The sequence below is a fragment of the Carex rostrata genome, chromosome 5 (genome assembly GCF_964058835.1).
Source record: "Carex rostrata chromosome 5, lpCarRost1.2, whole genome shotgun sequence".
NCBI lineage: Eukaryota > Viridiplantae > Streptophyta > Magnoliopsida > Poales > Cyperaceae > Carex > Carex rostrata.
In genome coordinates, this window is record NC_135922.1 from 8,210,494 (window position 1) to 8,282,582 (window position 72,089).

Below are 72,089 nucleotides of genomic sequence, written 5' to 3' on the forward strand. Positions count from 1 at the left end.
ATGATTGACGTACAGTTGGCTTGTTTTTTAAAGAATTTTATTATTTCGGAAAGAGTTGACTTTGAATTTGTAAGTTTGAATTTGTATTTTTTGAAAAGCTTGCCAAGTTGCAAGTTTGAATTTGTCAAAGCACAATAATTGACGTCAGTTGCATTGACAGTTGACTTTGAATTTGTAAAAACAAGTTGTTTGTCTTCACATGCGCGCAATGTTAATTATTGGGTTTGTAGTCATTATTACAAACCTCACATGCGTGATGCCAATTAATAGCACATCATTAAATTTAAAGTTTAGAGTTTAAATCTATTAATTTCGTTTAGCCTAACATCTCAAGTGCATTAATTAGTAAATGAAGAGTTTAGGATTTAAATTTACGAAAGATTCATTTCATCCGGTATCATTTGTAGGTACGTAGTCCACTTCCAGGAATTGAATGTAGTGCTGGTATGGCATTTTAAAAATATTTTTCAATAAAATATTTGAATTTCGTTTTGATCTGGTCAGAAAAATTAAAGTAACCACAGAAATGATAAATAATATAAATTTTATATTCATCTTGTTCTGTCTAAAAGATAAAGTTGGTACATGATTACTAAAGCAAGTAAAAGATTCAAGACGGTACATGATTATTACAAAAGCACACCAGCATATATAACAGAATTAAATATAACAGGCAACAAAATTAAAAGGAACATTTGACGAAGATTGTTAAGGCTAATTTTGAAGTAGCATGTCCTTGAATCTTGGAGGTTTATGAGAGTATAAGTTGTGCGCTTTGCTGTGCTCAGAAACAGAGTCAGGAATTTTGTCGCACACAAGGTGTGCATGAGCTGCTATCCGTCTCTTTTCCATGATGGTTTATCAAATTCTCGGTTGATAAACTTAGATGCACAAATCACAAATGCGCAATGATAATTAATATTCTAAAATAATTGTAAAGTAGTATTGCATACTGAGCGTAGAATGAGGAGTGCTTTGGTTTCTGGAATTTCAGAGGAATTAATTATTGTCTCAAACTGGTACATGCAAATGAAATGAAAGATTAAGTGGGCTATCGTGTCCTTATTAGAGACCAGGTGGGCCTTGTTTCCTACTTAAAAATGGGCTTTGGGCTACAATTAGAAACCATGGTATTCTAAATCATCTTCAATAATTTCTTTAATTTCTTATTTATAATGCCTCCATTAGAACGAGGCTATGGTACTTCGCAATGCACAAATCAATTCACAGATCTATATCTTTATTTATAAAGTTCACACTATTGATCTGAACCATTCAGCATGATCTCCATATAAAATGTACATGTACATGAAAATTTAAAAAATACTGTATATCTAAACTTTTTTGTTTTATAAAAAAGTATGTATACAAAAATTTAAGATTTAAAAGGATCTGTGAATAGTACATGGTTTTTCATGTATTTATGCATAGATACGCAAAATATATGTATAATTTGATAGTATCCAAAAGTTAAATTATTTAAAATAACAGGTTGAATATGCATATTTGTTCGACTTTTATTTTGAAATTTGAAGCATTTTGAGGCAATTTATTTTAAAACACAAGCCTACCGTTGGTCTTGGCATTATTTACGTCCTTTACCCATGCGATGTAGCATCTGACAACCACTGCTATTGCATCTAAAAAGCTGAATATTAAATCTCAGCCGTTGAAGTGTGAACACAGTCCACATAACTAATCAGCCTATATTCGTCATTTTAATGCAAACCTGACTCGGTCACGTGGGTCTGTTTTTAGTTTATTACAAAACTAGAAGTGGGAAAAAAAAATCAGTGTGCAAATTGGGTCTGCAAACTGATTGTGATCCGTGCGCGGACCTTAGTATGCGAGCGTAGTAAAAATGAAATTATGACTAACTGAGTGGTAATCATTTAATTTCAATTTATTAGAGTAGTAACTAAAAAAATTCAGCTACGTTTGCTGTGTGGTGTGGCTAAGGTCCATTTGAAGTGAAAAGTGGATAGGATAGGATAGGATAGGATAGAGGGTATTTCACTATTTTGTGGGTATATGTTGCGTGTTTTGGTTTATTTTGTATTTTCATAATCGGCTGCATGTGGGTTTATATATCAAAGTAGATCGGGCCGGATGCACGGATTTTTATTATTTTACTTCAATAATCTAATAGAAGCTCTTCTGTATTTAATAAGAGGGAATTATATTATATTTTTTATTTTAATCTTAAATTTGACATTATAAACGTGATTTACATTATTCATAAATTAATCATTTCTATATGTTTCGTCGGACATCAAGTAATTAACTTGAAATTTGAACGATTGAAGATTAATGATCGATGCTAGAGTGATATAAAATTAAATTTATAAGCTATTTGTATGTCCAACAACATATTTTTAATTGTTTTTTTATATTATTGATTTTTTTTTAATTCGTTGTCAAAATTGTTAAAATAATCTCTGTCAATTGATTAATTCCCCCTCTTTAAACAATTCAGAAGTTCATATATAATTAGAATTTATATTTTTCGAATTGCGGAGTTATCGTTAGTTGCTTCCAAGATTGTGCTCAAGAAGTGAGAACTCCGGATTATCTTAGCTACATTTCCAAATCTTACATGGTAGAGATAAAATTTGTTTAAGAACTGTATCTTAAATAATCAAGCAAAAATTATTTATGATATTTTGTTCTTGATACTTTGCGAATGGCCAACAAATTATTACATTCTCTTAAAAATTTGTTATGAATATTCAAGTGAAACATAAGTTATAGACAATATGTGCATGCTGGTGTTAGTAAAGTAGATAAAAACACTTGATGTCACAAGAAAACTAAATTAAATATTAAATTTGATTTTAGTCAGTTTTTCTTAACACGTTTAAAATATTATAATATTTTTATTTTATTACAATGAATATTAATGACACGTAAATAAATGTATATAAATGCAAATTTTAGTATATATAACCTTTAGAATGAAGTATATAAATGGAATGTTTAGTGTTTAATTTAATACAAAATTCAGTGCAATTTAGTTAAACTCATACTAATTTTATTTGAATGATGGAATTGTCCTTCTCATCAAGTGTGGAATACCACCAATATCTTTGTATCTAAAAAAAAGAAAATTGTGTGATACCAATAATTATGTCTGATCTAATAAACATCACCCAACAACAGTTAGTATAATTAAGGTATCTTTACGTAAAAGCATAACAATATGTGATCACTAGAACTATAAATACATATTTAATATTTCATGAGAAGAAGCTGAATTATATAAAAAAAAACTTTAAAAAATAAAAGAAAATTCAACAACAGTTAGATAGTAAACTGAAGGTTACAACGAAAAGGGAAGCAATGGCCGCTACCTTCCTCCTTCGGTCCCATATTTGCTTTAGATGAAAAGCAGAGAGTGTTACGTACATATACTATAATTGATATGATCACCGTGAAAATTTTACTAAATTGTCCTGAATCATAACGATTATATATGTTGAATATCAGAACCACATCTGTTACAATTGCTGTGAATAGAACTGTGCTCCTCCATGCAGCATGGCCACCAAATCAATACCATAGGTAAGACGGGCTACAAATTCCTATCGCCATGGATTGATGTATAAATGATTAGCAAATATCACTATGATTAAACCCAGGGATTTTTTTTTTCTTGTGTTTTTTGAAAAATAGGCTAAAAAGCCCTTCCATTATATAAAATGTCTTACACAGAAAAGCAACAAGGCACTACAGCCATGTGTCAGAACATCAAAGGAAGAGAGCAAAGTACTAACAATTTGGTAATCAATGTCTTCCATTAATTTCGTAGTAGATATATGGTTGGTTTCGAGATAAAAATAGCAAAGTATATCAAGGTATCATGTATGTTAGTTCCTAGATTGTTTGGGATTAAATTTGCAGAGATTAGGATAAAATCAACTGGGAGTAACGGAACTATATATACTATAGCTGAGGTTATGATCTCTACTTTTTTTACATGCTTGTATTGATGTACTTTTTCCTCAATTTTGATGTACTTTTTCAGAGATGTAATTGTTGGTTTTATTGTCAATCTCGTTGAATTTAATAACAACATTGAACATATATGTAATCTAATTACGGATTTTTTACTATCATATATGATTGTCAATTAAAGTGATCAAATAAGATAATAGACAATTAAGATATTTATTAGGATGTGGTTCATAAATGTGTAGAATAATTTAGGCAAAGATCAAATTATTGATGGACTGATTTAGAAATTTGTAATTCAGAAAAGTACCTTTCAGAGGTCAGAAAATTGCCTTTATGGAGGGTTGTGCTGTTTGCATGGATATCGATGCAGTCGCACAGTTTTTGATGCATAACACATTATACCTTTCTCAAATTGGCAGATAACCATAAATGTTATTATATATAAGGATTGGTCCCTAAGACACAAGGTAACCAAGAAAAGCATAAAAACTGAATATACGTTTTTCTTGTAATAAAAATACAGTTCTACGTGCCATCTATTCTTCTTCTATCATCAAAGAATAGAGAAGAGAAATCCATTAGGAAATTTCGAGAGATTTCTCAAGGGCTACACCTTGCTATCTTGGAAGACTTATTCCTCAACCCAACAACAAAATGCGAGAAGGACTTCTTACCATTGAAGACTTGTCTCGTGTTCATGGAGACGGCTTGCTCTACTATGACTTTGGTTATTCCATGACAAACGACATGGAATCAGGTATTATGTTCCGCACTTATGATTTATGTTTTGAATTTTTTTTGGCATAGGATGGTCCTTAGATTAAGGTGGAGAACTGTTTCTGCTTCTCCGGGGTGTAAGTATTTGACCTCTAGATGAGATGTAATTGTTTGATTTCTAGATAAGGCGTAATTGGTTGGCCTTTATGATTCTCCAACAAGTGGTATCAGAACCTTTCTATTCCGAAGAATTAAGTCTTTTTGGATCTAGAGACAATAAGAAATTATTAATGATTTTTTCATCGTTGTTGTTGGATTTTTCTTGATTGAATTAGATCTAAAAATTTTGGTTGGAGAGCACAAAACACTTGTAAAAATTTATGCCAAAATTGCCTACTTTTTAGTTTTTAAGTTGGTTAAAATTTGTTAGAAGATTTCCATTTGAAATCGCAAAATTTTAATCAAATCGGCCCTGGCAGATTTTGTACAACCCTCCGTGTGGACGCACAGAGGCTACAAAAAATTTTGCATAGCCTTTATTGACAAATTTTAATAGGCAGTTATGGATTTTTTTGGATTTTGTGAAATTTATTTTTTGATAAATTTCCTATATATAGATTCGGAATTAAATTTCTAAATTTGAAAGATTACTTAAGGTACTTCCAAAATTATGAAATCTCCCTAGATCATAGGTTAATTTCAGCATAATAAATTCAGTTTTACAGCTACTCAGAAAACAGATTCGGCTGCACGGATTTTGATACAACAACACGGTTTTTGATGCAAATGCACATAATATCTTTTTCAAATTGGTAGATCATACTAAAATTCGTGGGGACCACAAAACTCTCTGAAAAATTACAGAATTTTTTTTGAGATTAAAATTACAGTTATTATGATGCAATTATATTTATTTATTTAATTACACTTTTGTTTATGGCTAAGGTATAAATTATAATTCTTATAAAGGCATTAGAGTTGTATGTATCTGGAATTGAATTAATTGAGTCCTAATTTTACGCAAAGGTACCTCTTTTGACAAGACTAATTTAAATTCATTTTACAACAGAAAGTTAAGATGCAATTAATGGATGTAATCATTATCTACCCAAAGGAAAGTAATGGTTACAAAAATTATTTGTGCAAGTGAGTGATAACAAAATATAGTGATGACAAAATTTTTTATACATATGTTAATATTGTCGACTCAAAGAAAGGCATATTGTTTGATATGTTTTAGGCTATCAGTACTTTATTATTGCATCAAGGTATTATAAGAAACTGACCTGTTACTTTATTATTGCGTCAAAACAATTTTGCGGATTTTTTTTAATGTGCTTTTGAAATTCTAAAACTAAAAAAAAGATTTGCGGTTTGAGACTGAATTACCGCAAAAAAATTTTGCAGTTTGGATGGATTTTGAAATCTTGCGCAACTTTAATTAGTTTTTGAAATTTAATTATTTTTTTTGGATATTTATAAAAAATCGGTGAAATGGGCCTTACCTTGAAAACAAAGATTATAGTTAAAACTATAAACTAAGATATTATACCCACTTGTTGAGGAGAGTTTGAATTTTCTCTATTCAATTTCTTCTGGAAGGAATATATAGTTGTGGTCTACGATTCACTTGGGTACATTCATGTAGGAGAACTGTCATAGATATAAATTTATTTTTCAATCTTTTACTTTTCAAACATATTAATTTAAGTCATGATTTAAGTTGGTTCAAACGAAGATGTAAAACATGTGTAAAACAGAATAAGCAATTTAATCCATCATAAATTTAAGCAGCAACCATGTTTGATTGCGGAGTGCGACTTAACATAATCTCCTTACTCCACACTTAAGTTGTCAAATAAGATATACAAAGTAGGAGTAAGATGCAGTTACAGTGGAATAAGTTAAACCTTCTTTTTAGAGATTAGTTTACTTCACATTTACTCTACTTATAGAGAACACTGTCATCGATAAAAATTTATTTTCAAATTGATCTCTCCTTCAATCAAATTAATTTAAATAAATTACATAAAAAGTGAAACGAGATGTAAAACAATAAGTAAGAAAAAACAAGTAACATAATGCATGCCTTTTAAATTGAAGTAGCAATCAAACGTAACCTACGTATATCTAAATCAATTAACTAAACTAATTCAACTGCAATAGGGCTCATCCAATCCAAGGACGCTCACTCAAACTCGCAAAAATACCCGAAAAAAGAAACATTTCTTACATTTTTTTTATAAGCGGCTTAATTGGAGTAACACCCGCTTGTTGGGTAGAGTTTACATTTTCTCCACAAAGCTAAATAATTTAGGCTGGGATATCGGAAATACAGTTGAGGGTGATACAAATATTTTCCCAAATTTTGTATCTTGTTTAATTCTTAATTAGTAGTTTTATATAATTATTTTCATTTTTGTTTATTATAATAGTAATAATAATAATTTTTTAATTATTATTATTATTAACAGGGGTGGATCACGGATTTTCGTGCATGGGAGGACAAAAAAAATATCAAACAGAGTTCAAATAGCTAATTGGATTTAAATCCACTAACTAATTAGGTACTAGATAAAAACATTGTTTTAACTTGTACTTTCCAATACTCTTAACTTGTAATTTCTGATTTTCTAACCTATAATTCTAATTATCAATCATAATTTAAGAATTTTTTTTTTAATTTTAGCTCTACATTTAACTCAAATTACAATTCAAACATTTAGAGGGATAATGTCTATCGGAACATTCCGAACTCTATTCAAACTCAAAATTCAGGGGAGGCAGCTGTCCTCCTTGGAACATTGTAGATCCGCCCCTGCCCATTGACCTGGACGCACACAGTAGTGGCAGTGAAAGTTCCAAGGGAAGACAAAACTAATGAGAAGAGGGGAATGATACGGACACCTTTTTATTGGATATACTCATATAGTTGCGCTGAAAGTTTCAAGGGAGACAAAATTGAGAAGAGGGGAATGATACATTGATACAGACACCTTTTAACTGGGTACACGTATAATTTCACTGAAAGTTCCAAGGGAAGACCAAAATGAGAAGAGGGCAACCACAGAGAGCGACTGGTAGGTTGTGATATATTTGTTCGGAATCAGAAAATTGTTTGTAGGACCCATACACATTAGGATGTTTTGGAAGGATTCTTGCATAATTGTGGGACCCACATACATTAAATTGTCCATGAATAGCCCCCAAATTGAAAATTTATGAAGAGTAGAATCAAATTGTTGGTGAGAGTATCTCTGACAAGTAGGCCAGACATGGTTAGTTCTTAGCTGGAAAGTTCTGCTTGGGATTCCCAATCAATCAATGGGCTATCAAGTTTTGAATTTCATTGATTCATGGACTATTCTATTTTGAATGAATTTCGTGGATCCTTTTTTTAGAATTTTTAAATTATACATTTGAAAAGGATTTGTTCCAAAACGTTTTAATTTTTATATATAACCTCTATAATCTTTAAATTACGATCCAGTCATTGATTCATTTAAACCGTCCTCCCTTATGAAATCTAAACTGGTTTTACATACAAATAAATATTTTTCTTAAACCTCAATCTAATTAAATAGAAATCTCTCTCCCCTTTCTCCATGTCTTATCATTGAATAATATTGGATGAATTAGAAAATGCAAATAGTGTTGGTGTTAGATTTTTTAATTTAATCCTTTTTTAATATAGAAAATGCAAAACTATAAATTTAACATCCTATAATAATTTGTTTGAAATAGGTCACACGGGTACACATGTTTAAAACATAATTACGTATATGTACATGATATAATTACGAGCTAATGATGTGTTGATTTTTTTTTTTTTTTAATGCTTCGGCACTAATTGATTCTGCTGATATGAGTGCTCTAGTACTGATATAAAAGCATCAACTAATTGTTATCTTCCTTTTTAATCTTATCAGTCATTTATAAGTATAGGATGAAACATACTGTGCTTTAAGTAATTTAAAGTCGCGTACACAGCTATATGTATGATCTTTCAATATATATTTCAGAAAATTGTTTTTCATAATACAGAGGGCTCTATTGAAAATTAGCTTCTAAGTTTCCTTATATGAAGGATTGGGTCAATTAGATTACAGCTGGTCAAGGTCTATCCTATGAATCTATGATCCTATCGCCCTCTATCTTCCAGTGTGCTTCTCCTCCAGTTTTGACGTACGGCCACCTATTTTGACTAGTTTGTGCTGGATGATATTCTTTTATAATATTAATATGGCAATGGCCTATTAAAATCCCATTAATCCAGGATGACATTCTCCCACTATGCCCATTCAATTATATATATATATATATATATATGATGAAAACACATTGTAATATATTGAGTGCGATATCATCATCGTCACTGTTATTTTGTAATGAACTGACTTATTATAATTTATAAATCATGCAAATAATAATTTGATACTTTGTACTGTTAAAGTAACTGATTGTTTGGATCCACTACTACAGAAAACGCGACTAGACACGGTCAGCAAAGCTAATGACACATGATTCCGCGACCGTGTCCGCGCGCATCGTGTATGATGTCGAATTTTTTTTAAATACCAAATCTGTTGACATGTTTTCACTACTAAGACAAAACATTTAAAGAGTGGGTTAGGATTGTGATTCATCCCTATGTAATCCCTAAATTGTATTATATATATAAACCGTAATATTTTGACATTCTTAATTTTGATAATTGCAGATAGACCGGAAAACTTGGATGTACCGAATCAAAGGGAATAGCATTTAGTATTTGGTTGCTTTTATAGAGTTTGTTGAGGAAAATAAGGCAAAAAATGGTGCAATATGCATGGTATTTCTTTGTAGAGATTGTATGAATTAAAATAAATTTAAGAGATCAAGGAATATCAGGCATCATTTGATTCGTCGTGGTTTTACCGAACGATATATAGGAATTGAATTGTGCATGGTTGTAATTTAGCAGTTGGAACTTCACTTTATGACCATAAATAGTTGAATTTTAATTTTAATTGTAATACATTATATATTTTAATTTTATCAATCCTCTAATCTAAAATTTCTGATTGTCTTCAAAGAACTGGAGATGACTTGATGACTAGTATTGTTGTCGTTAGTGCATAGACTTGCAAGTCAATGCTAGGATTATTCCAACTACCAATTAGTCGGTACTATTATCTTGTTTCTCGTTCATTATTTCATTATTTCATTATTTCATTATTTCATTATTTCATTATTCCCAATCAATCAATGTTTTGAATTTCATTGATTCATGTACTTCTATTTTGAAAGTATTTCGTGGAGATATTTTTACAATTTTTAAATTATACATTTAAAAAGGATTAAGTTTCAAAACATATTATTTTTTATATTTAACCTTTTATAATCCTTAAATTACAATATCCAGTCATTGATTCGTTTGAACCCCCCTCCTCATGAAATGTAAACTGGTTTTTACATACAAATATATATTTCTCTTAACCCTCATTCTATGTCCAGTCGGAATCAGTAATTTGCTAGCTAATAAATATATACATTCATATTTGAACCCTTCTTTAGCTTCATTGTTTTATCAAGTCATGTTAATTAAATACAGTTAATGTATCTGTATAGGCTCCTTTATTAATTTGGCTATAATTTATACGGCTGGAATTAATATTTAATAAATCTTGACCCAACTCATCCGTACTGTAGTTACGTTGGAGCTTTCTTTGATGTAATACAGGTTGTTTAAGCGAAGGAACCATCTTAATTAATCCAGAAGGTTGTTGAACCGTATGCGGGATCTCTTCATTTTGACGATCAAATTAATGGCAATATGCATATCATTTGAAGATGACATTTCCAACTTGTCGGGCGTGACAAGTTAAAATTATATAATTGTTGTTCGTTTTCAACTGTTCAAAAGAAAATGGAGTTTTATATTATTTCATTTAAATTATTTATTGTTCAAATGTAAATTAAAGAAGCAATTGCTAAATATTATATAATAAGATATTTAATTGAACCGCATTTGAATTTATTATGTTGAACACTTTCTGTTTCATACTTAAACTCATGCTGAAGTGCCATGAAGATCATAATTTCTCAAAAAAAAAAAAAAAAGCTTTGTAATTCATTTAAAATTTTATTATGTTGAACACTTTTCTGTTTCATACTGTACAGTAGGGTACTGCAAATGAGTCCGCATCCTCTGCATAAACCACACCGTTTGAGTTAGCTCCGGACCATTTGATTACAATCCGGACCAATCTAGCTAATACCTGTAATGCAGGCGGTCCTTTAAGATTTGTGCTAATATGTAACGAATGGATTGGATCTAAACTCATCCAGTGTGTTAATAATGCAGATGATATGAATTCAGTGCAAATGGCTTCGGAAACATTCCCCTCTCAATAACTTAAATGCTCATGGATAAAACAATAAATATACACCATTGCAAACCGGTATCTTACCCATTAAGAACCCTATAAATAGAGGGCTGTCCATTACGGATGTACCAGTCAAACTCTAAACTGAAAATAATCTCCACTAGTTGCTTTGTAAATGGCTTTTCCTGGTGAGACCCAAATGAAAAGTGGGGAGGAAACAGTAAAGGCTCTTCCTGGTAAGATCCAAATGATCAGAGGGGATGGCCACCTCTTTTACTCTGAAGCTGAGACATTTGTGGAGGAGCTAAAGACGTATTCCTCTGCAAGTGATAACTACACCGTTGTCTCCATCATTGGTCCGCAGGGCAGCGGTAACGAAGTTACTCAGTCCACTTAATTATTAGCTTTGATAATTAATTTCCATTTATTTTTGGAATCAGTGAACCTCGATCAGAAATTTGATTTGCACATACATATATATTGAGAGTCTAGAGAGAGTGAACGAACTTGTTTTAGGAAATAAGAGTCATATTTTACTTCACAACTATATTTCTGTTTTCAAATCCAAGAAATTGGTCTTAACCATTAATTCAACATGATGATCATATGAAAATATATACTTACAGACCAAATTTTACTATTATTTTAAATAGGCACAAAACCACTGTTATTTATGATTTAGAGTCTTCAGATTCAATGGATACGCACATACACGTATAAATACATGCATGCATATATACATATGTGCATACATACGTACATCAGTACACATACGTCGATCGTTGATTAACAACATGGGTTTAATTTTTTGTAAAAGTTAAGTCAACATAGTTATTTCTATAAGCAAGCGTGCAAGAACAATATATTTTTCCTTAATCTCTTTCGATTTTTGTTTCAAATTCAAGGCGTGATTTCGAGCTATATGAAATGATAATTTATTAGTTAATTGAAAATTTTGGATAATTCATTATATAGAAATTATGCTGTATGTTTAGTTTACCTTTTAATAACATTCCATTACAAGTGTGCTGGTTGTAATTAAGGCTGATAACATTTGTTTTGGCATCTTATATTTTAGGTAAAAGCTATCTTCTCAACACATTGTTTAGCACCAAGTTCGACGTGCTTAATGCCAAAAAAGGAAGGTAAACTATGTTGACTTACAACTCTTTTTGAGTAATTAAAAAAACTCACAAGACCTTCGCCATGTTGACTTTCATTTCTTGATGTCAATTTGACTTTTCTATATATAACTTCTTTTGTATAATATGATGTGCTCTCCCATTTTATTTCCTTAATTTCTCAAGTTGTAATCTCGTGTTGAGTTATAAATCATATTGAATGATATGGTAATGTGTAGGAAGCAAACAACCAAAGGAATCTGGATAGCTAAATGCAATGACCCTTGCATGATTATTATGGATGTTGAAGGTTGTGACGGAAGAGAGAGAGGGGAGGTAATTAACTAGCTCCGCTGTAAAATATTTGTATTAAATGGAATGTAGTAAACCATACCAACCTATCAATTATCAAATGATAATAACACTATCGTCTGCTTCAAATGATAAATCCCCAAGTGAAGCATTCACATATGAAATTTATAAATTTTTGGACTTATTTTAAATATAGTCAAACGATAAAAAATAATAAAATATGAATGCATTGAAATTAACTTAGAAATCTTCATTTGTTTTGATCGCTTGTTTTTATACTAAATGAAGTTGAAAATTTATAAAATTTGTATGTAAATACATGCCTCGTGAAGTAGAATAATTTAAACTGTTTTGATTCGTTGTTTGAAGCCTATCTGATAGCTAGGTTTTCGAGACGATAGCATAGGACATCTTATTCTATCAGCAGAATGCTAGCCGAACTATATATATGTATATGGAGTTGGCTACGGTGCTACGCATAGCATAGAGGGACTCCTTGGAACGGCTCAATATTTGAGTTTTGAAAATCATAACGGTCAATCCGAACTGTTCAACATGATATCCATATGAATATGTACTTGCAACCCAAATTTTACATTTTCTAGAATTTTTTTACTATTTTTTTAGATAGGTAGAAAATCACTTGATTTGAATGGTACATAATTTTTAGATCAAGTGATTTTCTACCTATCTAAAAATATAGTAAAAAATGCTAAAAAAATGTAAAGTTTGGTTTGCAAGTACATATTCATATATGGAGATCATGTTGAATGGTTCGGATCGACCGTTAGGATTTTCAAAAGTCAAATATTGAGCCATTGCACGGAGACCCTCTATGCTACGTGTAGCATATTAGTATTTTCCATATGTATATATAGTACATCCGGCTACCATCCTAACATTAGGATTTTAGCCGAAATTCCAATGACCTTCATAACCTACCGAATAAGCTTCAAATGATAAACCTAAACCGTTCAAACCAATCTACTAATGCATTATTTACATGCAAAATTTATAAATTTAGAGTTCATATGAAAATGTTCTATGGATTCATCGTTTGAAGAATTTCAGATAAAATAAAATATTATGTAATACCACAGATGTCACGATAGTCAAACTATATGTATGTGTGTGTGTTTGTGTGTGTCCAATATTTCGTTTTATTAATGTAATATTTCTGTTAATTTGTTCATCTTTTGACAAATTTTATTCTTGATGTAGGACGGCACATTATTTGAAAAGCAAAGCGCCCTGTTTTCTCTGACACTTTCTGACGTTTTGCTAGTAAACATGTAATTAGTTTATTTCACACTTGTGTACATGAAATCCCTTTTTCTTTGTCCTGATATGTATGGTTGAACGTAGTTAATGGAGCATTTTTTTTTTCATCAGGTGGTATAAAGACATAGATCGGCAGAATGGTGGGAGCTATGGGCTCATTAAGATAATTTTCGAGGTATATATGCTGATACTTTTGCGTGTCTATCTAGCTTAGCTAGTGGTAGTAATTAAAACTATTAAATTAAGATTTCGGTAGAAAATTATGTTTCATATAATAGAAATGGTGCTAATTTTATGAGCATGCATGCTATAAGGAAATGAAGAGGAGAAGTACAATTCCACAAATTTTGAAATGGTGCTAATTGTACGTAGGTTGCCTAAATTTTTTTCATTAAGTAGCGTGTTTGGTGTTCCAATTTTCTTATGGACAATAAAATTTGAATGATTTTATTCTGCCTCTTAGATAGAAAAAGATATCTTCTAGAAGAAAAACTAAATTTCTGAAGCCTGATAATTGTCACCCCCCTCTCCCCAAACAAATTCCCGAGCGTGACGCGCAAGTAATTAAATTTCCAACACTCATGTCTAAGTTTTAAAGCTCTGTTTAACTCCCAACTACTTTTATATTCAATCCAAAAAAGTAAAGATTTTTTTTACCAACTTTTTTTTTTCCAGTCATTATTCTCGTCTATTTTTTTTACGATCCGTGATGAATTTTGCAAATCTAAAAATATGAATATTTTCTACTCCATTCTCTCTTCTAATGAGATTCATGAAGAAATATTTTTTAAATTATTTTCAAGTCATTTTTTTTTTTTTGAAGTAAGCCCGTGAGTACTTTTAATTCTCGAAGTTCTAGACCTCAGCTTACAACCTTTTAAACCAGACATGAAAATTATTTGAATGCTTGACACAGCTACTTTAAAAATGCTTGATAAAACTAATTTAAACTGTTTTAAACAGAAGTTTAAAGGCATGACACAAGCACTTTAAATGCTTGAGTGCACTACTTTAAACAAGTGATACTATATGATTGACATCAGAGATTTAAACACTTGAACAAAGTAGTTTAAATTGTAGACATCATTGTTTTAAATTGTTGTAGATTGTTTAAAAGTTTGAGAATTTAAAGTGTTCATGGACTTTACTTTAAAATAAAAAAATAAAAAGTTATCACGGGTCGTCGGTAAAATGGACGAGTAGAAAATATTTGTATTTTTATATTCACAAAATTCATCACGGATCATCGGAAAAAATGGACTAGAATGATCAAAGGAAAAAAAATAGAATTAGTGAAAGGAATCGTTTCTTTTTTTACTTGAAGATAAAAATAGTTATGAGTTAAAACTACTCAGATTTAGGATGTAAATGCTTGCAAATAGAGGTTTAAAAGCTTTTGAGTAGTACTGTAAAATGTTATAAACATAACTTTTAAAGCTTGGATATGAACAACTGGAAATGAAAGTCAAACAAAATTGAAAGATTTGTTTTCAGTTAAACTAGTTGGGGGGCATGCTCGGTTATGATGGCTCGGATGGACAGAACATTTTCCTTTTTTATATTACAAAGATACTATTCATTATCTATTCAATTATAGTCTTTTTGTTTCGTTTTAGAAAATTCAATCAATAACAATAACATCTGGTAGAATGACTAGTTTACCTGTGACCAGTACGGAGGGATTCATCATTCTCCTATCTGGTAAAACATGCAAATCCTACTTCCAAGAAAATCATCCAAAATATAGCATGTGGATACAAATCCACAAATTTAATTAATTTAAATTATAGTTATTATTTGTATCATTTTCGACATGGTCCTCATTGCATATTAAATTTCCCATTCTAATATTTAATATATTATTGCTTTTTGTTAATGATCATTTTAATTTTTAAGCATTGTTTTTATTATTATTTAAGTATATTATATTTTAATATTATAATTATTTAGTATACAAATTAAATCATTGTATATGATGATGGTGATAATGATAATTATATATTAAAATGATGATAATTTGTTACTAGGCTAAGCTTTTTTGAAATGTTCATAACCAACTAACATTATAAAAATTTGGAATAGAGTGGAAGAAGAGGTATTATCAAATTATCTTTTTCTACCACCTTATTCTAGAGAAAATGTGGGCGTTCAAGCATCTATCTACACACTGCACTAAATCTTAATTAATTATCACTCCATTTCGTTACAGCAAAGGGCAAAGATCGAAGCCCCAAAAACTACAATTATCATTTTGGTTCGCGACTATGACGATGAGGTAGACATTGTATGGAATTTCAACTATCAATCAATTAAGAGAACGACATTATTATTTAGGAATTGCACCTAATTAATGTTGGAATTATATTTTTTTTACTAGACTCCCCTAGATATCACCAAGAAGGATCTTAAGGAGCGCATGAATGAGGTAAATTAACTCTCTTTTTTTATATAACTTTTTAGCATTACTTAATATTATGGCTCAAGGACACTAACCTATTGTGCCATAACTGTTACAGCTTTGGGATCAAGTGCATCCCGCCTCAAAAGGCCTGAAGATGAGCGACTACATCAAGGTAATATCAATGGTATATAAGAAAGTCAGGGGTAAGCTACCAGCTGGATGGTATCAAGCCCCTTTTTCTTTTTGTGATTTTAATGAATTTGGTGGTGTTTCCCCCACTATATATATAAAAAAGAAAATAGTACTCTTTCGTTGGAATAAAGTAAAATTTACCTCTCAATTTTGTCACCAGTTTGATACTCGGCCCCAGTTGGCAACGACTATATAATGCAATCTGTATTCAATGCAAATACTGCAGGCAAACAGTTGTGCAATTATAAGCTGCAGGTTTTCAGGAGACTGATCTATATACATTTATGTAGGTCAAGGTGAAAGACTTTCCAAACAAAAGTCAAGAACAAGAATTTACTCAGAAGGTATGCAACAATTTCTCGAAATTATGTATGTTCAATAATATTTACTTCTGTGAGTTTAATCATCAGGGGGTTGTAGTTAACAATTGTACTATGACATTTAGTACATATCTTTTAGTTGGGAAAGCAAAAATTACTTTGTGCAGATCAATTGCCGTATTATATGTATAGATCATACAATATATATATATATATAGCAGCTTTAGGTTATTACATAAGTAGTTTACAAACATACCTTGCCCAACCCAATTGTTCACAAGTATTGGATAAGGTACTTTATTTTGATATCAAGAATTCATGATACATAATTAATCAATGTCAAACATGAGCATGTTCTGCACTATTTTTTGTTTTCCTCTCATGTTCTCTTCTGACCTCCTCCTCAACCTCAATAAATGAGATATAGTTTTCGTTTGTCACTTATTAAGGTTTAAATTTGCCAACTAAGAATTAATACCATGATAAATCATTACACGGAAAAGAGGAGTTGGGGTCAATACAACAATTTTCACATAACAAATTTCGTCACAAAGTTCATTGTCACACAACCGAACTATACACTAAATTAGCTTATTTTTTCCACACAAACTTCATTGTTCTATACACTAAATTAACTGATTTTTCCCCCATTTATTCAGTCTAAAGATCTGGCACAATTTCTTTGCAACAATGCGGCAAGTGGAAGTTCAGAACAGAAGCATTGTGCTTCTAGCTTTGCCTATAGTTCACAAATAATATGGGATCTAATCTGTAAAAATAAAAGACTTTCCGCTGCCGATCATAAGGTTCTTATTTTAAGATTTTAATTAGTTATCAATATTTGTAATTTGTACTTTGTTTGTGATCATTTAAATCACTAACGTGTCGACAATTTTTTTAACATTCGTATGTTTTGTAGCTGGCCATGGCTACCTATTTGTGCAGCCAGATTAAAAATGAGATACTAGAGTCTTTTGATGAAGACACGGTTTGCTAAAACTTTCACTTAACTTGCCTTACATCTATATATCTCAACATATATAAACAGCTATGGTATGCATTGCAGGGATACAGGTCTCTGACTTCTGGTACATCCATGTCTGTGATAAAATTCAATACAGAATTGTCGTTATTTCTTGATAGCATATTTTCCAGGTACCAATGATTACTATGTAAACACAATACGTCAAGGTAGCAGTTAAAACAACCATTTCAGTAAAATATCTGTTTATACATGTTATTTTTATTTTTCTTTTATTGAGAAAAATATTAGCCTACTTATATGAAAAAAAGGAGACTTATAAGGCGATAGAGGGTGTGTGTGGGTGGGTTGGGGGGGGGGGGGGGGGGGGGGGGGGGGGGGGGGGGTGGCGGGGGTAAGATTACCTACCGAAATAGATAACAACAGATCGATTCATTTATATTTTTAATAAGTTGGATGCTTAAACTCAAATTCTAATTGCTTTCAATTCAATCATTTGTTCATAATTAATAATTGGTATCTATAGATAATATTTTTCTGTTCGGACAAGAAAATTCTTTCTCTTCAAACATTTGACTAATAATGGGAATTGATATGTAATTAGTTAATTTATTATGTTAGTAACTAACATATGTTCAAATAGGTATGAGGAGGATACTAGTGCACACGATAGGAATACAATGGAAAAAGTGAAGCTCGAGCTGCAAAAGGAGACCTTGAAAGTGAGTTTTTAACTTCTCAGAAATAACAATAACTATGAAAAAAAAAATGCAAAGTAGGAGCCAACTGAAAACATTATGTACCTGTATGATACCAAAGTTTTTTTTAACTTTCATTTGATAATTTTGATATACATTTGGCAACTTTAGATCATGATTCCACTTATAAAGAGTTTGTTCGGATTTGAATGAATTAGGGATGAATTTATGCAGAGTTTAAATCATTCTTGCCTTTCTTGATTGTGAAAGTCTTTTAGAAACATGAGAACTTCACTTTCATTTTTAATGAACTTAAATTTTTTGTCAAATTGGATATGGCCTTACACTCCTCAATCTTTGGATAATTTTAGCATGAAACTTTAATTTTAACCGAACTAATTTCTACAACCTTGCCCAAATTGCTATTACTCATGAGCACCTTACCACTCGTAGGTTTATATGACTCGAATAAATTTCTATTCAGATTCATATATAAAGAACCATCCATATATTCATAACCCAATCAGTATTGGCTTCAATGTTGATATTTACCACACAAAGAGTGTCCATGTGTCGCATTCCGTCACATTGGCCTCCTACGAAGCAACACCTTTCGATTATGTATATTTTTATTGTAGAGTTTGAAACAATATGCAATAACAATAAATTTAACAAAAGATTCTTGTACTGAAGAATTTAAATGGATCCTTGTATCTATTTTAGTCTCTCCTTTTATCTACAACCAAACTTTTTTTTTTTGCGTGAATCGTGCCCGTAGGCAATAGCTTTATTAATCACAACTTTCATAGGAGATTACATTTGATATAAAAACCTTCCTATAAAAATCTAAAATCCCAAAAATCAAACTAACACCTTGACTATCTTTCTCAATACAAGTCCTTGTATGTCTTGTAGTTTCTCCTTCGATCTACTTCGGTCTAAAATCAAACTAACATCCTGAGGATCTTTCTCAATATTTGTCATCCCATTGTAAATGTGCAACTTGAAATCCAAATTACTCTTCACAACCTCATGGGTAATATTGTCTCTACAATCAATCAACATATCACTAAAAGTCTTATAAAATGTACAAGGAACACAACAACAAGAATGCTTGATCCTCATCCTCCATCATAGCTGCTATATTATCTAATTCATTCAAAAATGATATAAATTCAGAAATATGTGTACCTTCTACCATACAAAGAGTGTAGAAGCATAGCTTCAACCACAATCAAAAGGTAATTAAGGAACTTCTCATATAAATGCCTCCAATTTGTACCACACACACAGTCTTCTTCGGAAGGAACTCCCAAAGTGTTGGATTGCTCAAACATAATTAGATTGTCAACAGAGCTTTGTCATCCATATCCCATTATTTTTTATTTGTAACGTTTTCACCAAAATTATCTTCACAGAAAATGACACTCCAAAACTAGTTAATATGACGGGTATTTGCACTTACCAAAGTGCTAAATTCATCTTTGCATCCTACTTCTCAATATAATATTTTTTATTCACAAACACCCAAATCAACAAATATTCAAATTACCAAAATTATCAAATCACTGAAGAATCCGAATCACAACAATCACTGAAATTACCATAAACGAAACCTGACGAAAGATGATCATCAACGGGACTTTCCACCCTTTTATAAAAAAAAAATATATAATAAATAAAAAAAAAAAACCAGATGAAATATACTGAACTAGTTTATGTGAACCAAGCTATGTGTGACTCACTATGTAGTGCCCAAATGCAACAACGATCCGAGCTATGTGCAACTCATGGTGCGGATCAAGTGGGATATGTGATCTATGTTTCTAGTTAATTATGGTGGTCAATAATGGTGATTGTAAACAAAATGAGATAGAAAAAGAGGTAGAAGAAACTAGGAACTTTATTTTTTTATTATTCCCTTGTTTGTCTACTACATAACAGCAGACTACAACATAACAACAAAAATGCATTAACTGCACATGCTTCGCTTGATCACTCAGAACTTCATGTAAGAAACTCTACTGGACTTGAAACTTCCACCATCTTAAAATAGACAATGATCTTAAAATCCATGTTTCAATGCCCCAGATGTACTACGTTTGGCCTTTCAAATCATGTAATATAACAATCTGCTTCAGTTTCTGCCCCACTGCAGAATTTGTCGAGTCAAGTTTAATTCCTTCATAATTATCAACAATCTAATCGTGGCTCATAGCAACTGTAACAGGCAGCCGGGACACCATCGCTTTCCACAGAAGTGATGCACACCTCAGTTCCTTTCATTCTTGGCACGGCTCACACAAGCAGGTCTGTGGTGCTTCGGTGTTGTTATAGTCTACAGCAGTACCCGAGCAGATATGCCAGGACTGATCACAAGGACAAATATTGTGATACTAATTTTTTAAAAGTTTGACGAAATAGGAAAGATGGCACATAGTTGGATAGGAAGAGACAAGTTTTAGTACATACGATGTATAAAAGTAATAAAAGGTACATAGTCCAACATATCCAAAAGTAATTTGAATCACAATATAATAAGGCAAATAATAATTTTTGATGTCTCGAATCTGTAATATATAGACACACATAAACACACACACACTATCGATCATATGTGCTTAATGTCCTGTACATCACTCCATATTAAAAATGAAAAATTGAAAATACAGTTTTAGTTGTAAAGTAGTCCACACATAAGTCATCTTTCTAGCTAAAAAACCAATTCGATAGATTGCACACAGCTCTCCCAAGCAGCTGGGTTCACAATACATTTATAAAACTGATTTTGTTGTAGTGGGACTTGTTACACTAAGCTGAGCCATTTTGTCCAATATGGTGACATCTAGTTTGATTTCTCAAAATTTGTTCTCAAAATACAGCTCTCCCATTTTGTTCTCAAAATTTGATTTATATATATATGGTGACATCTAGTTTCGTTCTTAATTATTATTATTTGGATTTTGTTCAATTTTGAGTTAATTTTGCTAATTTTCAGAAGCAGAAGTTATAAAAGATTACTTACATTTTCTTGTCTTTTTCTTGCTCCCAGAGGCTTAAGCCAATATTTAAGGACAAAATTGCTTGCTTAAGTACTGAAATGCATTCCTTAGCAAAGCGCGAGGTTCATCATAAGCTGAACAACCTTCAAGAATTGAATGACGGTTCTAAAAGTGATGTGATAAATGCTTACATGACAAAATTCGACAAGAAACGTGGAGGTAATTGATTTTGCTTAAAAATTTATGAGTATAATTTTTAGATTTGTGAAACAGTTCCCAGCTTTTTTTCTAATTTCTTCTAGCGAGCGATTTAGAATGTTGATAGTTTCCATAAATTTAATATGTTCCATAATTAGTCCAGTTGCAAATTATAAAGGTACATACTGAGACACTACTAATTAAGAATTAACTTCGCATGATGGTTGTTGTTTTAATTCTTCATGTGCTCACAAACACTGCAGGAACAATCTGAGATAACTTATAACTAATGGATAATAAGTTATAGTATAATAGTTGTTGCATAACTTTTTGTAGATGTGTTGTCCATCTTGGAAAATTATGGGCTGCACGTTCTGTTTATATGTTTGGTGGAGTTGTGGTTATATTATATGGAAGCGAGACAAAATTGCTCTTAAACTTTTCTTAATTTTCTTCTATATTTTGCTGGTTACATCTCAAGTTACATAGCTCATCTATTTGTACTACTACTAAGAACTTTCTAGACATAGGACACCTTATACTAAATGGATTTTTTTTCCTATATTTTTCAAGAATACTATAAACTTGCATATTTTACTATCTTTGTGGACTACTATTCTCCAAGATATTTTCATACACATTTTCAGACCTCAAGATATCTTCTTACAATATTACAGAACCTAGACATTTAACGAACAAAAAATTAAGTTTATTCATTCAGCAGTCAATAAATAAATAACTAAATATTCATGACTATCATTTACTAAATACATTTATCTATAACATTGTTATACTATTTAAATTAAACTTGTGGATAACTTATACTAATGGGTAATAAGTTAATTATCGAAGGTAGCAATTAAGCAAAATATTAATTAGGTTTGTGCTGTTATAGAAAGATTGCAAACTTTCATTGTCCCGTTATTTCCAGGTGAGATCAGAGCGAGCTATTCTTCATTCATTCATTAATATAAATAACCACAATTTTTTTTCAGAAGTAAATCTTTACTTCAGTGAGGTACTCAAAAAACAACGCAAGGAGCTTGAAAATGATCTCAAAAGAATTGTACAAGAAGAGGAACACAAAATCCAGGTTTGGTTTTTAGTTACTTCAGTTCATCGTTCAGATAGCTTTATGTATATGCGTAATGCATCCATGAAATATTATTTCTTTTTTTTTTCAATCTCGGAAGCATATTTTCAGTCATTATGAGAGGCTTAAAATTAGTTGCATGTCCTTGGCACGATGGCATGATGTTTCATGTATTTTTGCAATCCATGCTGGATTGTGTATGCATATATATATATATATATATATAAGTTTAAAACGCATCATTAGTTTTGTGCTCCAATCATGCTCCACATCCTTACTTCGGTTTTCAAAGTCCAAACAGTCAATTCTAACCGCTCAACATGATCTTCGTATTAAATGTGCTTGGAGACCAAATTTTATATTGTTTGGAATTTGTTTACTATTTTTTGAGATAGGTATAAAATCACTGTTTGTAGAAGATTATGAACCATCCAAAATAGTTATTGAGTGGTTCGAATCGACTATTCGGACTTTGAAAATAGAGATAAGGATATGGAGCATGATTGGAGTACAAAACCAATGATGCATTTTAACCCTATTCAGAATATACGTAAGACCAACAACAAGTTTTTACACTTAAAAGGGAATCACTTTCTATATATATATATATAATGGGATGTGATCCATGCACTCCTTCCCCAGCTGCACGCTTTCTGTAAATGCACCACAGGCTGAGCATAAGGCCTTGTAGCAATTGATAACAAAGCATGTTTGTAGGATTTTTTTCTGATCTGGGAACCTCCATCAATTCTGACCGCATCAGCGATTTTATTTCGCTCACCGTATTTTCTAACTGATGAAGAATATTCTGCGCCGTATTTTTTTCTATACAATTTCTTATTTTTCCTTTTTAGTTGTTTTTCTATTCTTTTTTGCTTTTTTATTTTTAATTTGCCTTCGAAATCGCCTAAGAGTCAACTCTCATGTGCTCCACAACCACTTTATGCTGCCCTTCTCTATATAATAATTCTTCAATTGGCCTGGCCAATAACAATTGAAGTTCCTCAAAACATCAACGGAGTCAGAAAATATACAATATGAAAAAGAACTCCATTTACTTATTTTTCTTCACTTTTTTCGTAACGGATGCAGTTGCCATTTCTTGTATACTTACGTAGCACACTAACCTTCAATGTATTTAATTGTAGACTAAACGCGAAACAAGGCAATCGAAAACTAAATTAGCTACAAACCTGTTGATGTATATGGGGCCTTTGGCTATTCCAATTATTAAGTTGTCCGGGATGAATATAGTTGGAGGTGTTATTAAACCGAAGGAAGAATTTGAACAGGAAGAAGAAATTGAACCGAAGGAAGAAGTTGAACCAGAAGAAGAATTTGAACAGGAAGCAGAAATTGAACCGAAGGAAGAAGTTGAACCAGAGGAAGAATTTGAACAGGAAGAAGAATTTGAACAGGAAGAAGAAATTGAACCATAGTTGTCTAGTGGTCAACATTGATAATAAGTTTGAGTGTATGATGTAAAATAAATGAACGTTGAAGATGTAAAATAAGTTTTTAAGTTTAAGTGTCTGATGTAAAATAAATGAACGTTGAACATCTAAAACTATTTTGACATTTTAAATTAAAAAGTTATAAAACTAAATTAATAATTAAATTATATGTAATTATAATAGGATGAATAGAGGAAGTACCATTTTTTTTTTAAAATGAACATAGAGAGAGGAACATAGACACTACAGCAAAATTATCTATCTGGGACCAGTTTTTGGGACGAGTCCGATCGCCGGTCGCAGAAGATCCCCCGAAAAAAAAAAAAAATGGACGCAGCGGGGACGGACCGGCGCCCACAGCCTTCTGGGACCGATTTGTTGGAAATTTCAGAAGGATACTGTTACGAAAAATAAAGGAACACAACACTCCCAAAAACACCCTTCCCTCCCAGATTTTTATATATTCAAAACCATTGTTGTTACAAAGAGATGTCTCTATATATATTTTTTTTTCTTATTTTCCTCATACATCTTACTGCCTATTTATTAACTTTCCTATAGACATCATATAGAAACTAAATATTACAATGATCTCTAGAATAATACAGATTCTTCAATATAGAAACATTTCTATTCGGCTCCAGGCCATTCAATGCAGATATATTTCTTGCCTTTTAATCCTCAGCTTTCCTTCCTTGTGTTGATACTGGATATGCTATCATGTGCCAGCTTGTACATTCAATACTCCCCCTCAAGTTGGTGCATAGATATCTGTCATGCCTAGCCGTTCAATTGAATCATTAAAAATTTTGCTTGACACAGGTTTTGTTAGTACATCTGCAAGTTGTTCACTTGATCGTACAAAGGGTATTGTAATAACTTTGGCTTCCAGTTTCTCTTTGATAAAGTGTCTATCAACTTCCACGTGTTTTGTTCTGTCATGTTGTACTGGGTTGTGAGAGATGTCGATGGCGGCTTTATTATCACATAGTAACCTCATTTCAGATTTTGGTTCGAAACCTAATTCTGTTAAGAATTTTTTTAACCATAACAATTCACAAATTGCTTTTACCATCCCTCTAAATTCAGACTCAGCACTAGAGAGAGTAACAACATTTTGTTTCTTGCTCTTCCATGTTACCAAATTTCCTCCCACAAATGTAAAGTATCCTGCAGTTGACCTTCGGTCCATCACACATCCTGCCCAATCTGCATCACTGTAAGCCATTACATTTAGATGAGAATTTTTTCTAAAAACAATACCTCTTCCTGGTGTGCCTTTCAAATACCTGAGAATTCTGAACACTTACAAATGTTCCTCCTTAGGAGAATGCATAAATTGACTAACAACACTTACAGCATACGCAATATCAGGTCTAGTGTGAGAGAGATAAATTAGTTTTCCAACCAATCTTTGATATCTTTCCACATTTGTAGGTGTGTGATCTGAGTATGCATCCAATTTTAAGTTTTCAATCATTGGAGTATCTACAGGTTTACAATCTAACATACTAACTTCAGTAAGGAGATCAAGTATATATTTTCTTTGGGATAAGTAAATACCTTCTTTATTTCGAGACACCTCGATACCCAAAAAATATTTTAATCCACCAAGATTTTTCATCTCAAATTCCCTAGACAATTTTTTCTCCAAGTTTTGTATCTCACCTTTGTCATCACCTGTTATGATCATGTCATCAACATATATTATCAAGATTGCAATTTTACCTTGGCTCTTCTTGTAGAACATAGTGTGATCAGATTCACTTTGTGTGTATCTGTATCCTTTCATAGCCTGACAGAAACGTCCGAACCATGCTCTTGGTGACTGCTTTAGTCCATATAATGACTTCTTTAATCTGCACACCTTGTTCATGTTAGTTGATATTTGGTAGCCAGGCGGTATCTCCATATAGATCTCTTCTTTCAATTCCCCATGCAGAAATGCATTCTTTACATCAAACTGATGCAGGGGCCACTCCAGGTTTGCTGCAAGAGATAAAATAACTCTAACCGAATTTAATTTAGTAACTGGGGAAAAAGTTTCTTGAAAATCGATCCCATAGGTTTGAGTATAGCCTTTTGCTACTAATCGGGCTTTGTACCTTTCAACCTTCCCTTTTGCATCATATTTCACCGTATATACCCATTTACACCCTACAGTTTTCTTCCCAACAGGTAGATCAGTTATTTCCCATGTGTCATTTTTCTCTAATGCATCCATTTCTACATTCATTGCATGAATCCATTTTGGATCATTTCTAGCTTCTTCTAACTTCTCTGGTATGATTATAGATGATATCTGGTTCATAAAGCCTTTTAGGGATTCGGTCAAACCTGTTGTGGTGGTATATTTTGCAATTGGGTATCTTTCTTTACTCGTTCCATCTTCCGGAACGTAACATTTTGGTGGTTGTCCTCTGTTACTTCTTGGTGGTAATTTAAATCTTGTTTCAAGAAAACTTACCTCAGGATTATTCCCAAGAGATCCGGACCCATGTGGTACATCTTCAAATTGTATTACCTCTTCACTATTTGTATTCAGGCTCCCTTGGTTAGCAGCCGCAGTTTCTGAATTTTCCTCATTATTTGAGGGGTTTTGATCCGAGTTCATCTCAGCATCTTAATTAATTCCTCCTAAACCCAAGTTTGGACTTGGACCCGAGTTTGGGTCTAGTCCCGAGCCTAGAAGTTGGTTCTAATTGGCAGTATTGGAAGGATTGGCAGGATTATGATTTTGGAATGATATATTTGTATTTTCCAAATGTGTCAAAAAATTAAAATCCAATTCCTCTTGATTCTCCCCCTGAATTGGAATTTTGAAATTTTTATAGAAATAATCATTTTCCAAAAAAATCACGTCCATTGATGTATACCATTTTCGTGTGGTAGGGCTATAGCACTTATATCCTTTCTGGTTTTGACCAATTCCTAAAAAAACGCATTTTTCGGCCCTTGATTCAAGTTTTGAACAAAAAATTTTCTGAATATGAACAAATACTGTACAACCAAAAAATTTTGGAATTAGGTTAAGCGCAGAATTGATTTTCATGTGTGTAGAAAAAACTTGAAGTGGTGTTTGAAAATCATTTACCCTAGTTGGAGTACGATTCATTAGATAAATGGCAAATGATACGGCATTATCCCAAAAAATATTTGGCACATTACTTTCGAGAAGAAGAACCCGAGTAGTTTCTAAAATATGTCTGTTTTTTCGTTCTGCAATTCCATTTTGCTGAGGTGTCCCTACACACGATTTTTCATGTAATATTCCTTTTTCTGTAAAAAACATTTGCAATTCTTGATTCACAAACTCAGTTCCATTGTCACTTCTTATCACCTTAATATTTTTTTCAAACTATGTTTTGACCATAGTAATAAAATCTTTAACCACATTTTTAACCTCATCTTTGGTTTTTAGCAAATACAACCATGTCATTCGAGAACAATCATCAGTAATAGTTAAATACCATTTATACCCAGATTTAGATATTACCGGGGATGGACCCCATACATCGGGTATGTACCAAATCAAAAGGAGCAAGTTTCTTATTGTCATTTGCTAAATAAGTTGATCGATGACTTTTTGCCTTAATACAAGTCTCACACACAAATTGTTCATTATTTAAGCCAGTAAAATAATGAGGAAAAAGCTTTTGCATATACCCAAATGAGGGATGCCCTAGTCGTTTATGCCACAACCAAATTCTATTTCTCAATTCCGTAGAGTCAACACTTATTAAAGAATCTCCGGTCTTCATAGTGTCTATGTAATACAATCCTCCTCTCCTAGTACCACGGCCCAAAATCTTCTTGGTTTGAATATCCTGAAAAATACAATAGTCTGGAAACACAAGAATTACGCAATTTAACTCCTTTGTTAGTTGTCCAATTGAAATAAGTTTGGAAGACAGTGATGGAACAACTAGAGTATTTGTAAGGGTTAAGTTTGGAGATACTGACACATCTCCGGCACCACTTACCGGATAACAAATACCATTAGCATTAAAAATGCCATTTTTCCGAGGTTCTTTAAAGGTCATAAGATCTTTTTCAGAGTACGTCATATGATCCGTAGCTCCTGAGTCTAACACCCATTCTTCTCCCTTTGAAAAATTACAAATAGCATTAAAATTACCTTGATCTATTACTGTACCCGATGTACCTTGGTTTGAAGCCATTACAGTGCCAAAGCCAGCAGTATGAAGCCCTGTGGCTTGAAGACTTTCTTGTCCAGATACTCCTTCTAAAGTTTGACTCGGTGCTGTAGTTCGTGTGGTACCAGTGGTACTATTTTCGGGTTGATTTGACCCGTGTGACCCTCCATCTGTATATGCAACAGCAACCCGACCTTTCCCAGACCAATTTTGTTTTCCTTTTCGTTTGTCTTTAAACCAATCAGGATACCCCACTAGTTTAAAACATTGTTCTTTAGTGTGTCTTGTTTGACCACAATGGGTACATTTTAATCCATATTTGTCAATAAAAGACGAGTTTTTATGTGGATTGTGATTTACCTCAAAATCTCTTTGCCCTCTGGATATCATTGCAGCTGAGATCTGATTTGCTCCCTCCTCCTTTATTCATCACCTCTTGCCGAGTGGCCTCTTTTCTTACCCTAGCAAATGCTTGCTCGAGAGTTGGGAAGGGTGACATTTGTAAAACATTTGCCCACTCATTATCAAGCTTAGCATCAAGACCATCCAGAAATGCATAAACCCGAGATTCTTGAATGAATTTATCAAACTTTTCTATGTCTGTTGCACAACTCATGGGATTTGGGCGACGGAAATCAATTTCTAACCACAGTTCTTGCAATTCATTGTAATATTCTTCTACAGTTCTACCTGCTTGGCTTACTTTATTCACCCGTTTGTTTCAATCAAATACCTGAGGAGCATCACTTCCATCATAGAACGTGGTTGCAATTGCTTCCCATACTTGCTTGGCTGTCGGGTATCTCAGAAACTTGCCATAAAGGCTGGTGTCGAGGGAGTTACAGATCCAACCTTTTACCACTGTATCATCAATATCCCATCTCTTGAACATCGGGTCATTAGCAGCTGGAGCAGATTCTGTGATATGCTTCAGTTTTTCTCGTCCCTTGATGTACATTCGCACAGATTGTGACCAGAAGGAGTAATTCTTCCCATCGAGTTTAATGGGAATTGTATTAGGATGAAGAGGAGTTTCGGCTGTAGAAGGAGGGATAACAAGTGGTGGTGTTACTAAAGGAGTCTGTTGCATGACCATTAACTGGTTTTGTTGTAGGGTAATTAGTTGAGTTAATCTCTCAAGTAGAGTAGCGGTTTCTGAGGAACTATCCGTCATGGTGGACACAAACAAGAATGAGAAAAAACTCCTTAGAGCAATATAGTACAGAGAATAGCAGTTAAAGACAAAGAAGAACTATAATTCTCTTAACTATATTACCAGGTTAATCCTCTTGCTCTGATACCATGTTACGAAAATAAAAGAACACAACACTCCCAAAAACACCCTTCCCTCCCAGATTTTTATATATTCGAAACCATTGTTGTTACAAAGAGATGTCTTTATATATTTTTTTTTTCTTATTTTCCTCATACATCTTACTGCCTATTTATTAACTTTCCTATAGACATCATATAGAAACTAAATATTACAATGATCTCTAGAATAATACAGATTCTTCAATATAGAAACATTTCTATTCGGCTCCAGGCCATTCAATGCAGATATATTTCTTGCCTTTTAATCCTCAGCTTTCCTTCCTTGTGTTGATACTGGATATGCTATCATGTGCCAGCTTGTACATTCAATAGATACAATGAAACAAAGAGAAGAAATTTGCTGCTGAAATTAACTTCTATTGCTTGATTAAATTCGATTACAACATGCTGAATTTATAGCACAACAAAAAAACTAAATCTGGAACATCTAAATTTAGTACCCCACTACTTATCCTCCTATTACAAGCAGTCCCCATAAATAGAATTATACTACACCTATCCTGCTATTGCAAACTGAACCTACTTGACTAATTATAGAACCCACTAACCACCTACACGCTCCATGACTAATTATAGCACTCCAAATATAAAGAGATGAATTTAGACCAACTTTCAACATAATTCTAAATGTGGAAAGCTAATTTTGGATCAACTTTCAACAAGATTTGGCCCGGTCCCAGAAGGTCCCCTGAAATATTACAACACCGCGAAAACCCTCTCATTTGGCGCGTCTTGTTTAGCAAAAAAAAAAAAGAAAAAAGAAAAAGGGAATTCGACGCACACCGCGCGCGATCGAGAAGGCGTCTCCGTCTTCTGACTCGTCTCCTGCTTGGCGTCTCTCCTGCTCAGCGTCTCTCCTGATCGAGAAGACGATCCCCTCAGCGTCTCTCCTGCTCGCCTCGGTAACTAATTAACTCTCCGATGATGTAAGCTCATTTCCTTTTCTTCCCAAAAACCTCAATTGGTTAATACCTTCAATTGAAGAGGTGGTCAGGTGGGGCCGTGGGGTTGTCGAATTATATTTGTTAGTTCGATTTAATCTCAGATTACCTACTGTGCTGTACCTAGTTTCTATTGTGATTGATTTGGATGGCTTTCAAATTAAGTAGTTCACAATTGCTAGTTAAATCGATCTTGTTCGAAATGAACCCCAATTTACTGGTACAACTACATACATTTTTTTTTCAGTTTTGCAATGCTTAAGTTTGTTCATTATTAATTTTTGGGAGATATATATATGAATTGCTCCTTCAAATTTGATTTGATGCCAGTTTGTAGGTTCTAGAAAACCTTGTATTTTTTTTCTCTTGTTTTTTACAAAATTCAGAACTTTCAAATAATTTACAAAAGTCAAATACAGCCAATAGTTTTAGTGATTTAACAAAACCAAAGCGCAATATTTCTAATTCTTCTATTTGATAGAAAACAAATTGCTGACCATTGGATGTGAATGTATGAATTTAATATATATTTTTTATATGTATGAATTGCTGACCATTGGTAAGACTTGTTAGTTGTTAGAAACCATGAAATCCAACAGTAGCAACTTCCATAGATGAGTTCATGGTCTTTTACATTTCATGGTTGTTATTATTATACTAACCATTGAGATAATGAGAGAGGTTAGTTATTGTATGAATGCTGTTAGCTAATTCAGGGGTATAACAGTCATTTGATCAGAAAGAAGATAGCCTTTGCCAGGGCAAACTGAATCAATAGGGGTTTTAGTTTAACTTTTGCTCATAAAAAACCACAAATTCCAAATATTTTCAGAATTAAAATCTTTGGGGGATCAGTTGTTATGTTTTTTATATTTAAATTTCTTGTAGATATTTGATCATTTTCTTTTTGGTGCAGTTGAAAAGCTATAAAAAAGTGGGTTTGGCGATGGTTATCAAAGCTGAGGAAATCCCCAAATTCCTTGAAAAACTGAAGACTTTGGTGGAGCACTTGTGATCCTGCATAGTTTGTTGAGTTTGTATTCTTACTTGCTAGCTTTCATTTTAAAGATAGGTTGAAGTGGTTTTTCTCAGTTCTGTCAGAACTAATTGAAGTGCATTAGATTAAAAAAATATATATATGTTGAAAGAACATGCATGAGAAAAGAAATGGTAGAACTACATATTTTAGATATTTCAACAAGAGAGGAGAAAACTCGATCTTCAAGGGAGTAACTGCTTGTAATCATGTAAGTTTTCTGTCTTTCTTAGTTATATTATTAATATAGTATTACTTTATGATCCAACTAAACCGGAACATATATTATACCTTTTAGGTTTATACCCGTTCAAAATTAATCCAATAGGGATTAATTTTGAATAATTCCCGTTTTAGGACTGCTCTTTGAATGCTTTGTCTCATCTAGGAGGTGAAGAAATGTACGTGGATCTAGTATTTAAGAAAAATTTGGTATCATTTTCCCTTGTTATTCCTACGAGTATGTATTGAATTACATTTCCGAAAGGATGTGTTTTTAACGCGTACTTACTGTCGAATTTTTCTTAAATACTAAATCCACATACATTTATTCACTACTGAGACATAGCATTCAAAGAGTGGGATAGAATTGTACACTGTGTAAGCCCCAAAAGACTAATGAGTTTGGACTTATTAATATTTAATGTCATTATTTCGTTCAAGTGTCAAATAATTAAGCAAGGCATAACTTTAAGTCTAGTTTTGACCTCGTGCGCATTTTATTTTATTTAGAACTAATCAAGGCAAGACAAGGGAAGGGAAGCATCATCTTTCTCTCTCTCTCTCTCTCTCTCTCTCTCTCTCTCTCTCTCTGGTATGTACGTTTAAATTCATAGCTTATGTAGATGCTGCTTGTATGGCTGTATACAAGTCCTGTTGCATGGATGATGCATCACTTGATTTGATTTTGTGTTTCTTCCATGACTTGGTTTAGAGGGTCTGTTATCAATTGATGATATCTGGAGGGTCTAAAGTATAGATCTAGATTTTTATTTCGTGTAAATTAAATGAATTAAGGTGTAGCTAGGAATTGAGATTTGTCAATCTAAATTAGAATGTCATGTATTAATTATTGCATTTATGTCATGTGTATACAATAGCTTATAAATGTATATGTCATAATTTGGAGGAATGGAGGGTGATCATAGTTGGATGTACGGTCCTCATTACGTGGACAAGAAGGTCAATCCGGTATTTGTGAAGGGTGTGGAGGAATTTTTTAATTATGCGTTTGCTATTCCAAATAATGTTGATAAGCAAAATCGCATCAAGTGTCCTTGTGCCAATTGTGGGTGTACTAGATTGTGGGATAGGTATAGTATCGGAAAACATCTACTGAAATCGGGGTTTAGACTTTATTATGAGACTTGGACCATGCATGGTGAGCGTGCAAACGTCAGATTAGGAGAACATAGCCAAAATGTCGCTAAAGAAATGGTAATTGAAGAGAGTGTTGAGGTGGAGTGTCAGAATGATATGATTGAAATGGTTGTTGATGCTGCTGGTCCTTCTTTTGATTGGGAACAACCGAATTCGAAAGCTCAGGAGTTCTACAACATGATGAACACTGCCGAGGAGCCGCTATGGGATGGTTGTGACAAGGAACATACGGTACTTGCTTGTGTTACTGAACTCTTTAGCATTAAATCCGACTGCGGCATAACCAAGGAGGGATTCAATCGCATTCTATCGGCAGTGAAGAAGTGGCTTCCGAAAGAGAATAAGTTGCCTACAAATCAATATCAATGGAAGAAATTGGTGAAAGGGTTGGGATTAAGTCATGTGAAGATCCATGCTTGCCCAAATGATTGCATGTTGTACTACGGTGATGATAATATTTCTAAAGAGAAGTGTGATGTCTGTGGCCATGATCGTTTCAAATCAGGCAACCATTTAAAGCCCACGAAACGTGTACCGTATAAAGTTTTGCTGTACCTTCCAATCACTTCGAGGTTGCTAAGGCTTTTTCTGTCATCGACGATCGCAGAACAAATGCGTTGGCATAAAGAGAGAAAGCAGGAAAAAGAAGGGGTCATGGTTCATCCTGTCGATTGTTCGGAGCACCCTAGCAGTGTCTCCAGATAGCAAGATAATAAAGTATTTTTAACCCTAACACAACACTCCAATTGAAGATGTATGGAGCACTCTAGTAATGTCTCCAGATTGCAAGATAATAAGGCATTTACAAACCTAATAAAACACTTCAATGGAAGGTGTTTGGAGCACTTTGGTAGTGTCCCCAGATTGCAAGATAATATGACATTTCCAACCCAAAAACATTAATCACATTGTAGGTGTTTGGAGCACTCTTGTAGTGTCTCTATATGGCTAGATAATAGGGCATTTACAATCCTAATAAAACACTTGTTTGGAGCACTCAAATAGTGTCTCTATATAGCAAGATAATAGGGCATTACAATCCCAATAAAACACTCGAATTGAAGTTGTTTCGAGCACTCTCGTAGTGTCTCCAGATTGCAAGATAATACGGTATTTCCAACCCTAATATAACACTCCAATTGAAGGTGTTTGGAGCACTCTAATAGTTTTTCGAGATTGCATGATAATAGGGCATTTACAACCCTAATATAACACTCCAATTGAATGTGTTCAGATCACGCTGGTAGTGACTTTATATTGCAAGAAAATAGGGCATTTACAACCTTAATAAAACACTCCAATTGAACATGTTTGGAGCACTCTAGTAGTGCCTCCAGATGGCAACATAATCGGGCATTTCCAACCCTAATATAACACACCAATTGAAGTTGTTTGGGGCACTCCAGTAGTGTCTTTATATGGCAAGATAATAGACCATTTATAACACTAATAAACCATTCCAATTGAAGGTGTTTGGAGCACTCTCGTAGCATCTCTATATTGCACGATAATACGGTACTTCCAAACCTAATATAACACTCCAATTGAAGATGTTTGGAGCACTCAAATAGTGTCTCTATATAGCAAGATAATAGGGCATTACAACCCCGATAAAACACTCGAATTGGAGTTGTTTGGAGCACTCTCGTAGTGTCTCCAGATTGCAAGATAATACGGTATTTCCAACCCTAATATGACACTCCAATTGAAGGTGTTTGGAGCACTCTAATAGTTTTTCGAGATTGCATGATAATAGGGCATTTACAACCCTAATATAACACTCCAATTGAATGTGTTCAGATCACGCTGGTAGTGACTTTATATTGCAAGAAAATAGGGCATTTACAACCTTAATAAAACACTCCAATTGAACATGTTTGGAGCACTCTAGTAGTGCCTCCAGATGGCAACATAATCGGGCATTTCCAACCCTAATATAACACACCAATTGAAGTTGTTTGGGGTACTCCAGTAGTGTCTTTATATGGCAAGATAATAGACCATTTATAACACTAATAAACCATTCCAATTGAAGGTGTTTGGAGCACTCTCGTAGCATCTCTATATTGCACGATAATACGATACTTCCAAACCTAATATAACACTCCAATTGAAGATGTTTGGAGCACTCAAATAGTGTCTCTATATAGCAAGATAATAGGGCATTACAACCCCGATAAAACACTCGAATTGGAGTTGTTTGGAGCACTCTCGTAGTGTCTCCAGATTGCAAGATAATACGGTATTTCCAACCCTAATATAACACTCCAATTGAAGGTGTTTGGAGCACTCTAATAGTTTTTCGAGATTGCATGATAATAGGGCATTTACAACCCTAATATAACACTCCAATTGAATGTGTTCAGATCACGCTGGTAGTGACTTTATATTGCAAGAAAATAGGGCATTTACAACCTTAATAAAACACTCCAATTGAACATGTTTGGAGCACTCTAGTAGTGCCTCCAGATGGCAACCTAATCGGGCATTTCCAACCCTAATATAACACACCAATTGAAGTTGTTTGGGGCACTCCAGTGGTGTCTTTATATGGCAAGATAATAGACCATTTATAACACTAATAAACCATTCCAATTGAAGGTGTTTGGAGCACTCTCGTAGCATCTCTATATTGCACGATAATACGATACTTCCAAACCTAATATAACACTCCAATTGAAGATGTTTGGAGCACTCAAATAGTGTCTCTATATAGCAAGATAATAGGGCATTACAACCCCGATAAAACACTCGAATTGGAGTTGTTTGGAGCACTCTCGTAGTGTCTCCAGATTGCAAGATAATACGGTATTTCCAACCCTAATATAACACTCCAATTGAAGGTGTTTGGAGCACTCTAATAGTTTTTCGAGATTGCATGATAATAGGGCATTTACAACCCTAATATAACACTCCAATTGAATGTGTTCAGATCACGCTGGTAGTGACTTTATATTGCAAGAAAATAGGGCATTTACAACCTTAATAAAACACTCCAATTGAACATGTTTGGAGCACTCTAGTAGTGCCTCCAGATGGCAACCTAATCGGGCATTTTCAACCCTAATATAACACACCAATTGAAGTTGTTTGGGGCACTTCAGTAGTGTCTTTATATGACAAGATAATAGACCATTTATAACACTAATAAACCATTCCAATTGAAGGTGTTTGGAGCACTCTCGTAGCATCTCTATATTGCACGATAATACGGTACTTCCAAACCTAATATAACACTCCAATTGAAGATGTTTGGAGCACTCAAATAGTGTCTCTATATAGCAAGATAATAGGGCATTACAACCCCGATAAAACACTCGAATTGGAGTTGTTTGGAGCACTCTCGTAGTGTCTCCAGATTGCAAGATAATACGGTATTTCCAACCCTAATATAACACTCCAATTGAAGGTGTTTGGAGCAATCTAATAGTTTTTCGAGATTGCATGATAATAGGGCATTTACAACCCTAATATAACACTCCAATTGAATGTGTTCAGATCACGCTGGTAGTGACTTTATATTGCAAGAAAATAGGGCATTTACAACCTTAATAAAACACTCCAATTGAACATGTTTGGAGCACTCTAGTAGTGCCTCCAGATGGCAACATAATCGGGCATTTCCAACCCTAATATAACACACCAATTGAAGTTGTTTGGGGCACTCCAGTAGTGTCTTTATATGGCAAGATAATAGAGTATTTTTAACACTAACACAACACTCCAAATGAAGATATATGAAGCACTCTAGTAATGTCTCCAGATTGGAAGATAATAAGGCATTTAAAACCCTAATAAAACACTTCAATGGAAAGTGTTTGGAGCACTCTGGTAGTGTCCCCAGATTGCAAGATAATAGGGCATTTCCAACCCAAAAACATTAATCACATTGTAGGCGTTTGGCGCACTCTTGTAGTGTCTCTATATGGCTAGATAATAGGGCATTTACAATCCTAATAAAACACTTGTTTGGAGCACTCAAATAGTGTCTCTATATAGCAAGATAATAGGGCATTACAATCCCAATAAAACACTCGAATTGAAGTTGTTTCGAGCACTCTCGTAGTGTCTCCAGATTGCAAGATAATACGGTATTTCCAACCCTAATATAACACTCCAATTGAAGGTGTTTGGAGCACTCTAATAGTTTTTCGAGATTGCATGATAATAGGGCATTTACAACCCTAATATAACACTCCAATTGAATGTGTTCAGATCACGCTGGTAGTGACTTTATATTGCAAGAAAATAGGGCATTTACAACCTTAATAAAACACTCCAATTGAACATGTTTGGAGCACTCTAGTAGTGCCTCCAGATGGCAACATAATCGGGCATTTCCAACCCTAATATAACACACCAATTGAAGTTGTTTGGGGTACTCCAGTAGTGTCTTTATATGGCAAGATAATAGACCATTTATAACACTAATAAACCATTCCAATTGAAGGTGTTTGGAGCACTCTCGTAGCATCTCTATATTGCACGATAATACGATACTTCCAAACCTAATATAACACTCCAATTGAAGATGTTTGGAGCACTCAAATAGTGTCTCTATATAGCAAGATAATAGGGCATTACAACCCCGATAAAACACTCGAATTGGAGTTGTTTGGAGCACTCTCGTAGTGTCTCCAGATTGCAAGATAATACGGTATTTCCAACCCTAATATAACACTCCAATTGAAGGTGTTTGGAGCACTCTAATAGTTTTTCGAGATTGCATGATAATAGGGCATTTACAACCCTAATATAACACTCCAATTGAATGTGTTCAGATCACGCTGGTAGTGACTTTATATTGCAAGAAAATAGGGCATTTACAACCTTAATAAAACACTCCAATTGAACATGTTTGGAGCACTCTAGTAGTGCCTCCAGATGGCAACCTAATCGGGCATTTCCAACCCTAATATAACACACCAATTGAAGTTGTTTGGGGCACTCCAGTAGTGTCTTTATATGGCAAGATAATAGACCATTTATAACACTAATAAACCATTCCAATTGAAGGTGTTTGGAGCACTCTCGTAGCATCTCTATATTGCACGATAATACGATACTTCCAAACCTAATATAACACTCCAATTGAAGATGTTTGGAGCACTCAAATAGTGTCTCTATATAGCAAGATAATAGGGCATTACAACCCCGATAAAACACTCGAATTGGAGTTGTTTGGAGCACTCTCGTAGTGTCTCCAGATTGCAAGATAATACGGTATTTCCAACCCTAATATAACACTCCAATTGAAGGTGTTTGGAGCACTCTAATAGTTTTTCGAGATTGCATGATAATAGGGCATTTACAACCCTAATATAACACTCCAATTGAATGTGTTCAGATCACGCTGGTAGTGACTTTATATTGCAAGAAAATAGGGCATTTACAACCTTAATAAAACACTCCAATTGAACATGTTTGGAGCACTCTAGTAGTGCCTCCAGATGGCAACCTAATCGGGCATTTTCAACCCTAATATAACACACCAATTGAAGTTGTTTGGGGCACTTCAGTAGTGTCTTTATATGACAAGATAATAGACCATTTATAACACTAATAAACCATTCCAATTGAAGGTGTTTGGAGCACTCTCGTAGCATCTCTATATTGCACGATAATACGGTACTTCCAAACCTAATATAACACTCCAATTGAAGATGTTTGGAGCACTCAAATAGTGTCTCTATATAGCAAGATAATAGGGCATTACAACCCCGATAAAACACTCGAATTGGAGTTGTTTGGAGCACTCTCGTAGTGTCTCCAGATTGCAAGATAATACGGTATTTCCAACCCTAATATAACACTCCAATTGAAGGTGTTTGGAGCAATCTAATAGTTTTTCGAGATTGCATGATAATAGGGCATTTACAACCCTAATATAACACTCCAATTGAATGTGTTCAGATCACGCTGGTAGTGACTTTATATTGCAAGAAAATAGGGCATTTACAACCTTAATAAAACACTCCAATTGAACATGTTTGGAGCACTCTAGTAGTGCCTCCAGATGGCAACATAATCGGGCATTTCCAACCCTAATATAACACACCAATTGAAGTTGTTTGGGGCACTCCAGTAGTGTCTTTATATGGCAAGATAATAGAGTATTTTTAACACTAACACAACACTCCAAATGAAGATATATGAAGCACTCTAGTAATGTCTCCAGATTGGAAGATAATAAGGCATTTAAAACCCTAATAAAACACTTCAATGGAAAGTGTTTGGAGCACTCTGGTAGTGTCCCCAGATTGCAAGATAATAGGGCATTTCCAACCCAAAAACATTAATCACATTGTAGGCGTTTGGCGCACTCTTGTAGTGTCTCTATATGGCTAGATAATAGGGCATTTACAATCCTAATAAAACACTTGTTTGGAGCACTCAAATAGTGTCTCTATATAGCAAGATAATAGGGCATTACAATCCCAATAAAACACTCGAATTGAAGTTGTTTCGAGCACTCTCGTAGTGTCTCCAGATTGCAAGATAATACGGTATTTCCAACCCTAATATAACACTCCAATTGAAGGTGTTTGGAGCACTCTAATAGTTTTTCGAGATTGCATGATAATAGGGCATTTACAACCCTAATATAACACTCCAATTGAATGTGTTCAGATCACGCTGGTAGTGACTTTATATTGCAAGAAAATAGGGCATTTACAACCTTACTAAAACACTCCAATTGAACATGTTTGGAGCACTCTAGTAGTGCCTCCAGATGGCAACATAATCGGGCATTTCCAACCCTAATATAACACACCAATTGAAGTTGTTTGGGGCACTCTAGTAGTGTCTTTATATGGCAAGATAATAGAGTATTTTTAACCCTAACACAACACTCCAAATGAAGATATATGAAGCACTCTAGTAATGTCTCCAGATTGGAAGATAATAAGGCATTTAAAACCCTAATAAAACACTTCAATGGAAGGTGTTTGGAGCACTCTGGTAGTGTCCCCAGATTGCAAGATAATAGGGCATTTCCAACCCAAAAACATTAATCACATTGTAGGCGTTTGGCGCACTCTTGTAGTGTCTCTACATGGCTAGATAATAGGGCATTTACAACCCTAATAAAACACTTGTTTGGAGCACTCATTTAGTGTCTCTATATGGCAAGATAATATGATATTTACAACCCTCATAATAACACAACAATTGCACGTGTTTGGAGCACTCCAGTAGTGTCTCCCGATTGGAAGATAATAGAACATTTACAACCCAAATAAAATACTCCAATTGACGGTGTTTGGAGCACTCTAATAGTGTCTCGAGATTGCAAGATATTAGGGCATTTACAACCCTAATGTAACACTCGAATTGAATGTCTTCGGATCACGCTGGTAGTGACTTTATATTGCAAGAAAATAGGGCATTTACAACCTTAATAAAACACTCCAATTGAACATGTTTGGAGCACTCTAGTAGTGCCTCCAGATGGCAACCTAATCGGGCATTTCCAACCCTAATATAACACACCAATTGAAGTTGTTTGGGGCACTCCAGTAGTGTCTTTATATGGCTAGATAATAGACCATTTATAACACTAATAAACCATTCCAATTGAAGGTGTTTGGAGCACTCTCGTAGCATCTCTATATTGCACGATAATACGGTACTTCCAAACCTAATATAACACTCCAATTGAAGATGTTTGGAGCACTCAAATAGTGTCTCTATATAGCAAGATAATAGGGCATTACAACCCCGATAAAACACTCGAATTGGAGTTGTTTGGAGCACTCTCGTAGTGTCTCCAGATTGCAAGATAATACGGTATTTCTAACCCTAATATAACACTCCAATTGAAGGTGTTTGGAGCACTCTAATAGTTTTTCGAGATTGCATGATAATAGGGCATTTACAACCCTAATATAACACTCCAATTGAATGTGTTCAGATCACGCTGGTAGTGACTTTATATTGCAAGAAAATAGGGCATTTACAACCTTAATAAAACACTCCAATTGAACATGTTTGGAGCACTCTAGTAGTGCCTCCAGATGGCAACATAATCGGGCATTTCCAACCCTAATATAACACACCAATTGAAGTTGTTTGGGGCACTCCAGTAGTGTCTTTATATGGCAAGATAATAGACCATTTATAACACTAATAAACCATTCCAATTGAAGGTGTTTGGAGCACTCTCGTAGCATCTCTATATTGCATGATAATACGGTACTTCCAAACCTAATATAACACTCCAATTGAAGATGTTTGGAGCACTCAAATAGTGTCTCTATATAGCAAGATAATAGGGCATTACAACCCCGATAAAACACTCGAATTGGAGTTGTTTGGAGCACTCTCGTAGTGTCTCCAGATTGCAAGATAATACGTTATTTCCAACCCTAATATAACACTCCAATTGAAGGTGTTTGGAGCAATCTAATAGTTTTTCGAGATTGCATGATAATAGGGCATTTACAACCCTAATATAACACTCCAATTGAATGTGTTCAGATCACGCTGGTAGTGACTTTATATTGCAAGAAAATAGGGCATTTACAACCTTAATAAAACAATCCAATTGAACATGTTTGGAGCACTCTAGTAGTGCCTCCAGATGGAAACATAATCGGGCATTTCCAACCCTAATATAACACACCAATTGAAGTTGTTTGGGGCACTCCAGTAGTGTCTTTATATGGCAAGATAATAGAGTATTTTTAACCCTAACACAACACTCCAAATGAAGATATATGAAGCACTCTAGTAATGTCTCCAGATTGGAAGATAATAAGGCATTTAAAACCCTAATAAAACACTTCAATGGAAGGTGTTTGGAGCACTCTGGTAGTGTCCCCAGATTGCAAGATAATAGGGCATTTCCAACCCAAAAACATTAATCACATTGTAGGCGTTTGGCGCACTCTTGTAGTGTCTCTATATGGCTAGATAATAGGGCATTTACAATCCTAATAAAACACTTGTTTGGAGCACTCAAATAGTGTCTCTATATAGCAAGATAATAGGGCATTACAATCCCAATAAAACACTCGAATTGAAGTTGTTTCGAGCACTCTCGTAGTGTTTCCAGATTGCAAGATAATACGGTATTTCCAACCCTAATATAACACTCCAATTGAAGGTGTTTGGAGCACTCTAATAGTTTTTCGAGATTGCATGATAATAGGGCATTTACAACCCTAATATAACACTCCAATTGAATGTGTTCAGATCACGCTGGTAGTGACTTTATATTGCAAGAAAATAGGGCATTTACAACCTTAATAAAACACTCCAATTGAACATGTTTGGAGCACTCTAGTAGTGCCTCCAGATGGCAACATAATCGGGCATTTCCAACCCTAATATAACACACCAATTGAAGTTGTTTGGGGCACTCCAGTAGTGTCTTTATATGGCAAGATAATAGAGTATTTTTAACCCTAACACAACACTCCAAATGAAGATATATGAAGCACTCTAGTAATGTCTCCAGATTGGAAGATAATAAGGCATTTAAAACCCTAATAAAACACTTCAATGGAAGGTGTTTGGAGCACTCTGGTAGTGTCCCCAGATTGCAAGATAATAGGGCATTTCCAACCCAAAAACATTAATCACATTGTAGGCGTTTGGCGCACTCTTGTAGTGTCTCTACATGGCTAGATAATAGGGCATTTACAACCCTAATAAAACACTTGTTTGGAGCACTCATTTAGTGTCTCTATATGGCAAGATAATATGATATTTACAACCCTCATAATAACACAACAATTGCACGTGTTTGGAGCACTCCAGTAGTGTCTCCCGATTGGAAGATAATAGAACATTTACAACCCAAATAAAATACTCCAATTGACGGTGTTTGGAGCACTCTAATAGTGTCTCGAGATTGCAAGATATTAGGGCATTTACAACCCTAATGTAACACTCGAATTGAATGTCTTCGGATCACGCTGGTAGTGTCTTTATATTGCAAGATAATAGGGCATTTACAACCTTAATAAAACACTCCAATTGAACATGTTTGGAGCATTCTAGTAGTGCCTCCACATGGCAAGATAATCGGGCATTTCCATCCCTAATATAACAAACCAATTGAAGTTCTTTGGGGCACTCTAGTAGTGTCTTTATATGGCAAGATAATAGACCATTTATAACACTAATAAACCATTCCAGTTGAAGGTGTTTGGAGCACTCTCGTAGCGTCTCTATATTGCACGATAATACGGTAATTCCAAACCTAACATAACACTCCAATTGAAGTTGTTTCGAGCACTCAAATAGTGTCTCTATATAGCAAAATAATAGGGCATTACAACCCCAATAAAACACTCGAATTAAAGTTGTTTGGAGCATTCCAATAGTGTATCCCGATTGGCAGAAAATAGTGCATTTACAACCCAATTAAAATACTCCAATTAAAGGTGTTTGGAGCACTCTAATAGTGTCTCGAGATTGCAAGATATTAGGGCATTTACAACCCTAATATAACACTCCAATTGAATGTGTTCGGATCACGCTGGTAGTGTCTTTATATTGCAAGATAATAGGGCATATACAACCTTAATAAAACACTCCAATTGAACATGTTTGGAGCACTCTCGTAGTGCCTCCAGATGGCAAAATAATCGGGCATTTCCAACCCTAATATAACACACCAATTGAAGTTGTTTGGGGCACTCCAGTAGTGTCTTTATATAGGCAAGATAATAGACCATTTATAACACTAATAAACCATTCCAATTGAAGGTGTTTGGAGCACTCTCATAGCGTCTCTATATTGCACGATAATACGGTATTTCCAAACCTAATATAACACTCCAATTGAAGATGTTTGGAGCACTCAAATAGTGTCTCTATATAGCAAGATAAGTGGGCATTACAACCCCGATAAAACACTCGAATTGAAGTTGTTTGTATCACTCTCGTAGTGTCTCCAGATTGCAAGATAATACGGTATTTCCAACCCTAATATAACACTCCAATTGAAGTTGTTTGGTGCACTCAACTAGTGTCTCTATATGCCAAGATAATAGGGCATTTACAACCCCAATAAAACACTCAAATTGAAGTTGTTTGGAGCACTCCAGTAGTGTCTCCCGATTGGAAGATAATAGGGCATTTACAACCCAAATAAAATACTCCAATTGAAGGTGTTTGGAGCACTGTAATAGTGTCTCGAGATTGCAATATATTAGGGCATTTACAACCCTAATATAACACTCGAATTGAATGTGTTAGGATTACACTGGTAGTGTATATTGCAAGATAATAGGGCATTTACAACCTTAATAAAACACTCCAATTGAACATGTTTGGAGCACTCTCGTAGTGCCTCCACATGGCAAGATAATAGGATATTTACAACCCTAATATAACACAACAATTACAGGTGTTTGGAGCACTCCAGTATTGTCTCCCGGTTGGAAGATAATAGGGCATTTACAACCCAAATAAAACACTCCAATTGAAGGTGTTTGGAGCACTCTAATAGTGTCTCGAGAATGCAAGATATTAGGGCATTTACAACCCTAATATAATACTCCAATTGAATGTGTTCGGATAACGCTGGTAGTGTCTTTATATGGGAAGATAATAGGGCATTTACAACCTTAATAAAACACTTAAATTGAACATGTTTGGAGCACTCTAGTAGTGCCTCTACATGGAAAGATAGTAGGACATTTACAACTTTAATATAACACAACAATTGCAGGTGTTTGGAGCACTCCAGTAGTGTAAGATAATAGGGCATTTACATCGCAAAAAAAACACTCCAATTGAAGGTGTTTGGAGCACTCTAATAGTGTCTCGAGATTGCAAGATATTCGGGCATTTACAACCCTAATATAACACTTGAATTGAATGTGTTCGAATCACGCTGGTAGTGTCTTTATATTGCAAGATAATAGGGCATTTACAACCCTAATATAACACACCAATTGAAGTTGTTTGGGGCACTCTAGTAGTGTCTTTATATGGCAAGATAATAGACCATTTATAACACTAATAAACCATTCCAATTGAAGGTGTTTGGAGCACTCTCGTAGCGTCTCTATATTGCACGATAATATGGTATTTCTGAACCTTATATAACACTCCAATTGAAGGTGTTTGGAGCACTCTAATAGTGTTTCAAGATTACATGATAATAGGGCATTTACAAACCAAATATAACACTCCATTTGAATGTGTTCAGATCATGCTGGTAGTGACTTTATATTGTAAGAAAATAGGGCATTTAGAACCTTAATAAAACACTCTAATTGAACATGTTTGGAGCACTCCGGTAGTGCCTCCAGATGGCAACATAATCGGGCATTTCCAACCCTAATATAACACACCAATTGAAGTTGTTTGGGGCACTCCAGTAGTGTCTGTATATAGGCAAGATAATAGACCATTTATAACACTAATAAACCATTCCAATTGAAGGTGTTTGGAGCACTCTCATAGCGTCTCTATATTGCACGATAATATGGTATTTCTGAACCTTATATAACACTCCAATTGAAGGTGTTTGGAGCACTCTAATAGTGTTTCAAGATTACATGATAATAGGGCATTTACAAACCAAATATAACACTCCATTTGAATGTGTTCAGATCATGCTGGTAGTGACTTTATATTGTAAGAAAATAGGGCATTTAGAACCTTAATAAAACACTCTAATTGAACATGTTTGGAGCACTCCGGTAGTGCCTCCAGATGGCAACATAATCGGGCATTTCCAACCCTAATATAACACACCAATTGAAGTTGTTTGGGGCACTCCAGTAGTGTCTGTATATAGGCAAGATAATAGACCATTTATAACACTAATAAACCATTCCAATTGAAGGTGTTTGGAGCACTCTCATAGCGTCTCTATATTGCACGATAATACGGTATTTCCAAACCTAATATAACACTCCAATTGAAGATGTTTGGAGCACTCAAATAGTGTCTCTATATAGCAAGATAATTGGGCATTACAACCCCGATAAAACACTCGAATTGAAGTTGTTTGGAGCACTCTCGTAGTGTCTCCAGATTGCAAGATAATACGGTATTTCAACCCTAATATAACACTCCAATTGAAGTTGTTTGGTGCACTCAAATAGTGTCTCTATATGGAAAGATAATAGGGCATTTACAACCCCATGAAAACACTCAAATTGAAGTTGTTTGGAGCACTCTCGTAGTGTCTCCAGATTGCAAGATAATACGGTATTTCCAACCCTAATATAACACTCCAATTGAAGGTGTTTGGAGCACTCGAATAGTGTTTCGAGATTGCATGATAATAGGGCATTTACAACCCTAATATAACACTCCAATTGAATGTGTTCAGATCACGCTGGTAGTGGCTTTATATTGCAAGAAAATAGGGCATTTACAACCTTAATAAAACACTCCAATTGAACATGTTTGGAGCACTCTAGTAGTGCCTCTATATGGCAAGATAATAGGATATTTACAACCCTAATATAACACGACAATTACAGATGTTTGGAGCACTCCAGTATTGTCTCCCGGTTGGAAGATAATAGGTCATTTACAACCCAAATAAAACACTCCACTTGAAGGTGTTTGGAGCACTCTAATAGTGTCTCGAGAATGCAAGATATTAGGGCATTTACAACCCTAATATAATACTCCAATTGAATGTGTTCGGAGAACGCTGCTAGTGTCTTTATATTGGAAGATAATAGGGCATTCACAACCTTAATAAAACACTTAAATTGAACATGTTTGGAGCACTCTAGTAGTGCCTCTACATGGCAAGATAGTAGGACATTTACAACTTTAATATAACACAACAATTGCAGGTGTTTGGAGCACTCCAGTAGTGTAAGATAATAGGGCATTTACATCGCAAAAAAAAAACTCCAATTGAAGGTGTTTGGAGCACTCTAATAATGTCTCGCGATTGCAAGATATTAGGGCATTTACAACCCTAATATAACACTCTAATTGAATGTGTTCGGATCACGCTGGTAGTGTCTTTATATTTCAAGATAATAGGGCATTTACAACCCTAATATAACACACCAATTGAAGTTGTTTGGGGCACTCTAGTAGTGTCTTTATATGGCAAGATAATAGACCATTTATAACACTAATAAACCATTCCAATTAAAGGTGTTTGGAGCACTCTCGTAGCGTCTCTATATTGCACGATAATATGGTATTTCTGAACCTTATATAACACTCCAATTGAAGGTGTTTGGAGCACTCTAATAGTGTTTGGTGATTACATGATAATAGGGCAATTACAACCCTAATATAACACTCCAATTGAATGTGTTCAGATCACGCTGGTAGTGACTTTATATTGCAAGAAAATAGGGCATTTACAACCTTAATAAAACACTCCAATTGAACATGTTTGGAGCACTCTGGTAGTGCCTCCAGATGGCAACATAATCGGGCATTTCCAACCCTAATATAACACACCAATTGAAGTTGTTTGGGGCACTCCAATAGTGTCTCTATATGGCAAGATAATAGACCATTTATAACACTAATAAACCATTCCAGTTGATGGTGTTTGGAGCACTCTCGGAGCGTCTCTATATTGCACGATAATACGGTATTTCCAAACCTAATATAACACTCCAATTGAAGATGTTTGGATCACTCAAATAGTGTCTCTATATAGCAAGATAATAGGGCATTACAACCCCGATAAAACACTCGAATTGAAGTTGTTTGGAGCACTCTCGTAGTGTCTCCAGATTGCAAGATAATACGGTATTTCAACCCTAATATAACACTCCAATTGAAGTTGTTTGGTGCACTCAAATAGTGTCTCTATATGGAAAGATAATAGGGCATTTACAACCCCATTAAAACACTCAAATTGAAGTTGTTTGGAGCACTCTCGTAGTGTCTCCAGATTGCAAGATAATACGGTATTTCCAACCCTAATATAACACTCCAATTGAAGGTGTTTGGAGCACTCGAATAGTGTTTTGAGATTGCATGATAATAGGGCATTTACAACCCTAATATAACACTCCAATTGAATGTGTTCTGATCACGCTGGTAGTGGCTTTATATTGCAAGAAAATAGGGCATTTACAACCTTAATAAAACACTCCAATTGAACATGTTTGGAGCACTCTAGTAGTGCCTCTATATGGCAAGATAATAGGATATTTACAACCCTAATATAACACAACAATTACAGGTGTTTGGAGCACTCCAGTATTGTCTCCCGGTTGGAAGATAATAGGTCATTTACAACCCAAATAAAACACTCCAATTGAAGGTGTTTGGAGCACTCTAATAGTGTCTCGAGAATGCAAGATATTAGGGCATTTACAACCCTAATATAATACTCCAATTGAATGTGTTCGGATAACGCTGATAGTGTCTTTATATTGGAAGATAATAGGGCATTCACAACCTTAATAAAACACTTAAATTGAACATGTTTGGAGCACTCTAGTAGTGCCTCTACATGGCAAGATAGTAGGACATTTACAACTTTAATATAACACAACAATTGCAGGTGTTTGGAGCACTCCAGTAGTGTAAGATAATAGGGCATTTACATCCTAAAAAAAAACACTGCAATTGAAGGTGTTTGGAGCACTCTAATAGTGTCTCGCGATTGCAAGATATTAGGGCATTTACAACCCTAATATAACACTCTAATTGAATGTGTTCGGATCACGCTGGTAGTGTCTTTATATTTCAAGATAATAGGGCATTTACTACCTTAATAAAACACTGCAATAGAACATGTTTGGAGCACTCTAGTAGTGCCTCCAGATTACAAGATAATAAGGCACTTCCAACCCTAATATAACTCACCAATTCAAGTTGTTTGGGGCACTCTATTAGTGTCTCTATATTGCAAGATAATAAAAGATTTATAAAACAATCCAATTGAAGGTGTTTGAAGCACTCTCGTAGTGTCTCTAGATTGCAAGATGATACGGTATTTGTCACATCCCAACAACAGGACGGACAACTCGCCGCGCTTATCTGCGCAAGGCGATTCAACAATCAAGTACAATAAAAAAATATATATACATTACCAATGACTTTGACAAGAGCCACATTTAAATTTACATGTAATAAACCAATTGGAATAAACATACTACGGTATAAAATTCCAAATGAAATACCATAGGAGATTTATTTGAATCAAATAATTCATTCTCTGGCAAGTCCTGCAAATCTTCAAGTTCTACATTTTGTTTCCGAATTTTGCGCTTTGTACCTGGAACCCATAAAGTGGAAAGGTGAGAGATTGAAAATCTCCCAGTGCGGTATTCAGTTCCAGTCGAGTTATCCTTAGATCCGACCAACTGAAACTAAAACAACACCGAGCACAAAAAAAAATGTAGAATTGTAGCAATAATATAAGAACCAAAGAAGCTAAGTTACCGACTATAATCAGTCAAGAAACAAAAATATAAGTTTAGTTTAAGAAGTTTCTCAAATACCGCAAAAGAAATCAGCAAGCTAGAGAAACAATTGATAATACCATAACAATTTATAATCAGCAAGTCATAGAAACAATTTATAGCAATAACAATCAAGCAAAATAAACATTATATTATGCAATGCTCATGTACAATAGACTTAAAAAGTTCAATACAATTTAGTTCTGCAACCATGTCATATAATTATGCTTTATTCAAGATTATTCATGATAAAATAAAATATCATTATATAAGGCAATCATTTTGGTATTACAATACTCAGTCATGCGCTACAAGTACAGCGCCTACATGACCCCGGTCATGCGCTACAAGTTCAGCACCTACATGACCGTCAAGACTCATACAGGACTTCGATCATGCGCTACCACAAATATGGCGCCTACACAATTTCTGTTATGGCCATAACCTGAAATTATGCGCTTACCCCGAATAGGGCGCCTACATGACTAAAGTTATGCGCTACAAGTACAGCGCCTACATAACCGAATCATGCGCTACCACGAATATGGCACCTATGCAATTTATGTTATGCGCTACAAGTACAGCGCCTACATAACAAAAATTACACGCTTACCCCGAATATGGCGCCTATGAAATTTCTGTTATGCGCTACAAGTACAGCGCCTACATAACAGAAATTACACGCTTACCCCGAATAGGGCGCATACATGATCGTCAGGTTTCAGACATCTGGTTCTTTAACACAGTTCACAGTATCATATTTCAAATCATTCTTTGCCAAATCATTCTTTTTCAAATCATATAATCATGCATGTCCTAAAGCATTTCAAGCAATCATAGCATGCAATTTGAAAACTATAATAATTATCTCACTATGCAATTTGAAAATCATAATAATTATGCATGCCTTGCAAACATCAACCATTACCCGATAATTGATCAATACTTACTCTATAACAATCAAGCAACCCAATTCAACCATTATAAGCAAGCAATAAAAATTCAAGCAACCCAAATCAACAATTATAAGCAAGAAATCAACAATTATAATCTAGAAATCAGCAATCAATAAAATTAGTTCGAGGAATCTGAGAATAACTCAAAATCCGCACCTGAGCAATGTCAGGCATAATGATAAAAGCGTCTCTACAACATGGACATTTTCAAGAAGCCTTCTTGATTCAACTGTGTAGGTTCAGCTGGGTAGGGTCTATGCCTATACTGTCAAGATTAATTAGGTAGTTCAATAGGATTCTATTACTTTAGTTAGCAACAACTCACAAAACCTATGATATTCCTGAGTGAGGCTTAGTCAAAAACAGAAAATAGTTTCTACAGAAGTTGAACATAAATTAAATCAAGTCTTTGAGCAAAATTATTCTCCTTTAGTTTTCTACAATAAAAAGGTACAAATATAATAATCATTAGAATGAGACAATCAAGCATCAAATTATAAAAATAGATATTAGGAATACATCCAGTTTCGAACTTTAGGCTTTCTAAGTTGTCCAAACTTGATTATCTCAATTCCAAGACTTTTTAGTATTATTATTTTACACCTCACAAATTTTCTCAAAAACTTAGCTTGAATTCAAAATCAAGACTCTTTTAATTTTGTTCACCATCAGTTAGAAAGTTACTCAAAATAGTCACAACTCAAGCATGACTATCAATTTGGATATGTTGTTCAATTACAATTTTTTACAATTCAACATTGTTCCATTAGATGGAAGGCCAGCCGTAAGACAGATTTTCTGGTCGGAAAAGTAATGAGGCAACATACTTTGTGGGAACTTAATTCAGTCAACAAACTAATTTATCAAAAAGGAGATCATAACCAACTAAACTTTCAAGGAAAAAGGAACAAAGAATTTACTCACAAAATCTTAAGTTGTAAGTAAATAACACGCCATGGATCGTAATCAACCGACCAAGCAAACTAGTGAGTTTTCGTCTTCTCTATCTTTTGTGTCTCACGGTTTGGTAGAGCTGCCGATGCCAACTCTTCTTCTCCTATCATTTCTTCTCTCTTTCTTTTTTTATTTTCTCCACCGCTTTCTTCTTTTCTTTTAGTTAATTTTATTTCTAATGAAGCCGATACAATTGATGAAGGAGAGAGGCACGAAAATAGAAAAGCAATTGTTCTTATTATTTGTTATATTATATATTTTACTCTCAATATCAGCGAACAAAAATAGAGTGGAGTTAGGTGGATCAAATATGGTAGACAGGTGTCACCATGAACCTTTGACACAAAATGAAAAGCATTTTATATTTTAAATATTATATTGATTAATGAGTGGCACTAAAGCCATACTTATTTAAAGGTCTACCTTTAATAAAATAAATACTAACTTTTATTTTATATCGTTACAACATCCAAATGAAATGAAAAATATATAATTACTCCTGACTCTACAATTATTTAATTTTAAAATAACTATTCATTTTAATTAACAAAAATTCTAAATAATTCTCAACATATTATGACTATTTTTTAATTATTCTTGAATTACGTGAAATCTTCAAATATTCAAAATTTGAGACATTAGGATTTTAAAATACAAAAGTTAATAAATATAATAAAAAAAAATCTACATTACTATTTTAAAATCACTTTACTTCAAGTTCGATAAACTTAATTTCTTGTGCTCGAAAATTGGAATGTTACAGTATTTCCAACCCTAATATAACACTCCAATGGAAATTGTTTCGAGCACTCAAATAGTATCTCTATATGGCAAGATAATAGGGCATTACAACCCCAATAAAACACCCGAATTGAAGTTGTTTGGAGCACTCCAGTAGTGTCTCCCGATTAGCAGATAATAGGGCATTTACAACCCAATTAAAATACTCCAATTAAAGGTGTATGGAGCACTCTAATAGTGTCTCGACATTTGCAAGATATTAGGGTATTTACAACCCTAATATAACACTCCAATTGAATGTGTTCGGATAACGCTAGTAGTGTCTTTATATTGCAAGATAATAGGGCATTTACAACCTTAATAAAACACTCCAATTGAACATGTTCGGAGCATCCTAGTAGTGCCTCCAGATGGCAACATAATCGGGCATTTCCAACCCTAATATAACACACCAATTGAAGTTGTTTGGGGCCCTCTAGTAGTGTCTTTATATGGCAAGATATTAGACCATTTATAACACTAATAATCCATTCCAATTGAAGGTGTTTGGAGCACTCTCGTAGCGTCTCTATATTGCACGATAATACGGTATTTCCAAACCTAATATAACACTCCAATTGAAGTTGATTGGAGCACTCAAATAGTGTCTCTATATAGCAAGATAATAGGGCATTACAACCCCAATAAAACACTCGAATTGAAGTTGTTTGGAGCACTCTCGTAGTGTCTCCAGATTGCAAGATAATACGGTCTTTCCAACCCAAATATAACACTCCAATTGAAGGTGTTTGGAGCACTCTAATAGTGTTTCGAGATTGCATGATAATAGGGCATTTACAACCCTAATATAACACTCCAATTGAATGTGTTCAGATCACGCTGGTAGTGACTTTATATTGCAAGAAAATAGGGCATTTAGAACCTTAATAAAACACTCCAATTGAATGTTTGGAGCACTCTAGTAGTGCCTCCAGATGGCAACATAATCGGGCATTTCGAACCCTAATATAACACACCAAGTGAAGTTGTTTGGGGCACTCCAGTAGTGTCTTTATATGGCAAGATAATAGACCATTTATAACACAAATAAACCATTCCAATTGAAGGTGTTTGGAGCACTCTCGTAGCGTCTCTATATTGCACGATAATACGGTATTTCCAAACCTAATATAACACTCCAATTGAAGATGTTTGGAGCACTCAAATAGTGTCTCTATATAGCAACATAATAGGGCATTACAACACCAATAAAACACTCGAATGGAAGTTGTTTGGAGCACTCTCGTAGTGTCTCCAGATTGCACGATAATACAGTATTTCTAACCCTAATATAACACTCCAATTGAAGTTGTTTGGTGCACTCAAATAGTGTCTCTATATGGCAAGATAATGGGGCATTTACAACCCCAATAAAACACTCAAATTGAAGTTGTTTGGAGCATTCTCCTAGTGTCTCCAGATTGCAAGATAATACGGTATTTCCAACCCTAATATAACACTCCAATTGAAGGTGTTTGGAGCACTCTAATAGTGTTTGGTGATTACATGATAATAGGGCAATTACTACCCTAATATAACACTCCAATTGAATGTGTTCAGATCACGCTGGTAGTGACTTTATATTGCAAGAAAATAGGGCATTTACAACCTTAATAAAACACTCCAATTGAACATGTTTGGAGCACTCTCGTAGTGCCTCCAGATGGCAACATAATCGGGCATTTCCAACCCTAATATAACACACCAATTCAAGTTGTTTGGGGCACTCCAGTAGTGTCTTTATATGGCAAGATAATAGACCAATTATAACACAAATAAACCATTCCAATTGAAGCTGTTTGGAGCACTCTCGTAGCGTCTCTATATTGGACGATAATACGGTATTTCCAAACCTAATATAACACTCCAATTGAAGATGTTTGGAGCACTGAAATAGTGTCTCTATATAGCAAGATAATACGGTATTACAACCCCAATAAAACACTCAAATTGAAGTTGTATGGAGCACTCTCGTAGTGTCTCCAGATTGCAAGATAATACAGTATTTCCAACCCTAATATAACACAACAATTGAAGTTGTTTGGGGCACTCTAGTAGTGTCTTTAAATGGCAAGTTAATAGACCAATTATAACACTAATAAACCATTCCAATATAAGGTGTTTGGAGCACTCTCGTAGCGTCTCTATATTGCACGATAATACGGTATTTCCAAACCTAATATAACACACCAATTGAAGATGTTTGGAGCACTCAAATAGTGTCTCTATATAGCACGATAATAGGGCATTACAACCCCAATAAAACACTCGAATTGAAGTTGTTTGGAGCTCTCTCGTAGTGTCTCCAGATTGCAAGATAATACGGTATTTCCAACCCAAATATAACACTCCAATTGAAGGTGTTTGTAGCACTCTAATAGTGTTTCGAGATTGCATGATAATAGGGCATTTACAACCCTAATATAACACTCCAACTGAATGTGTTCAGGTCACGCTGGTAGTGACTTTATATTGCAAGAAAATAGGGCATTTACAACCTTAATAAAACACTCCAATTGAACATGTTTGGAGCACTCTAGTAGTGCCTCCAGATGGCAACATAATCAGGCATTTCCAACCCTAATATAACACAACAATTGAAGTTGTTTGGGGCACTCCCATAGTGTCTTTATATGGCAAAATAATAGACCAATTATAACACTAATAAACCATTCCAATTGAAGGTGTTTGGAGCACTCTCGTAGCGTCTCTATATTGGACGATAATACGGTATTTCCAAACCTAATATAACACTCCAATTGTAGATGTTTGGAGCACTCAAATAGTGTCTCTATATAGCAAGATAATACGACATTACAACACCAATAAAACACTCAAATTGAAGTTGTTTGGTGGACTCTCGTAGTGTCTCCAGATTGCAAGATAATACGGTATTTCCAACCCTAATATAACACACCAATTGAAGTTGTTTGGGGCACTCCAGTAGTGTCTTTATATGGCAAGATAACATACCAATTATAACAGTAATAAACCATTCCAATTGAAGATGTTTCGAGCACTCTCGTAGCGTCTATATTGCACGATAATTCGGTATTTCCAACCCTAATATAACACTCCAATTGAACGTGTTTGGAGCACCCTAATAGTGTTTCGAGATTGCATGATAATAGGGCATTTACAACCCTAATATAACACTCCAATTGAATGTGTTCAGGTCACGCTGGTAGTGACTTTATATTGCAAGAAAATAGGGCATTTACAACCTTAATAAAACACCCTAATTGAACATGTTTGGAGCACTCTAGTAGTGCCTCCAGATGGCAACATAATCGGGCATTTCCAACCCTAATATAACACAACAATTGAAGTTGTTTGGGGCACTCCCATAGTGTCTTTATATGGCAAAATAATAGACCAATTATAACACTAATAAACCATTCCAATTGAAGGTGTTTGGAGCACTCTCGTAGCGTCTCTATATTGGACGATAATACGGTATTTCCAAACCTAATATAACACTCCAATTATAGATGTTTGGAGCACTCAAATAGTGTCTCTATATAGCAAGATAATACGACATTACAACCCCAATAAAACACTCAAATTGAAGTTGTTTGGAGCACTCTCGTAGTGTCTCCAGATTGCAAGATAATACGGTATTTCCAACCCTAATATAACACACCAATTGAAGTTGTTTGGGGCACTACAGTAGTGTCTTTATATGGCAAGATAACAGACCAATTATAACAGTAATAAACCATTCCAATTGAAGATGTTTGGAGCACTCTCGTAGCGTCTATATTGCACGATAATTCGGTATTTCCAAACCTAATATAACACTCCAATTGAAGATGTTTGGAGCACTCAAATAGTGTCTCTATATAGCAAGATAATAGGGCATTACAACCCCAATAAAACACTCGAATTGAAGTTGTTTGGAGCTCTCTCGTAGTGTCTCCAGATTGCAAGATAATACGGTATTTCCAACCCTAATATAACACTCCAATTGTACGTGTTTGGAGCACCCTAATAGCGTTTCGAGATTGCATGATAATAGGGCATTTACAACCCTAATATAACACTCCAATTGAATGTGTTCAGATCACGCTGGTAGTGACTTTATATTGCAAGAAAATAGGGCATTTGCAACCTTAATAAAACACTCCAATTGAACATGTTTGGAGCACTCTAGTAGTGCCTCCAGATGGCAACATAATCGGGCATTTCCAACCCTAATATAACACAACAATTGAAGTTGTTTGGGGCACTTCCAGAGTGTCTTTATATGGCAAGATAATAGACCAATTATAACACTAATAAACCATTCCAATTGAAGGTGTTTGGAGCACTCTCGTAGCGTCTCTATATTGGACGATAATACGGTAATTCCAAACCTAATATAACACTCCAATTGTAGATGTTTGGAGCACTCAAATAGTGTCTCTATATAGCAAGATAATACGACATTACAACCCCAATAAAACACTCAAATTGAAGTTGTTTGGAGCACTCTCGTAGTGTCTCCAGATTGCAAGATAATACGGTATTTCCAACCCTAATATTACACACCAATTGAAGTTGTTTGGGGCACTCCAGTAGTGTCTTTCTATGGCAAGATAACAGACAAATTATAACAGTAATAAACCATTCCAATTGAAGATGTTTGGAGCACTCTCGTAGCGTCTCTATATTGCACGATAATTCGGTATTTCCAAACCTAATATAACACTCGAATTGAAGATGTTTGGAGCACTCAAATAGTGTCTCTATATAGCAAGATAATAGGGCATTACAACCCCAATAAAACACTCGAATTGAAGTTGTTTGGAGCTCTCTCGTAGTGTCTCCAGATTGCAAGATAATACGGTATTTCCAACCCTAATATAACACTCCAATTGAACGTGTTTGGAGCACCCTAATAGCGTTTCGAGATTGCATGATAATAGGGCATTTACAACCCTAATATAACACTCCAATTGAATGTGTTCAGATCACGCTGGTAGTGACTTTATATTGCAAGAAAATAGGGCATTTACAACCTTAATAAAACACTCCAATTGAACATGTTTGGAGCACTCTAGTAGTGCCTCCAGATGGCAACATAATCGGGCATTTCCAACCCTAATATAACACAACAATTGAAGTTGTTTGGGGCACTCCCATAGTGTCTTTATATGGCAAGATAATAGACCAATTATAACACTAATAAACCATTCCAATTGAAGGTGTTTGGAGCACTCTCGTAGCGTCTCTATATTGGACGATAATACGGTAATTCCAAACCTAATATAACACTCCAATTGTAGATGTTTGGAGCACTCAAATAGTGTCTCTATATAGCAAGATAATACGACATTACAATCCCAATAAAACACTCAAATTGAAGTTGTTTGGAGCACTCTCGTAGTGTCTCCAGATTGCAAGATAATACGGTATTTCCAACCCTAATATTACACACCAATTGAAGTTGTTTGGGGCACTCCAGTAGTGTCTTTCTATGGCAAGATAACAGACCAATTATAACAGTAATAAACCATTCCAATTGAAGATGTTTGGAGCACTCTCGTAGCGTCTCTATATTGCACGATAATTCGGTATTTCCAAACCTAATATAACACTCGAATTGAAGATGTTTGGAGCACTCAAATAGTGTCTCTATATAGCAAGATAATAGGGCATTACAACCCCAATAAAACACTCGAATTGAAGTTGTTTGGAGCTCTCTCGTAGTGTCTCCAGATTGCAAGATAATACGGTATTTCCAACCCTAATATAACACTCCAATTAAACGTGTTTGGAGCACCCTAATAGCGTTTCGAGATTGCATGATAATAGGGCATTTACAACCCTAATATAACACTCCAATTGAATGTGTTCAGATCACGCTGGTAGTGACTTTATATTGCAAGAAAATAGGGCATTTACAACCTTAATAAAACACTCTAATTGAACATGTTTGGAGCACTCTAGTAGTGCCTCCAGATGGCAACATAATCGGGCTTTTCCAACCCTAATATAACACACCAATTGAAGTTGTTTGGGCACTCCAGTAGTGTCTGTATATGGCAAGATAATAGACCAATTATAACACTAATAAACCATTCCAATTGAAGGTGTTTGGAGCACTCTCGTAGCGTCTCTATAATGGACGATAATACGGTATTTCCAAACCTAATCTATCACTCCAATTGAAGATGTTTGGAGCACTGAAATAGTGTCTCTATATAGCAAGATAATACGGTATTACAACCCCAATAAAACACTCAAATTGAAGTTGTTTGGAGCACTCTCAGAGTATCTCCAGATTGCAAGATAATACGGTATTTCCAACCCTAATATAACACACCAATTGAAGTTGTTTGGGGCACTCCAGTAGTGTCTTTCTATGGCAAGATAACAGACCAATTATAACAGTAATAAACCATTCCAATTGAAGATGTTTGGAGCACTCTCGTAGCGTCTATATTGCACGATAATTCGGTATTTCCAAACCTAATATAACACTCCAATTGAAGATGTTTGGAGCACTCAAATAGTGTCTCTATATAGCAAGATAATAGGGCATTACAACCCCAATAAAACACTCGAATTGAAGTTGTTTGGAGCTCTCTCGTAGTGTCTCCAGATTGCAAGATAATACGGTATTTCCAACCCTAATATAACACTCCAATTGAACGTGTTTGGAGCACCCTAATAGCGTTTCGAGATTGCATGATAATAGGGCATTTACAACCCTAATATAACACTCCAATTGAATGTGTTCAGGTCACGCTGGTAGTGACTTTATATTGCAAGAAAATAGGGCATTTACAACCTTAATAAAACACTCTAATTGAACATGTTTGGAGCACTCTAGTAGTGCCTCCAGATGGCAACATAATCGGGCATTTCCAACCCTAATATAACACAACAATTGAAGTTGTTTGGGGCACTCCCATAGTGTCTTTATATGGCAAAATAATAGACCAATTATAACACTAATAAACCATTCCAATTGAAGGTGTTTGGAGCACTCTCGTAGCGTCTCTATATTGGACGATAATACGGTATTTCCAAACCTAATATAACACTCCAATTGTAGATGTTTGGAGCACTCAAATAGTGTCTCTATATAGTAAGATAATACGACATTACAACCCCAATAAAACACTCAAATTGAAGTTGTTTGGAGCACTCTCGTAGTGTCTCCAGATTGCAAGATAATACGGTATTTCCAACCCTAATATAACACACCAATTGAAGTTGTTTGGGGCACTACAGTAGTGTCTTTATATGGCAAGATAACAGACCAATTATAACAGTAATAAACCATTCCAATTGAAGATGTTTGGAGCACTCTCGTAGCGTCTATATTGCACGATAATTCGATATTTCCAAACCTAATATAACACTCCAATTGAAGATGTTTGGAGCACTCAAATAGTGTCTCTATATAGCAAGATAATAGGGCATTACAACCCCAATAAAACACTCGAATTGAAGTTGTTTGGAGCTCTCTCGTAGTGTCTCCAGATTGCAAGATAATACGGTATTTCCAACCCTAATATAACACTCCAATTGAACGTGTTTGGAGCACCCTAATAGCGTTTCGAGATTGCATGATAATAGGGCATTTACAACCCTAATATAACACTCCAATTGAATGTGTTCAGATCACGCTGGTAGTGACTTTATATTGCAAGAAAATAGGGCATTTACAACCTTAATAAAACACTCCAATTGAACATGTTTGGAGCACTCTAGTAGTGCCTCCAGATGGCAACATAATCGGGCATTTCCAACCCTAATATAACACAACAATTGAAGTTGTTTGGGGCACTCCCAGAGTGTCTTTATATGGCAAGATAATAGACCAATTATAACACTAATAAACCATTCCAATTGAAGGTGTTTGGAGCACTCTCGTAGCGTCTCTATATTGGACGATAATACGGTAATTCCAAACCTAATATAACACTCCAATTGTAGATGTTTGGAGCACTCAAATAGTGTCTCTATATAGCAAGATAATACGACATTACAACCCCAATAAAACACTCAAATTGAAGTTGTTTGGAGCACTCTCGTAGTGTCTCCAGATTGCAAGATAATACGGTATTTCCAACCCTAATATTACACACCAATTGAAGTTGTTTGGGGCACTCCAGTAGTGTCTTTCTATGGCAAGATAACAGACCAATTATAACAGTAATAAACCATTCCAATTGAAGATGTTTGGAGCACTCTCGTAGCGTCTCTATATTGCACGATAATTCGGTATTTCCAAACCTAATATAACACTCGAATTGAAGATGTTTGGAGCACTCAAATAGTGTCTCTATATAGCAAGATAATAGGGCATTACAACCCCAATAAAACACTCGAATTGAAGTTGTTTGGAGCTCTCTCGTAGTGTCTCCAGATTGCAAGATAATACGGTATTTCCAACCCTAATATAACACTCCAATTGAACGTGTTTGGAGCACCCTAATAGCGTTTCGAGATTGCATGATAATAGGGCATTTACAACCCTAATATAACACTCCAATTGAATGTGTTCAGATCACGCTGGTAGTGACTTTATATTGCAAGAAAATAGGGCATTTACAACCTTAATAAAACACTCCAATTGAACATGTTTGGAGCACTCTAGTAGTGCCTCCAGATGGCAACATAATCGGGCTTTTCCAACCCTAATATAACACACCAATTGAAGTTGTTTGGGCACTCCAGTAGTGTCTGTATATGGCAAGATAATAGACCAATTATAACACTAATAAACCATTCCAATTGAAGGTGTTTGGAGCACTCTCGTAGCGTCTCTATATTGCAAGATAATACGGTATTTCCAAAACCTAATATAACACTCCAATTGAAGATGTTTGGAGCACTCAAATAGTGTCTCTATATGGCAAGATAATGGGGCATTTACATCCCCAATAAAACACTCAAATTGAAGTTGTTTGGAGCATTCTCGTAGTGTCTCCAGATTGCAAGATAATACGGTATTTCCAACCCTAATATAACACTCCAATTGAAGGTGTTTGGAGCACTCTAATAGTGTTTCCAGATTGCAAGATAATAGGGCATTTGCAACCCTAATATAACACTCCAATTGAATGTGTTCAGATCACGCTGGTAGTGGCTTTATATTGCAAGAAAATAGGGCATTTACAACCTTAATAAAACACCCCAATTGAACATATTTGGAGCACTCTAGAAGTGCCTCCAGATGGCATGATAATAGGGTACTTCCAACCCAAATATAACTCCCTAATTGAAGTTGTTTGGGGCACTCTATTAGTGTCTCTATACGGCAAGATAATAAAACATTTATATAACATTCCAATTAAAGGTATTTGAAGCACTCTGGTAGTGTCTCTAGATTGCAATATCATACGGTATTTCCAACCCTAATATGACACTCCAATGGAAGTTGTTTGGAGCACTCAAATAGTATCTCTATATGGCAAGATAATAGGGCATGACAACCCCAATAAAACACTCGAATTGAAGTTGTTTGGAGCACTCCAGTAGTGTCTCCCGATTAGCAGATAATAGGGCATTTACAACCCAATTAAAATTCTCCAATTAAAGGTGTTTGGAGCACTCTAATAGTGTCTCGGGATTGCAAGATATTAGGGTATTTACAACCCTAATATAACACTCCAATTGAATCTGTTCGGATCACGCTGGTAGTGACTTTATATTGCAAGATAATAGGGCATTTACAACCTTAATAAAACACTCCAATTGAACATGTTTGGAGCACTCTAGTAGTGCCTCCAGATGGCAACATAATCGGGCATTTCCAACCCTAGTATAACACACCAATTGATGTTGTTTGGGGCACTCTAGTAGTGTCTTTATACGGCAAGATAATTAATAAACCATTCCAATTGAACGTGTTTGGAGCACTCTCGTAGCGTCTCTATATTGCACGATAATACGGTATTTTCAAACCTAATATAACACTCCAATTGAAGATGTTTGGAGCACTCAAATAGTGTCTCTATATAGCAAGATAATAGGGCATTTATAACCCTAATAGAACACTCCAATTGAATGTGTTCAGATCACGCTGGTAGTGGCTTTATATTGCAAGAAAATAGGGCATTTACAACCTTAATAAAACACTCCAATTGAACATATTTGGAGCACTCTAGTAGTGCCCCCAGATGGCATGATAATAGGGTACTTCCAACCCAAATATAACTCACTAATTGAAGTTGTTTGGGGCACTCTATTAGTGTCTCTATACGGCAAGATAATAAAACATTTATATAACATTCCAATTGAAGGTGTTTGAAGCACTCTCGTAGTGTCTCTAGATTGCAATATGATACGGTATTTCCAACCCTAATATGACACTCCAATGGAAGTTGTTTGGAGCACTCAAATAGTATCTCTATATGGCAAGATAATAGGGCATGACAACCCCAATAAAACACTCGAATTGAAGTTCTTTGGAGCACTCCAGTAGTGTCTCCCGATTAGCAGATAATATGGCATTTACAACCCAATTAAAATTCTCCAATTAAAGGTGTTTGGAGCACTCTAATAGTGTCTCGACATTGCAAGATATTAGGGTATTTACAACCCTAATATAACACTCCAATTGAATGTGTTCGGATCACGCTGGTAGTGTCTTTATATTGCAAGCTAATAGGGCATTTACTGTTGGGGTTTACGGTGCTGTAACCAAAACCCATTTAGGCTTAAGTTACGGAATGACCGTAGAACAAAAATTTCTACAGCCAACTTAAGCTCAGGATTAAACGGGGTATGTCAGGAAACTTTCCAAGGCGGTCCACCTTCAGTATTCCTTTGGCATCAAAACCCAATTTAATCCTTTTACAGATCTACTCCATGTTTTTTTTCTAAAACTTTAATCTACTTACCAATTAAATAGATCTCTCCCAAATCACAGTTGGAATACATACCTCTCCCAAATCACAGTTGGAATGCAGACCGAGCAAGTAGAGCCTCACCAGGGAAGGAATCGACTCGGAGTATCACATGTGTTATACCTCTATCAGTTATCCACCAGGACTAACCGGAGAGCGGTTTATTTCTTCTGCCAGAAATACCGTAAACCGCAGAATTATGCAAAAATACTATTCACGGGGAAAAAGACAAAAACCCATAAACACGAATTTTCGGTTGCTCAGTTTCATCAATATGCAAAACTGACATACCGCGAAATTCGGTAAAACACTATTCATAGATCCCGTAAATATACTTCACAACCGAAACACTATTCATCGATCCCGTAAATATACTTCACAACCCGCAAGATTATACGTCAACTACGTATAACTTTTTTTTCTCAACCGAAACACTATTTGGGAGAGAAACCGAGAAAGAGAGAAAATACCGATTCATTTCGACACGAAACGGTACGAATGAATTAGTGATTTTTCTCTCTACCCCTCCACCCCTATTTATAGGGTTTAGGGTCGGTTGCCAAAAGATCAAAATGCCCTCCAAGTTCGGCCTATTTACAAGATATGCCATTGAATGGATAAGGATGACAGGTCATGTGAATAAGATCGATGACGTGTCATCTGGATAGGATCGATGACATGTCATGCGTATAAGGACGAATCTGAAAAGACCCGAATGCGCTCGGCCCGAACACAAATAATATTCGTATAATTATTCTGAATAATTATATATATTTTTCTTGCGGTTGTTTGTTTCGGTATCGATGACATGTCCTGCACATTTATAAATTAACCGGTTAACTTTTATACAACGTGTCACACACGTTTATAAATTAACCAATGTTTTTGCTTGTTATTTTTACATAACATTTATAATTTAATTATAACACGTATAATTAATTATAACCATCTTGCTATTGATCATAACCAATTTATAATCAACCACAATAAGATTCTCCGATTAACTCCTATATGGTGTGACCCAATAGGATCTGTGTTATGTTGGTAAATAGAGTTAAAACTGTTTTAACTTCTATAATCATGAGCGGCATCTGGCAACACATCATGACCATCCAATTACAAAGATGATGCTGTACTGTATAATATCACGATCCAGTAAACAATTTACTTGTGTCTGTTCTTCTGTCTCATAGCTATCAGATTAGTTTCAAGGTAGATGTGTGTCATCCTTGCTAACTGAATCTTTTCTTGATCTTGAGCAGATTATCAAATATAATTACTCTTGTAATTATACTGCTAGCAGATAATCTTACTATCAAGGGGCCCAGTGATGCTATAGCTCGTATAGAGATACGAGGGACAATAGTACTTTTGGTAAACCATCACTACCTCAGCTAAGTCATGTATACCGAAGAGCTACCGTTATAACTGCATTTTACCGACAGCGTTTGATAACAATCATACATATACATTTCTTAGTAGGAAAGATGAATACCTTATACTTTAGAACTTAACACTGAATGAAAGCATTAATGACACGAACACAATTCTATTTAATGTTTCATTCGGGGTCTGTCAAATACCATGTTCCTAGAACATGTATCTATGTGATTAAAATGACATCTTGTGTCAGGTGGTTTGTAAAACTTAACCATCTTTTAATCCACATACTAACCTTATCGCGGTAATTAGTGTTCCTGCTAATTACCTTGGTTAGTGACTATTTAAGAGTATATATCATCTATATTATGGAGTTTCACAATTTCAGTTATGAACTCGAAATGATCCATAAATGCAATAATACTCAAGGCAACAAAATGATAAACATTCAATTCATGAACAAAGCTTTATGATAAATTATCGTATTATTGACTTCTAGATTATTACACTAACAATCTCCCACTTAAGCTAAGAGCCAATCATCGTAGGCCCTACTTATATACAAAATTCTATATTCTCTAAGATCTCGTAGATCCTGAGAAAATCACACAGCCAATCTTCTATGTGTTCCATACTCATAGAAGCATTAAGCATCTCGTGCTTGGCTTGAGGAAGAGATTTTGTGAGTGGATCAGCTGTGTTGCTGACTGTGTCAACTCTACATATCTTTACATCACCTTTATATTAATTATATCTTTTATAATTAAATTATAAACATCTTATTATGTTTACGATCTTAGGTGATAACGTCGTAAACAAGAAACATATCCTTAGTTCTCCTCAAGAACTTAAGGATATTCTTTACAGCATTCCAGTGCTTTATGCCTGGATTAGCCTGATATCTACTCGTCACACTCAAAGCGTACGAGACATCAGGGCGAGTGCACAACATGGCGTTTATGATAGAGCCAATAGCCGAAGCGTATGGTACTCTACTCATAGTGCTTTGCTCATCAGTTGTCGAAAGACACTGAGTCTTGCTAAGCTGTGTACCATGATTCATTGGCAGGAATCCTCTCTTAGAATCCTGCATGCTGAACCGATTCAACACTTTGTCAATGTACGTGCTTTGACTTAATCCTATAAGTCTCTTTGATCTACCTCGGTAGATCTTTATGCCTAGTATATAGACATCCTCGCCCAAGTCCTTCATCGAGAAAACTTTTCTTTAATGAAGACTTGGCTAATTGCAATAGAGTAATATCGTTTCCTATTAAGAGTATGTCATCTACATATAAGATTAAGAAAGGCGATGGCACTCCCACTAGTTTTTCTGTACACATAAGATTCTTTTTCGCATCTGACGAAGTCAAGCTTTTTGACTTCTTCGCCAAATCGAAGATTCCAACTCTGTGATGCATGCTTCAATCCATAAATGGATTCAAGAAGCTTGCATACCTTCCAGCATTCTCTGGATCTTCAAAACCCGTAGGCTGTGTCATGGACACATCCTCTTCTTAAATTTTCATTTAAGAAGGCGGTTTTGACATCCATTTGCCATATTTCATCATCATGAAATGCAGCAATTGCTAGGAGTATCCGAATTGACTTAAACATAGCCACGGGTGAAAAAGTTTCATCAATTCCCAGAATTTGTTTGAAACCTTTTCGCTACTAGCCGTGCTTTGTAAATAGTCATATTGTCATCCATGTCTGTTTTCCTTTTGAAAACCCACTTGTTAGCTACGGGTTTCACCCCATCAAGTGGTACAACTAGGTTCCAGACCGTGTTGTCATACATGGATTGTATTTCGGATCTCATGGCCTCCAGCCATTTATCAGAGTCAGGCCTATCCATTGCTTCCGCATAGGTCAGAGGATCTTCAGTGTCAAAAACTGAGACCTCGTGCAGTCCCATGTACCTCTCGGGTGCATGGACTATCCTTGTTGACCTACGTAGCACTTGTTCATCGGGCTGTTGAACTTCATCCACAACAGTGTGCGGATTTAGTTCTTCTTCAACTTGCGTTGAAGCACTTGAGCTTGGGACTAGAACCTCTTCCACAGCTATTTGTGGACTTGGTACATCCAGATGCTCATCAGCCAAAAAATCAAGAGGTGGGTTAATCTGATCTAGTTCAGATATTGTATTGTGTGATGTATCTTGAATTTCTTCAAGTATTACATTACTCCCACTACTTCCTTCTGCAAGAAACTCGTTCTCCAAAAGTATACCATGACGAACAACAACTAATTTGTTCTCGGACTGGTAATAGAAGTAATATCCTTTCGTTTCCTTAGGATACCCTACGAAAAAACACTTGTCAGATTTGGGATCAAGTTTGTCAGATGTCTGGCGTTTGACAAATACTTCGCAACCCCATTTTTAAGATAAGACATATTTGGGATTTCCCAAACCATAACTCGTATGGAGTCTTTTCAACTGACTTGGATGGAACCATATTTATCGTTAGTGCGGCAGTATCTAGTGCGTGTCCCCAAAATGATTTTGGGAAGGGTGGCGTTACTCATCATGGAACGAATCATGTCCAGCATGGTTTGTTTCATTTTCTTGGCAACACCGTAACATTGCGGTGTCCCTAGAGGTATGAGTTGTGAGACTATCTCACATTCCTTTAAGTACGTTTTGAAAATCATAACTCAAGTATTTGCCTCCACGGTCCTACCGTAATGCCTTAATACTTTCGTTCAGTTGATTTTCTACTTTAGTCTTAAATTCCTTGAACTCGTCAAAGGATTCAGACTTATGTCTCATGTAAGTCAATACTTTCATGAAACGTTTTGAGTCTTTTGTTATTGTTGTTAAACACGGGGTTTTCCATTTCTAGCATATAAAGACCATTTAACAAGTAAGATGATCCATAATATGTCTCATTTTTATAAATAGAACACCTATTGTCCTTTATAACAAACGAGAAACCATTCATCTCTAAACATGAGATTGATATGATATTTCTAGAAATGGTAGGAACAAAATAGACATTTTCTAGTTCCAGACTAAACCCGCTAGGCAAGTACAATCCTATCCTACCGACTGTAACGGCTGCAACTTGTGCTCCGTTTCCAACTCGGAGTTGTACTTCCTTATTGCGTAACTTCCTCTTAGTGCGTGCATATTTGTGCAAATATGAGCATATGATCCGGTATCCAGTACCCAATCATTAAGAGAGGTCGCAACATTAATTTCAATAACATAAATACTTGAGACTGAGACTTTTGAGACATTCTCAAAACTTCATATCTCCAAGATACTCCGGGCAGTTTCTCTTCCAGTGACCTTTGCTATTGCTAAAATAGCAGTCAGAGTTAGCAGAAACCTTTATCTTGGGAGAGTTCGTTCCTGGAACCAACTTCCCTTTGCCTTTGTACTTAATAGCCGTTTTTCCCTTTTGCTTTCTTGATCTTCTTCCCACCTTCTTGGATCATGAGGACATGAGAGCTATTCTCGATGTCTTTATCAGTGATCCTCAGCATCCCTTGGGGCTCCTGCAAGCTCTTATCCAACTCTTGCTTATGGGAGTTCACAATGAACTCCGAATAGCTGGGAGGAAATAAGTTCATGATAACTTCTGTGGCCAACTCGTGGCTCAACGGACAGTTAAGCTTCTCCAGTTTCTAATCATCGCTTGTCATACGAAGTGTGTGAGTACTGACAGAGCTGCTCTCTACTATTTCAGCAGGGACCGGTGTATTTAGGATATATTCCTTTTTGTCACGTATGTCTACCTTTTTGAGTAGGGAGCGTAAAGAGAAAGACGTTTATTTAGCCATATTTCTACAACGTTTAATGTAAAGATTTTAGCTTTGTTCATGTAATGTTTTATTCCAATAATAAAACTCCCACTGCAAATTTATTCTATTCCCGTTTTGCAGTAAGACCAAGATCCATGTTTTCACCAATAACCAAGGCAGTGTATGCATATCATGGCTATCAGTTATCTTAGGTAAGCAAATTTGCTAATCACATCTCTTTGTGATTCTTAGTTTCGTTAAATCATCATGTGTATTTAACGAAGACTTTGCCCCAAGCCCAAAACTATTTTGGAAATCATTGATAAGTAACCTCACTCTATTTGGTTTGATATGTCGAACATAACCCTCGACCACCAAAGGTAAAAGACGACGCTTGCTGAGCAAGACACGTCAACCAATGAACATCGGTGTGAGGAGGATAGAGTAGGAAGGGCATACTACTTAATATTTAATGGGTTGGTGTTTATGCTTAACAGTGCCAGCAATCTCCAAAGGGGTATGTGAGAAAGAACGACTAATGTGATTCTATTCGTATCTTTATAGCGATTTCTTTCATATGCTTCATTAAGCAATTATGGAAAGGAAGTCTTGAATACTGAATGTGATCTCCATTTCTTTTCTTATCTTATGTCAGAAAGAACGATTAATGTGATTCTATTCGTATCTTTATAGCGACCTCTTTCATATGCTTCATTAAGCAGTCGTGGAAAGGAAGTCTAAAATATCGAATGTGATCCCCATTACTTTCTTTTCTCAGCATATGTAAGAATGACTAAATGTGATTCTATTCGTATCTTTATAACGACCTCTTTCATATGCTTCATTAAGCAGTCGTGGAAAGGAAGTCTTGAATACGAAATGTGATCTCCATTAGTTTCTGTTCTTATCAGTACCTCTTTGATACGCTTAGCTTTGTTAAGCAGTCAGTTCTTGTAACTGACTTTAGCTACCGTCTATCTTGTAGAGGTAGTTTATATGGTTTCTTATAAAAACGGTAAATCTAATCTATACGTTTTTTATATGATAGCAGTAAATCTGATTTACCTATATATGTGACCGAGTCACGTATATTTCTTTCAGTTCCTAATGTTGACCTTGGTCAGGGTTACGGACACGTGAAAGTTGCTTGTCAGAAAAATACCGATTGTGATTCAATTCCTATCTTCCTGAGAGACCTCTTTCATATGCTTCAATAAGCAGTCGTGGAAAGGAAGTCAGACAGAAAGAATAGTGAATATGATCGCATTTTTATTTTCTTAAAAGACCTCTTTCATATGCTTCAGCAAGCAGTCGTGGAAAGGAAGTCAGAAAGAAAACAATGCCAAATGTGATCCCACATTCGTATTTTTCTTCAAAGAAAATTTTCTTTCACGGTTCCTTGGAAAGACGGTAAATCTAGTTTTACCTATTTTCATTTTAAAGCAGTAAATCTAATTTACTCTAAGCTGTAAATCTAATTTACTTATATACGGGACCAAGTCGGGTATATAATCTATCAGTTACCAATTCTTTATTTTGCAGCTATGCTCAGTTCTTATTTATACCATTTAAAGCACATAAACAATTTATATGTTTTAAAATCAGATATTCTTTTCGGTCCATAAAGCAATTTGGTAACGTGACAAAGTTCCTTTTGGGCCAGCCATTAGGACACGTGAAAGGGGCTCCCAGGAAAGATCGGGGTCACGAGGACCGCTTAGACTCAATATTTCCTAGACAGAACCATCTCTTTCTTGTGTGGAAATGACAGCTCTTACTCAGGTACTTTATTGCTTCATCACATTTTTCGATAAACTTTACTTATCCGAAGGTTTTCGAAAAGGCAAAAACTTACACTAAATTTTGCCATTTCAAAAGCATAGAGTAATTTGGTAACGTGACAAAGTCCCCTTTGGGCCAGCTATCAGGACACGTAAATGAGGGTTAGACGAAAAGTCGAGACTTTTCTTGTCATTAACCTTGTCGTTTGCGGGTGGAGATTAGCAGTTCTTACTTGGGTACTTTATTGCTTCATCACATTCTTAGATATACTCAAACGCAGTTGAAAGTTTTGAAAATGAAAACATAAAGAAAGCATAAAATCCTATTTTATCTTTCTCGGTCGGAAAACCGATCCAAGAAATGTAAAAGTTTACATTTCATAAGAAAGCATAAAGAAAGCTTAAATCTAATTTAACTTTCTTAGTTGGTAGAACCGATCCAAGAAAATCTCATTTCTTTTAGAAAATCAATCAGCGGGAGAGCCTTGTGCTCTGATACCACTGTTGGGGTTTATGGTGCTGTAACCAAAACCCATTTAGGCTTAAGTTGCGGAATGACCGTAGAACAAAAATTTCTACAGCCAACTTAAGCTCAGGATTAAACGGGGTATGTCAGGAAACTTTCCAAGGCGGTCCACCTTCAGTATTCCTTTGACATCAAAACCCAAATTAATCCTTTTACAGATCTACTCCATGATTAATTTCTAAAACTTTAATCTACTTACCAATTAAATAGATTAATATAGCATATTTATACCTTGTTTCCAAATCACAGTTGGAATGCAGACCGAGCGAGTAGAGCCTCACCAGGGAAGGAATCGACTCGGAGTATCACATGTGTGATACCTCTATCGGTTATCCACCAGGACTAACCGGAGAGCGATTTATTTCTTCCGCCAGAAATACCGTAAACTGCGGAATTATGCAAAAACACTATTCACGGGGAAAAAAATGAAAACCCGTAAACACGAATTTTCGGTTGCTCAGTTTCATCAATATGCAAAACTGACATACCGTGAAATTCGGTAAAACACTATTCATCGATCCCATAAATATACTTCACAACAACCCGCAAGAATATACGTCAACTACGTATAACTTTCTTTTCTCAACCGAAACACTATTTGGGAGAGAAACCGAGAAAGAGAGAAAATATCGATTCGTTTCGACACGAAACGGTACGAATGAATTAGTGATTTTTCTCTCTACCCCTCCACCCCTATTTATAGGGTTTAGGGTCGGTTGCCAAAAGACCAAAATGCCCTCCAAGTTCGGCCTATTTACAAGATATGTCATTGAATGGATAAGGATGACATGTCATGTGGATAAGATCGATGACGTGTCATCTGGATAGGATCGATGACATGTCATGCGGATAAGGACGAATCTGAAAAGACCCGAATGCCCTCGGCCCGAACATAAATAATATTCGTATAATTATGCTGAACAATTATATATATTTTTCTTGCGGTTGTTTGTTTCGGTATCGATGACGTGTCCTGCACATTTATAAATTAACCGGTTAACTTTTATACAACGTGTCACACACGTTTATAAATTAACCAATGTTTTTGCTTGTTATTTTTACATAACATTTATAATTTAATTATAACACGTATAATTAATTATAACCATCTTACTATTGATCATAACCAATTTATAATCAATCACAATAAGATTCTCCGATTAACTCCTATATGGTGTGACCCAATAGGATCTGTGTTATGTTGGTAAATAGAGTTAAAACTGTTTTAACTTCTATAATCATGAGCGGCATCTGGCAACACATCATGACCATCCAATTACACAGATGATGCTGTACTGTACAATATCACGATCTAGTAAACAATTTACTTGTGTCTGTTCTTCTGTCTCATAGCTATCATATTAGTTTCAAGGTAGATGTGTGTCATCCTTGCTAACTGAATCTTTTCTTGATCTTGAGCAGATTATCAAATATAATTACTCTTGTAATTATACTGCTAGCAGATAATCTTACTCTATCAAGGGGCCCAGTGATGCTATAGCTCGTATAGAGATACGAGGGACAATAGTACTTTTGGTAAACCATCACTACCTCAGCTAAGCCATGTATACCGAAGAGCTACCGTTATAACTGCATTTTACCGACAGCGTTTGATAACAATCACACATATACATTTCTTAGTAGGAAAAATGAATACCTCATACTTTAGAACTTAACACTGAATGAAAACATTAATACAACGAACACAATTCTATTTAATATTTCATTTGGGGTCTGTCAAATACCATGTTCCTAGAACATGTATCTATGTGATTAAAATGACATCTCGTGTCAGGT

General features: G+C 35.0%; 2 protein-coding genes across 5 annotated transcripts; both read left to right on the forward strand.

Moving 5' to 3' along the window:
- Positions 1 to 11,157: 11,157 nt before the first annotated feature.
- On the forward strand, positions 11,158 to 24,167 carry LOC144554763 (protein ROOT HAIR DEFECTIVE 3-like). 4 transcript variants are annotated; one of them, XM_078303090.1, is made up of 16 exons: positions 11,166 to 11,410; positions 12,118 to 12,184; positions 12,400 to 12,496; positions 13,694 to 13,764; positions 13,865 to 13,928; positions 15,963 to 16,028; positions 16,131 to 16,178; positions 16,270 to 16,326; positions 16,637 to 16,690; positions 17,326 to 17,472; positions 17,586 to 17,654; positions 17,733 to 17,821; positions 18,292 to 18,370; positions 21,399 to 21,567; positions 22,545 to 22,639; positions 23,788 to 24,167. In XM_078303090.1, the coding sequence occupies exons 1-16, from the start codon at positions 11,215 to 11,217 to the stop codon at positions 24,076 to 24,078; spliced, it is 1,659 nt and encodes a 552-aa protein (XP_078159216.1). In that variant the 5' UTR covers positions 11,166 to 11,214; the 3' UTR covers positions 24,079 to 24,167. The 4 variants fall into 4 exon arrangements, with proteins under 4 accessions (XP_078159217.1, XP_078159218.1, XP_078159216.1 ...); XM_078303089.1 differs by having other exon boundaries at positions 11,167 to 11,410; positions 22,542 to 22,639; XM_078303091.1 differs by lacking the exon at positions 22,545 to 22,639 and having other exon boundaries at positions 11,158 to 11,410; positions 23,788 to 23,917.
- An 8,526-nt stretch (positions 24,168 to 32,693) lies between these two features.
- Positions 32,694 to 33,647, forward strand: LOC144553804 (uncharacterized). Its single transcript, XM_078301998.1, has one exon. The coding sequence runs from the start codon at positions 32,694 to 32,696 to the stop codon at positions 33,645 to 33,647; it is 954 nt and encodes a 317-aa protein (XP_078158124.1).
- The last annotated feature ends 38,442 nt before the right edge of the window (positions 33,648 to 72,089 follow it).

Bases quoted from the DNA above. Each gene is read 5' to 3' on its own strand.
- LOC144554763 (XM_078303089.1), top strand. From the start codon at position 11,215: ATGGCTTTTCCTGGTGAGACCCAAATGAAAAGTGGGGAGGAAACAGTA. The intron at 17,822-18,291 runs GTACCAATGATT...ATGTTCAAATAG, and splicing joins CTTGATAGCATATTTTCCAG to GTATGAGGAGGATACTAGTG. The intron at 22,640-23,787 runs GTTTGGTTTTTA...ATTTAATTGTAG, and splicing joins AAGAGGAACACAAAATCCAG to ACTAAACGCGAAACAAGGCA.
- LOC144553804 (XM_078301998.1), top strand. From the start codon at position 32,694: ATGGAGGGTGATCATAGTTGGATGTACGGTCCTCATTACGTGGACAAG.